This window comes from Sphaeramia orbicularis, chromosome 6 (genome assembly GCF_902148855.1).
Source record: "Sphaeramia orbicularis chromosome 6, fSphaOr1.1, whole genome shotgun sequence".
NCBI lineage: Eukaryota > Metazoa > Chordata > Actinopteri > Kurtiformes > Apogonidae > Sphaeramia > Sphaeramia orbicularis.
The window spans coordinates 24,919,498-24,973,289 of NC_043962.1; the positions used below are offsets into that span (position 1 = coordinate 24,919,498).

At 38.1% G+C, this 53,792-nt stretch overlaps 3 protein-coding genes across 3 annotated transcripts; 2 read left to right on the forward strand and 1 right to left on the reverse strand.

The window, feature by feature from the left end:
- Positions 1–353: 353 nt before the first annotated feature.
- Positions 354–23,038, forward strand: rfx4 (regulatory factor X, 4). Its single transcript, XM_030135584.1, is given in 28 exon segments — positions 354–451; positions 565–1,503; positions 3,756–3,842; positions 4,032–4,092; positions 6,414–6,537; positions 9,127–9,188; positions 9,284–9,342; positions 9,345–9,496; positions 9,980–10,057; positions 10,154–10,317; positions 12,132–12,232; positions 12,345–12,398; positions 12,505–12,576; positions 12,579–12,630; positions 12,632–12,651; positions 14,325–14,342; positions 14,345–14,427; positions 16,087–16,197; positions 16,929–16,930; positions 17,174–17,216; positions 17,218–17,256; positions 17,258–17,294; positions 18,496–18,647; positions 18,778–18,921; positions 18,923–18,945; positions 19,031–19,127; positions 19,129–19,170; positions 21,709–23,038. Coding segments are annotated over 27 exon segments (2,193 nt in total). The 5' UTR covers positions 354–451; positions 565–1,460; the 3' UTR covers positions 21,982–23,038.
- A 1,850-nt stretch (positions 23,039–24,888) lies between these two features.
- ric8b (RIC8 guanine nucleotide exchange factor B) lies at positions 24,889–35,196 on the forward strand. The gene is given in 17 exon segments (XM_030136464.1): positions 24,889–25,153; positions 25,620–25,641; positions 25,644–25,666; positions 25,755–25,896; positions 25,899–26,386; positions 27,364–27,457; positions 28,518–28,627; positions 28,629–28,673; positions 29,852–29,900; positions 29,903–29,949; positions 30,168–30,312; positions 30,520–30,560; positions 30,563–30,619; positions 30,621–30,670; positions 30,785–30,876; positions 30,879–30,903; positions 34,150–35,196. Coding segments are annotated over 17 exon segments (1,623 nt in total). The 5' UTR covers positions 24,889–25,069; the 3' UTR covers positions 34,259–35,196.
- A 335-nt stretch (positions 35,197–35,531) lies between these two features.
- On the reverse strand, positions 35,532–52,900 carry LOC115420876 (NAD-dependent protein deacetylase sirtuin-3). Its single transcript, XM_075353483.1, is given in 15 exon segments — positions 35,532–36,742; positions 37,987–38,148; positions 38,151–38,194; positions 38,782–38,808; positions 38,811–38,910; positions 38,912–38,932; positions 39,016–39,071; positions 39,074–39,106; positions 39,109–39,114; positions 39,367–39,599; positions 39,689–39,887; positions 40,824–40,843; positions 41,646–41,758; positions 41,760–41,881; positions 52,672–52,900. Coding segments are annotated over 14 exon segments (1,173 nt in total). The 5' UTR covers positions 41,868–41,881; positions 52,672–52,900; the 3' UTR covers positions 35,532–36,691.
- Between the last annotated feature and the right edge of the window lie 892 nt (positions 52,901–53,792).

Sequence of the window (53,792 nt, forward strand, 5' to 3'; positions counted from 1 at the left end):
ATTTTTGTATTTCCTGAAAAGTCTGAAAAAATGACTTAGACATTCATTTTAAGAAGGTGATGATGTAGATGCTTAAAGTTGATCTCATTTTTACTGCTTTATAGTATCTCCAATGCAGACTTGTGAAAAGTTTCAATTTAAAGGGACATAAAAGTCTCCTGAATCCTGCAAAAAGTCTGACTTAAGTCTGATTCAGGACCACATATGGAAGCAGTGAAAAAATCAGATTCAACATGAGGTCTGCTGTTGTGTAAAACAATGAAACAGAGAAAAAGAAAGTCAGATTTGAGTCACTTTTTGCCTGTGGACGTTTGCTCAAAGACAGTGTCCGGTGTGATGTTGCTGTCCCACATGTGCTCCCAGGTGGCTGCACAGTGCGGCAGCAGCGGCGGCGATGGTGTCGACGCCTGCGCGCTGGAAGAGAAAGTCCTCCTTTGCTATCCATGGTGTGGTGAGTAATTCAGCCATAATCCTCCTTTCTCCTCTCCCCTCTTCTTCCCCCTCTCCTCTCCCTCCTCTCCTGTGGTTCCATTCATATTCTAATCACAGCTTTCCCTTCTCCAGCTCTCAGGCACTCCATCAGAGCCCTCCCAGCCCCGGGCTTTGCACTTTTACTTCCCCCCCTTTGTGACCGTTCCCTCTTCTTAGAGGCACACCAAAATAAGGTTGCCACTGCGAAAAGAGTGTTCTAAAAAAAAAAAAAAAAAAAAAAAAAAAAAGAGGTGAGAACTACACTGAAAATTCCCACTTGTGAAATATTGTCATGTTTGGATGTGATGTGTCAGATTTAAAGTAATTACAAAGATGTTTAACAGTGAAGTGTGAAGCTGGCGAGGGGGGATATCGACGAAATGTGGCAACAAGTGTCTGTGGGATGTGAGTTAAAATCATACATTAATGGCAGGAGCAGCAGTTGTGTAGGGATGTATGTTTATTTGGAGCTCGGGGGTGTATAAAAACGTATTAAATGCCATAATGGAAGACGGGGAGGCCACAGTGTTAGGACTGTGTAGATCTAAGCCTCTTTTTTTTTTCGTTGGGAGGGAGCTTTTATTATTCAAAACAGCCCCACAAAAGACTTCCAGTGAGCCTTGCCACATCCCCATCTGACTTGGGGCCATTCATCAGCCTTCCAAGCCTATCAATGACATGTCCCCATCAGGGCTCCAATAAAATCAGCCCCTTTCCCATGAAACATCAGCAAACATTTTGACGGGTCTGGCTTTCCCCCCGCTGGATTTCTGGAGTCTCTACCCCCTTTTTTCTCCCTTATTCCCACCTCCCCCTCTCTCCTCCGCCAACACCACCCCTCTACGGGTGAACCTCAGATCCTCAACATCTCCTGTGACGGGCAGTGGTCACGGAAACACAGAGCGAGACAAGGGAAGAGCCACTGAGGAGGGGGAAACGTGCACTAAGCCATTTTCTTTGGAGGAGCCAGTGTCGTTGATGGGAAGAGGATGCACTGCGGGCTGCTGGAGGAGCCTGATATGGATTCCACAGGTCAGTCCGGTTAACTCTGCTCGCTTTGCGTTGTGTGGATGTTTGGACACACTCAGCCTCTGTTCACAAACTAGCTTCCTCTGCTGCACCTCTGGAGCTCTCAAACTTACTCTGTAGTCACTCAGAGGACTCATTCGCATGCTTGGTTTTGCACCTTTTACCAATTTGCCTGATTTTTTTCACTCTAAAGTTCCTTAAGATAGAGTTTTTACATTCAACACAGCTTAAAAAAGGCTGTTATGTTATGTTATAGGACACGGTAATTGAATTATTAAATTCACAAGAAGCAGAAAAATACTCCTTAACTCTTTATTGTGTTATTTTTTGTCTGAAAATCACCATATCTTATTATGAGAAGACAAATGAGCAACAAGTGCACACTGTGGTGCACTTTAAACTCTTGTGCACCTGCTGTTACAAGCTTTTTTTTATTGCTTTCTGAACCTAAAACTGGAAAATTAAAGTATTTATTATTTAACTGAAGCTGATTTTTTTTTAAATTTTGTTTTGTAAGCTCTTCTAAAATATCAAAAATGTTAAAGAAGTACTAAGGATTAATTTGTAATCTGAGTAAAAAAGTATTTTAGTTGATGTTAACAAACTGAAATTTTAGTGGAAAATGTAAACATTTTATTCTAAGTTCAGAAGATCACATTTCATCATCCTGTTGTAATGCAGGGTCGTTTCACTTGTTGATCAATTTTAATCCAATTATTTAGATCCCCAACTTATCTGTTCCTGTGGTAAATGAAGCTTGAGGTCTGAGCCTCTGAGGAGAATTAGCTTCACTTCACTGGAGTCACTTTTTCATTTAGAGGATTTTGGCTGTTTTAGGTGGACAGAAAACTGGAGGTCAGCATCATAAATCACACCAGAGCCTTCAGTGACATTACTGGTGTTTTATTCAAAGACAATATGCAAATGCACATGGTGTTTAATTGCTTAACAGGCATTTTAATTGGCTTATTATATAAAATCCTATTTATCAGCGCCAAAAGGTGACAATCAGAATATTAGTATAACAGAGGTGATAATGACAAGATGCCTTTATTGATAGTAAAAAAAAATATTTTGACTTTGAATTAAAACTTAAGTTTTTAGTGTCCTCTCCCTGAAGGTGATAATGGGACTCTAATCTTTTTTATCAGCACATGCCGCACATCGAGATGAGCGTTTTTCACCGAGCGTAAACTGTGCAAAGTCCCGAAAACTTCTCAAAATCTTTGACCTCCTCCTCTGAATCCCCCCACGGGCTTCATCAACAGGTCATTCTGCCAACAATCTGTCCTAGCAACAGCTACTATGGAGACTGTTGTCAGTTAGCGTGCAAAAAAGAGGATTTACAAATCTTTTCAAAAATATTATCCGACAAATATCTGGTTTTTGGGGTTGTTTTTTGTTTTGTTTTGTTTTGTTCTTTAGCTGCAGTGGAACTGAAGCAGTTGAAGCTGTTTTCCTATAGTGCTGATAGTGCTTTGGCTGTTTGTCTCTGCTTTTTTGTTTTTTTGGGGGGTTTTTTTAGATTACATAATCAGTTTGCTCAATGCATTTAATGGAAATAAGTAAACTTGGTGAATCGTTGCTCTACACAAGAAATCACTGAGACAAAAAAACACACAAAAAATGCTGTTTCCACTGAAATAAACAATAAGTTTAATTTAATAGTTTGCTACTTTATTTAGAGCTTTGGTGTTTTGCTGCTGGATGGCAGAAAGCACACCAGTAGAGCTATTTCTAAGTAGAAATTAAAACTGGACAATGGCCTCTATTCCACGAGACTGCTTCAGTAATGTCCACAGGCTCTTTTGAAGCGAGTGTGTATGCTCGTAGTCTCCTGGGAACAATGCTGGATTCCTGCCGTCTTGGTGAAAACATCTCAAATAGAGCCATGGCTGCTCCGCTGCCCATACAATCGATTGTTGTCAGCTCACCCTGTCACATTAGTGACATTTAATGTGTCCTGTATAGGCAGTGATTTGCACTGTTTATGTAAATACAGCCTTGTGTTAAATCTACTGCGAGATGAATTAGTCCAGTTGAGGGGAAAATTAATGCAAAAACTAAACCAGAAATGGAAGGAAAGGATGTTTTAGTTCAATAGTTCAAAATTTCAATTAACTAGTGACTTTAAAATATTGGATTCCCTTTTCTCCGATGATCATTTTTGTCTCAATAACAACATAAAATGTCCCTCAGATTTGCATCCCAAGTGTAATGTTGGTGTCACAGTTTGTTCATCATGTCTTTTTTAGAGAGCTGGATTGAAAGATGCCTCAATGAGAGCGAGAGCAAACGATACTCCAGTCACACATCTCTGGGAAACATGTCCAACGATGAACGTAAGCAGGACAAAAGCTCTTTCATTGCAACTACCCCACTGTGGAGAGTGGGTTTTTTGTGATGCGTTCAGAATTAATTTGCTAATTTCAGTTGTTTAGTAAAGTGTCATCATTTAACCACGTCTGCATAAGTTTATCCTCTACATGTTGTTTCATCAGATAGTGAACTTATTCCCAAATGTTTTACAGATGAAGAAAAAGAAAATAACAGAGCTTCTAAACCACATTCAACACCAGCTACTCTGGAATGGTAAGTAAAATCTGTACTTTTTCCTTTTTTAATATGTGGAAGTAATGCAAAGAAAACTGAGAAAAAAAAGGCATAAAACTGACGTAGACATTATCAAAGGAAAGGTTAAAAGACTTTTGTCTGGAATCATCACATTAAATTTAACAACATAACACATAAATATCCAGTTTATTGTGTGAGGATGAAAAATGCGTCACACGTAACAGCAAGTTGGTTTGATTGTTGTCAGTTGTCAAATAATGTTTTTCTCCAAATAATTAAAAAAGTGATTTTTGAGAGATGACACTGAGGAAACAGGATTATTCACCTGCTGGTTTCATTTTAGACATAACTGGTTACAGATGAATTTCTGTACTGTTGTTTTAATCATGGTAGTTACTTCTAATCACTGTGTTTGATTATTTATCCATGTCAATTCAAAGTATATTTTAATTAATAATCAAGGAAGAAATTACACATTAATATTGTATCTGTTCATGTCATCAGTATGTACTCTTGTACACATTGTTTTCTTTTTTTGTCCCAAAGGTAATAATTTGGTCAAAATTTATGAACTTTTTACACACTCATACATTTCACATATTTATAATTTCCTTTTTGTAAAATATAAACCAGTAATTTATAACTTCTGGGACACATATTGATCATTTACATGTTGAAATGATAATAAACTGAAAAAATGTGATTGTATTTCCTGTAATTACTTCAATATTGTTTCTATCACTGTACAAACTGAGGGTTTTATCCTTCATTTACTATGAAGAAAATTGACTTTTAAAAGACAGCAATGTTTTGGGATCTTGCAAAAATAACTCAAATGAAACAATATTGCTAATTTTGTGGCTGTCAGTTTTTCCCAAATTAAACAAATTGTAATGAGGATTAAAATGAATTAACTGTTAAATGATTAAAAACACTGACATTACTTCATTCAACCTTATAGATGATCACATTACACTAAATTAACCTGATAGTAACTAAGGAAAATAAGATTTCAAACCTTAAACAGAGCTGTGATATAAACAAAAATTAAGTTCATGATACAGTTTTTAATGCAGAGTTTATACCTGAGGATTTATCTAATAACTTGCTGTCGTTTCTTTCACACAGAAACAGGACGAGTTAGGGGAGGGATGTTTGTATTAAGTAAAGCCATTACGGTTTTCACTTCACAAAACAGAACAGACATAAAATAACTTAGCCAGACAGCAGCAAATGCAACATCTGCACACACTGATAATGACAGATATTTAAAAATGAATGAATGTAGTACGTTTGTCACTACGAACAGCACTTTGTAATACAGTATGATGTATTTTTTAACAGTTATTCAATTTTATCATAAAATATTGCTTAACTGAGGTATAAACATGTAATTTTATGTGTCAGTTTTTAGATTAAAACCAGAAGAAATAACAGTAAATAAAATGATCCCATACAGAATTATCATCACCTGTTCTTAACTTTTTGGTTGTTGACTCCAAACTCTTGATTTAATAAAATTACTGACAAACTCAGAAACCAGCGGTGATGTCAGCAGAACGTTTAGCTACTAACTTTTGTTAATATTTTACAGATGTTGGTCCAGATCAGTGTAAAAAATTAGGAAAAGGAAGAGTAAATATTAGTCTTAACACAGTTCTGAGTCCTTATGAAAGTTGTCCTGTGTATGATAAATGGTTAAATTCTGATTGTAACAACTTAGCGATTATACAATATGTCATATTTAATGTTTACAGCCTGTTCTGCTGCCCCCTAGTGGCCAACTTCACTCCCTATTAAGCTTTGAAGTCATTACCTTGAGTTATAAATTACATAAATAATCTGTGCCGCATTGAAAACCCTTTAAACAGACACTTTTTATCAGTGTTTAAGAAAAGGTCAGATCTTTAGATTCGGACACACTTGTTGCACATTTTCACTTGTTCATTCTTGTATAATGATGATATGTGATGTCAACGTGTAGAAAAAATCAGTTGATGGCTGCATGTTAATGTTTTTGCAGCATCTAATACTTTAGTTTGTACAGCTCCTGTTATATTATTATGTTAATATGTGTGTAGATGCTTTTTACTGTTGGTGATGTAATGCATGCAGTAGGTCTGCTTTTATATACATGACAATGCTGGTTACTTATGATATGAATACACTACTTTTAGGTTTATGTTTTACTTATTTCTCTAAATGTGATTTTTGTGTGTGTTGCATCAAAATTGCACAAAAAGTACATTTCTTTGCCTTTTTACAAAACTATTTCTTCTGTTTTTTGTTTCTTTTGAACTGTTTTCTCTGACTGAAGAATCTCATTGTGACTTTTACAGGCTAGAAGAGAACTATGAGATAGCTGAAGGCGTCTGTATTCCCCGAAGTGCCCTGTACATGCATTACCTAGACTTCAGTGAAAAGCACGACACACAGCCTGTGAATGCAGCCAGCTTCGGAAAGGTAGGATGCATCAAGGATCAGCATCACGTATCAGTCAAAGCAGCAAAGTTTTACTTTAAATGTCTGGAAAAACCTCTGAAAGTTGAGTTTCATCATGATTGAGTGTCTTCCTGTGGTGATATTTACCTGAGCAGCTGTGACAGTTCATGTTTTTTTTTATCTATGTCCTGATTAGAATAATAATCAGTATCTATTCTGATAACTCATTTGCCATATGTTGCAGATTTTAATCAAAAATGGCAAATTTTGTGATAGTTCCCTCAGTATTTTGCATGTTTTTTTGTTTTGCAAGAGAATCTGTGAAGACTCTGAAGACGTCACTTTATTTTTTTTCTACCTTTAATTGTCTGAACGATTAACATAGAGGTCTAGCGAATAATCCTGTAATTGATAAACTGCCATCTACTGAATTAATCGCCAGCTACTTTGACGATTGATCAAGTGGTTTCAGTCATTTTTTAAAGAAAGCAAATAATTGTAGCATCTTAAATGTGACTATTTTCTGGATACTCTGTGATAAACTGGATATCTTGGGGTTTGATAAAGTCATCTAGGGCTTTAGGAAACAGTGGTCAACACTTTTCACTATTTTCTGATATTCACAAACCATATTTTATTGACCAAACAACTCATTGATTCATCAACAAAGCAATCATCAGATTTACTGGTGATGAAAATAACTGTTAGTTGCAGTCCTGATCTTTGCAGCTGTATTCCAGTTTTCTCCCAGAAGTCGATGCAGATCAACAGCAGGACGTTATAACCCCAATGAGGGCAATAATCTTGTAGTGTGAGCGTTTGATGCCTGGATTGGTTTTGTGGCGGCTGTTGAAGTAATATCAGCTCCAGCTCAGTGTGAAGCAAAGCTCTGCGGTCACTCTCCCTGAAAACCTCTGAACACATAATCTAGAGCCAAAGGAGATGTGCTTTCCTCTGTTCCCACAACCCCAAGAAGTTGCTCAGCCTTCCTACCCCCAGCCCAGCCATCCCCTGTACCCTGTACCCTGGACTCTGGCCCCAACCCCCAACCCGGCCCACCCCCCACCCCTCCGCAGCTCCTGTCGGAAGATATTGAAAAAGAGAAGGGGCCTGGATTAATGTGTAATTAAAGGAAATTTGGAAGGGTGAGATGTTGCGGAATGTTAGATCAGTGGCTGGAGCAGTGTGGGGTGTCCTTTAGGAAGGCTTCATTGATTCGGGACAAAAAAACGAGAGAGGGCCCGGACTGCCTCCCTGTCTGCTCATTTATCAAGCGGGGCCTGACAGAAACTTCACAGCTTGGCCTCTTTTTTCATCCCACACAATGGAGCGCTACACTGTTTGCTAAAGTTTCTGCACCAGGAGCTGGACCGAGGAGCCAATCTCTTTGGACAAAAAGAGAAGGAAAGGAAGAAGGAGGGAGTGGAAAGTGAGTGAGAGAGAAGGAGTGAAGACGGGTGGGTGGATAGATGAGGGCAGACTGTGGATATACGATGAAAAAAAAAAGCGTAATACCCCTGAATGTCATAAATGGATGGCTCTAAACCGTTTTTTTTTTTTTTTTTTTTTTCTGCTGAGACCTCCCCATGGCTTTAACTATGAGACTTCTCCTCAAAGACGTTATTAAGTACTTTCTCATGAAGAGCTGAAGACAGATTTTTTTTTTTTTTTAAGTCGTAGCTTTATTATGTAAAACAAACTCTCTCAGACATAAACTACACACATATACATTTACCCACAATACTTTAACAACTTATTTGACTCCTTACATCCTGTTTTCATCCAATTTTTTTGACTTTATCAGCTGTCAGAGTCTGATGTGACTTCATCATCATTTAAAAATCATAAAATTCCCAATTCCTAATCAGTGATGTGTCTTGGGAACGTTGTAGATCTTTATTTGTAAAAGGTGTTACTTGCAGCGAGTTGAAAAAAAAAAAGTATTACAAGGAGTTGACTTAATGCAAACGCCCCAAACTCAGACCACTTACTGGAAAGTGTTGAAAATATTTTTGTTATAGAGAAGTTGAGTTATATGGCAAAAACCAAATGCGATGTATTTAACAAAAACTGGTGAAAAAAGTGACACTAACTGGAGATACATACTATCCTATACTATATTGCACTATACTATACTATACTATACTATACTATACTGAATTACATGGATTCCAGCTGGTTTCGTTCATTTTGTTTTGTTTGACTGTTCATACATTTTCATACATTTTTGTCAAATTTTTTAAAACTTTTTAAAACTGTTGGTGTGATGATTATCATTGTTTTATGATGTGTAATGAAAGCCAAATGCTCAAATGCATTGGTCTAACATTAGTAAACCTGTCATATATATCCTCCTGAGACCCCAGAAACTAAATGTTTGGTTTTTTTTACATTAAATAAATACCTTGATTGTAAACAGCATGATACAACAGTTTTTTTCAGATATGGAAAGTCCTTTACAGTGGACAGCACTTTTTAAAATTAATCTTTGAAACTCTTGTCCCTTACAGAGGAGAAAAATGCATTTCTGGATCTCAAGAGGTTATTAAATCACTAAACCTGCTTTAGTGTCATCACACTGATAGTGTTTTTCTTTCCTACAATGAACAGATCATAAGACAGCAGTTTCCAGCACTAACTACCAGACGACTGGGGACAAGAGGGCAGTCCAAGTAAGTTGTTGGGATTTGGGTTTTCATCATAAAACAACCTGAAACTCTCACTTTCTTTCTTTATCACCCACCCATTTGCTTTTTTTCCCCCTCAGGTACCACTACTACGGCATTGCTGTGAAGGAGACATCTCAGTATTATGACGTGATGTACTCCAAAAGGGAGCGGCGTGGGTGAACGAGACAGGGAAGAAAGAGGTCACGAAGCAGACAGTGGCGTATTCACCGCGCTCCAAACTGGGGACGCTCCTGCCAGAGTTTCCAAATGTCAAAGACCTAAATTTGCCCGCCAGCCTGCCAGAAGAGAGGGTAAACAGAAGTTTTAAAAGTCCATCCTTACAGCTAAACGCCCCTCCCCTCCTCTTTTCAAGCCCACACCTCTCAGTGCCATCTCACCATCACCGTGCCCCCTCTGGTTCCAGCCTTTTATCTGCCCCGGGACCTTCACTGGGTTTGGAGAAGGACCTTGAGGATTTATACGCTGGCTCCTCACTAACTCTTAATCTTTTGGGGGAGATAATAAGATCTAGGAATGGACAATAGGCAGGCACTAGCTGTCCGACTTTTAAAGAGGGGCCATGATTTTAAATGGTTTGTTTTTTGCTGATCTCTAAAGCTTGTTTTATATTCCTCCGCTCCAGCTTAGACCTGTAACATGTATTTATGGGTTCACATGCTTTGAGCAAGATTTATTTTCTTGTTTTTGTACCACTTTTTTTTTTTACTAAAAGAGTGAAAAAAAAACCTTAAGTGTGTGATTCTTTGAGATTAACACTGTGTTTTCGCCCATAGGTGTCAACCTTCATCATGATGTACAGAACGCACTGTCAGAGGATACTGGACACAGTCATTCGAGCCAACTTTGATGAGGCAAGGTTTATTAAAATCAAATACAAAGTGTTTTCTAATTTTTTCAGCCTATAAAAGTGTTTATGTGTTTAATATTAAATGTCATGGTGTCTGCAGGTCCAAAGCTTCCTGCTGCACTTCTGGCAGGGCATGCCCCCCCACATGCTGCCTGTCCTCGGCTCCCCCACGGTGGTCAACATTGTCGGTGTGTGTGACTCCATCCTGTACAAGGCCATCTCTGGTGTTCTGATGCCCACCGTTCTACAAGCACTGCCTGACAGGTGAGCATGAGCAGAAACATTTGTTATAAAATCTTAACTACAACTGGAATGTATGGTTTTGCATTTCATTCACTGCAAAAACTCCTGATCTAACAAGACTGGCAATCTTATATCATGCTGGAAGGTCTTTGGAAAGTCTTATTCATGAGCAAATTTTGTCAGATGATTAAATATTTATCATTTTTGCATAGTTTAATATCTTAAAGTTAGTTTTTTTTACATGCACATTGAGCTCCAGTGTGAGCTTGGACTTGCAAAAGGCTGCACTTGAAATGACTTATGTGGCCTTTGGATTCAGTGACACTGTGCAAGAGAAAGAGGTACTGCATATAAAAAAAGGCAAAATGTATGTTTCTTTCTACTTTTCTATTTTGTTGGAAAAATAAATATTTCAAAATTAATTAATCTGTATTATCACATTAGCCCCTTTTCCACCAACATTCCAAGGAACTTTTATTACCAGGAATTGTTTACCTGGGTAAAAGAATTCCTGCCAATAAAAGTTTGTGGAAATGTATTCAACTCAGGCTTTGACTTTTTTCCCACATTGTGCAGCTAAATTACTCTCCATGACACTGATGTTTTGACTTTAACAAAAGCTCATATTTTACACCAGCCCACAAGCAAAATAAAAGTCATGACATTTGACCAAACTTGTGTCAATAATAGAGAAATATTCCGAAAAGTTAAAATGCTGTTTAGTTAAAGGTTTAAAAATACAGTATTTTATCATAATGTGAAATTCTATAGATTAATGAGAGAATGTTTACTTAAAAGAAATGTTTGTCTCACCTGAGCTTTTTGTTCTGCTTAAAAATACTGTCTGCACATTAGAACACATTCACTTTTCAGTTCCTTCTAGTGTAAAATTTATAATTGTATCATATAAATATGCATAAACCTACATTTAACTGGCACCTTTATCATTTGCTTTCCAATTAGTCATATCACAGTTTGTTAGATTTTGCACATTTTATGTCATAAGCAGAAAATTTCCAAAATCCTGCAGATCTGTGTTATTATTATCAGCTTTTCTATGTGAACTGGAAGCCAATTTTTAAGCTACACCACCTGTAAATGTTTAATCTGCAGATGTACAGTAACTAACGGTATCTTACATCCAAACACTGACAAAAGCCAGCAGAGAAAATTAAAAATGATAAAAAGAAAAAAAAAAGATTAGGCAGTTTATCAAGTAGTCAGCTGAGAGAAAATGAACTGGCAGCTGTTTGGTATTTGACTTTGGCACTGTGTCACACGTTTGCTGTTCTCAGCTCCTCAAATGTGTTTTCATTAAATGTGTTTCATGTCTCTTGCAAAAAAACTGAATATCTTTGACTTTGACACTCTGACTCTACTCTTTACCCATATTTAACTGTTTTTCTCAGTAGATGATTTTAACCTTTTGAGGATATTCATGCTGTGTTTAGTCCAGAAATCATTAAAATATGAAACGTCACGTTTTATATGCAGATTTTACATTTTATGGAATTTTATGAAAGTATTATTTTTTAATTGCCCGTAAAGTTGGAATAATTTTGTTGATAGACACTTTTTTCTTTTTATCCCATTTCTACACATCAGTAATCCCCTCTGACCAGGTTCAATGTTTACATTATCTATCAAGAATAAATCCCATTGTCATAATTGTTTCATGAGAAGAGGTAAAAATATTTCACTCCAACTTTATGGACCACAGTGTATTTGTAAGCTGCAGCTCTAATAGTTTAAATTATAATAAATATATGATATATATAATAAACGGATGAAGTAAATGGTATTTTTTGTGACTCTGTTATCCTTCAATCTCTCAGTTTGACTCAGGTTATTCGGAAATTTGCCAAACAGCTTGATGAGTGGCTTAAAATAGCACTTCACGACCTTCCTGAAAACCTGAGGAACATCAAATTTGAATGTAAGGGGGAAAAAAATCCACATTTTTTCATTGTTTCACCTTTAAAAATAACCTCGAAAGATGGTTAAATTGTGATAGGATTAACTCTTGTTGTGTTCTTTTTGTTTTTTAGTATCCAGGAGATTTTCTCAGATTTTAAAGCGGCAAACATCATTAAATCATCTATGCAGGTGCCTGTCATAGTCTGAATTTTTTTAATAAAATCCATATGAGTAAACACTGATAAGGGATATGGGTATGCTCATGTCAGTAATATTGTTGATTTATCTGTCGCCAGGCGTCGCGAACTGTGATAAACAGTGCTGACATCACCTTTCAAATGCTGGAGGACTGGAGGAATGTGGACTGAACAGCATCACCAAGCAGACACTTTACACCATGGAGGACTCACAGAGGAGCACAGGCAGCTATTATCCACTGTAAGTCCACGCATTTCAACTGCTTCCACTCAAACCCACCCAGCCAGACCGGACATGACCAGACAGAGAATTACACTTTACACGGATACAAATAACAAACCGAGAGACAATCATTCCCACGACCGGCAGAGTCAAGCTGTAATGACGGAGACCAAAAGGTTTAAACAAGTTCACTCAGTCTCTCAAACACCCTGTGGAGCATCGCCCATTCATCCCAACCCTCGCTGCTCTCTGTCGGTCCTGGCAGGATCAGAGGTCACAGATGAGGAGACGTTGTTGAGTAAAGATGCATTTCCTCAAACTACATCCAAATCTGTTTCAAATGACATGGACCATAATATTTTAATTGAATCTTAGCCGATATATTCCTTATGACAGGGGTGTTTAACTCATTTTAGCTCAGGGACCACATACAGACCAATGTGATCTCAATGGGCTGGACCAGGGAACTCCAGTTTTTTATGAGTTTTGTTGCAAAAAAGTAAAATTAAATTTTGAAACTTACAAAAACCACAAACAACCTGAAATGTATTAAAAAACATTAGTGAATTTTAACAATATTACACCTCAGCTTATCATTTATTCATGCGTGTTACAACTCACACATCACAGTGGATCTACAAAGGCACAAAACATTATTACAAGCATAATATTGTTAAAATTTTGGGAGTTTGGAACTAAATAAGCTTGACATCCTTGACTGTTAATATCAATGCTATTTTTGCACTTCGCAAATTAATTCCGCGGGCCAGGTTGAAACTTTTACCAGTCCGCAAGCCATATGTTTGGCACCTCTGCCTTATGACACCAATATCCTGTGATTTTTTTTTTTTTTTTTGCATCTGATAGAATACAACAGTTAAATAATAATAGTCAATGAGACACAATATGATAAATACTGTTACGCCCACAATTTTTTTGTGTTTGCTCAGTAACTGGTTTTTTTATGTCACAGTTTTCTAGTTTTGGGCCCTAAAAGTCATTAATTAGTCTTAAATTAAACTTGTACCGTTCTAACTGCCACAAACATTTGCTCTAATTTCATTAATCTTAACATATTTAAATTTTTCGGTCAACTGATTTAAGCACATCAGCAACAAAATTGAAAAAATTATTAGACAATCAAAAGTCATCAGTAATAAGTTTATGTAATCAAGTACTAACTCCTGTGAGTGTCATGTGGCTAAAACAGACAGAAAAGAAAACATGGAATAAAAAGCACTGTTTGTGTCAGTACAATGCCATAGATACTGATTTAAGAACTGAAGTGATTTTTGGTTATTATCAAGAAAACATGGAAAATGTCTAAATATCAGCTCTGAGATTAAACTTTTAGGAGCTATTTTTGTTGTTATCATATATTTGTCCAAACAAATGTACCTTAGTGTACCAGGCATTAAAAATGAACAAGAAATTGAAGAAAACAAGGGGTGGTCTAATAATTTGTATGTAACCAGGCTTCTAACCTGAATACTGAATCTAATACGTCTTTTATTTTCTACTTGTACTTAATTGAATAATGTTGCTCACTATCATACCAGATTCGCCATAAAACCAAACTACCTGGCACAACACGTATTTACCTTTATCCTTACATTACCACTAAGGCTGGTATTAAAATAAAATTATTAAATCTAAGTGACCTTTTAACTACTTTCTCCTTCCTGTCACAGTGTATCAGGAATTTGACCGTTGTTAGAGGAGCAGTCTCCGATCGAGGCGTACATCGAGTGGCTGGATTCGATGGTGGACCGCTGTGTCGTCAAGGTCAGACATGTTTTACTCATTTCGGATCAGCACATTCCTGCATATAACATAATCTCTATTTGGACCATGTTGCTATGGTGAAGTTTATACATGTTCAGTGTGGGGCTGAGTGAAGAGCTATGGTACTTTGATTAGAAAATTGCTTGTACTAAGATGTAATAATGTTGTTTCTATTTAATTACTTTGACACTGCAGTCTAAAGCAGGGATGTCAAACTCATTTTACTTCAGGGGCCACATTCAGCCCTAGTTGATCTCAAGTGGGCCAGACCAGTATAATAACCAGAATAATAACTACACATTTTACTGTTGTTTTAGCGCAAAAAGTGCAACTTAAACAATATCATACCTGAGCTTCTCATTTACACATGTGCATTATAAGTTACAGATTGTAGTGGATCTACAAAGGAACCAAACATTTTGTAACAGGCATAATATCATTAAAATTGCACTTATTTTTCTAAAGAAATGTCAGGTTGTTCATGTTTGTTTAGATTATTCAAGGATAGTTTTTAAGTGTAAACATTTTCATCATGTAATATAATTTTTTTTACACTAAAACAAAGAGAAAGATTTGGAGTTGTTTTCATTTATAGGTTAATATGCAGTGTTGTTTTACTGGTCGGATCTATTTGAGATCAAAATTACACCCTTGACTGTTAATAATAAAAAATAATAATAATAATGGATTAGATTTATATAACACTTTTCTATAAACATATACTCAAAGTGCATACAGTGTAATATGTTCAGTGTCATTTTTGCTTCTCAAAAATTCATCCCATGGTCTACATTGGACCCGTCAGTGAGATGGTTTTAGTGCGTGGGCTACATGTTTGGCCTCTGGTCTATAGTATCCCAGCAGTTTCACTTTGGCATCTTTTTTTTATATATACTTTTTTTTTTTTTTTTTTTTTTTTTTTATCAACGACAATACAACACAGAAACTAGGGGTCACTGGTTGAACACAAAATATTTAAATGACATACAGTAGAAATTATGCATTGTTTTGTTATAGTACAGCCATTTTCTCCAGTGCTTTATGAAGATATGTTCCTTGAGCCATAGATAATAAGTCAGTCTCACCATAGAGTAGATTTCCTCTAGCCACTGATCCTCACGGGGTGCATCAGTTTTGATCCAGTTCCTTGTAATGGATCTTAAGCTGTATTTTACACCATTTCTTTTATTTAAAATTAATTTTATGAAATTGGAATCTGTTTCAATGTATCAGTATCAAAAATCTTACAACAATACTCTTCCCAGTTTCATGTGATATTTCTGAGGGTTGGAGGTATTTTCACAGTGGAAGTGCGATCATTTGCCCCTAAGGAGACACCTGTGACTCAAAGCCACTCCTCTCTGTCTTACACAGAAGCACTTACGCTGCAGTCCCCCTAGTTAATGATGTCTTCAAGCTTCCCATTTGCGTCCATTATGTGCCAGATATGGGCTTGTAAAATTTGGTTGCCTGGTAACGTCTTGGACGGCTCAGACAATAGTTCAATAGGAAGGCGTGTCCCCGGGGGGCAATTAAATAGTTGACTTGTTGACATGTTTTCGTTCCTGAGGGTTAAGCCCCAATACGGACCCTGGGGGTTAATTCTACCCCCGGCATCCCGTACCCTTCCCCCTCTTTTCTCATGGAAATGTTCTCTCTAGGTGGCAGGGAAGAGGGCCCGGGTCCCTGAAGAAGGTGGCCCAACAGTTCCTGCTGATGTGGTCGTGTTTTGGTACCAGAGTCATCCGGGATATGACCCTCCACAGCGCGCCAGCTTTGGTGAGCTGCTAATACCTTTTGTCATGCTGTCATTAACAATAAACGCAAATGTGCACATAAATGCAACCGAAAAGAAGAGCACTTTGCAACATTTATTCATGAGACAGGTGTGTTATGAGCCAGACAAAAAGTTTCAAACAGGCTCTTCATAGTCTAAGCTGAAGACACAGAGTTGCAGTACTGAAATATCCACTCACAAGTGCAAGTTCGACAGTGTGCGGGAGTCTTTCTGCAAAATGCCGGTTAGAATCTGAAGTCTAAAGCCAGCAGAGAGCACAAACAAGTAAATGGCTGTAGCTTTATTAGCTTGCAGTTCACGACAACAGTTTAAAGTAAGTGAAGAGCTGTAAACCACAAAGAAAAGAAAATGGCTTCTCTTTCCTTCGCTGCTGTCCTTTGCCCCTGTCTGTGAATATCAAAGACACAGCTGGTTGCCAGTGTTTTGATAAAGCAGGTCTCTTGCACAAACAGCTAATTAAACAAAAGCCCCCCCCCCCCCCACCCCCCCCCCCCCCCCCCCCCCCCCCCCCCCCCCAACCCCCACCCCCCCCCCCCCCCCCCCCCCCGATGTGTTTGCCTGTCTTTTCCATTTTATGACCGGTCAGTATTACGCCCGACTCCCTGAATAGCCACAAGTGTTTATATGCACACGGCGGCTGCAGTGATCGGCACAATGACACAATTGTGACACTCCCTTCCATGCCACCGGTCCCATCATCTGTGCGACCCAGGGGTCAGCTGACATATTTCTCGATACACGGAAAGAACTGCAACTTTTTTTTTTTTTTTAGTATCCATCCTGTCATTCTGAGGATGTGATGTCATCTTATAATGGTCATAATCAATTAACCCAGAACATAGGAAGGCTTTTGTTATTTTTTCACATGATTCATATGCAGTTACTTTTTAACAGACAGTGCATTCATCATCATAACCACAACTTTTCATGTACACAACTTGTGTGTGTCTGTAGCAGGGTCGTCCACCTGATCCACCTCATGTTTGACGACTACGTGCTTTTACCTGATGGAGTCTCTGCACTGCCAGGAGAGAGCCAACCGACCTCATGAGGGCCATGAAGGGTGAGGGCAGCACAGGTAAAAACCACTCTCACTGACTCATAACAGCTGAAAACATTCCTGTTTTTGTAGTTTGCCATGAAAAGATGCTTCGTGAGCAGAAGGTCATTTCCAAACACATGTCATACCAATATTTGCTGTTGAAATAGAGGGATTATGTGGTTTGGCAGATTAATCAGCACCAACAGGGCATTTTACTAACTAAAGGAAAAACTTGGCTCGAACTGGAATTACTGACTTTTAGGGGAAATTACTGCTCAAATAAATCATTCCCAACTGGATTTTATTTTGATTTTAGTGATCCATGTTGATTTATTCAGGCATTTATTAGTTTGTCTCAGATGGTCAGTTTAACAGCTCTCCAGTTTCTACTTGTAAAAACATCAAAGATGATGTGTTCAGTGTTTTTTAGGGGAGAGGAATATATCATTATTATATGAGCTAGTATTACAATGGATTAATTTAACCCTTTAGGGCCACTTGCCAGAATATTTGTGGAACTTGTTTAGTTTTTAGTGGTCTAATGGTGCCATAATACTTTTCCATAACTCCAGGATTTCATTTTTACACTTAGTAATGGCTAACTTGTTTAGGGGAAATATATGTGTTATCCTCCTGATTTATATGTTATTCTCATGATCTACTTGGGCATGTCTCAATGTATGCGTAGACGTTATTAAGATATCATATGGTTTTTATAATTTCTACACATGTCAAAGAAGATCATGAGAATAACATATGTAAATGAGCTTAACAAAATTACCAACGACTTGCTTGAGCTGGTGGTGCAATGTTTAGTGTTTTACTGGAGCACATGTATGTATGAGACATAAAGGATTTGAGTTTCTAGTAGTTGATTTGTTTATGTGTGTATTTCGATCAGGGCCTTCCCTCTGTTTGTGAAGGTCTTATATACTGTAATGTCTCATATATTGTTAAATTTGGACCATTAGATAGAAAATAACCCAAGAAACATGCAAAAATGCTGCTGATGAAGTCAACAAACATTCAAGTTTCATGAATAATAAAAAAACCCCTTTTAAAAGCTTATTTCTTGAAAAAAAAACCCTGTTCATGGTATATTAATGAAAGTGAAAGCCATTATAAGACCACCACAGTGGTTGCTATTATCCTGGAGTCCTACAATAACAGCAGATTATTTCTTTTCTCTGTGAGTTGATTGCTTAAGGGACATAATCGTTTTCTCGCCACACTTCAGCAGAGAGAGAGGAGAATTTACGCTGACAGAGACCACTCCCAGCCTCTCCATCTCCAGGATCCTACTCCCCGGCCCGCTCAGTCCACTCTGTGGGCGTTTCCTCAGCGAGCTCCCCCACAGCCGCCGTGTCTCCAGAGTACACCGGAGTCACCGCCAACCACAGGTGAGACACGTCCCCACAGTTGCACAGGGACGGGGCGTCGCTCAGTGGGACGGCTTTCACCACACATAGTTTCTCTGCACCAACACATTTCTGTGTGTGTCCGTATATGTGTCTACCAGGCGCTTGTTCAGTCATATACACTGGTCCCTTACATAACAGTGACAACAGCCGGCGGTTCCACTCCAGAGGGCGGACAGCAGCTGTCCTGTATGAGGAGCAGCGCCCCAGTCCCCCCGCCATCCTCTGCCCACCGCATGCCCGTCATACACTCACGAGAGGGAGCATGGGTAATATGAATCCACTCACAACAGTTGTTTAAGAGCTTTTAGTAAAGATGAATTATATTTTAAAGTACTTTTTCTTCATTTCTAGGTATACTGGTAGTTACAACTATGGCAGCTACGCCAACCAGCACCCTCATTCTATCCAGAGCCAGTACCCGAGTCTGGGTCATGAGCCCGCATCCCCAAGCTCCGCTCCACTACTCAGCCTACCACCGCTCTTCTGCACAGGTCAGTCTGCATAAATGCACTTACCAAACACAAAACATAAACTAAAAGTCAAAGATTTTTATGAGTAAAACTTGAAGCTTCTAGTTGTTTTCAGCTCTTTCATTAATACCTGAGTCTTCATCAACTTGCAACTAATAAAGACCCAATCTTAAACTACTTTGCAATTTAAAAAGTAATTTAAAAAGGAAAACATAACTAAAATAGTAAACATTGGTTGTCTTAACCGCTTAACTAGCCTGTCTGTACTACATGTCATCACAGTCCAGTCGCCTGTAGTATTATAGAACTAAATACTGTACAGGTTCTAGAAAAAAACAGGTTGTTACCACATGGGTCACAGTGTAAGTTAGACAGTTGTCGTTCTGTAGATGTGTTAGCACTTAAAGTACTTTTGACTGATTACTGTTGCTTAGAGGTGTCTCTTTTTAAGTAGATGTAACCAGGCTGGCACACAGTGAAAACTGCAGTTGGTGCTGACATCAGTGTAAATGGACCAGAACTGTGTCACATAGGTTTAAATGTTAATCAGTGTTACAGCTGAACTGTCTTTTATTGACTATATACATGCCGTGCTGTGTTGACTGTTTTTTCTGTAGAAAATAGGAATGCACCAATGTATTGGTCGAACATTGGTATCGGCCAGTATCAGACTTTTTGAATGCCAACAGCTATCGGCAAATAAGATTCAAATTCACTGATGGTGGCAGCCGATGTTTATCTTTAGTGTTGTGTTGAAAGCTGTTTCATAAATGTGATTGAATTTGTCCTTATTTATACATATTGTGATGAAATAGTAATCTGATTACATACTCTTTATGTAGTGAGATTTATTTGCCTCTCTGGGACAAATTGGGGACAGTTAACAACAACAATACATTGGCATTATTATCTGCCACATTTACTTGGAAATTGATGTTAGTATCAGCCCAGAATTTCAAACTTGACGCGCTTGTAGTAATAGTAATATGAAAGACAAATAAATTACAACAAATGATGTGAACGAAAATCTGGAGATTGTACACAGGTTGAATTGGTTGGAGGAGGTACAGTGTGGGAATGCAAGCACTTCAGCCTCTGCAGAGGAGTCTTTGATTATCATGGAGCTCCTCTTTGAAAGTCTCTTTTAAAAAAAACTAAATGACTACTCGGGAGATTTACTGTGAGAAAAAAGGTTATTAGGATGCAATGTGGTCGCTGATGTTACAGTTCATGTAGCGAAGGGTTGTGAGTTTAGTCTTTTGATGGTAATTTCTTGTCGAGGGCCCTCCAGACTGCACTGCTTTTATAGTGGGAGGAGATCAGCTGGGCCTCAGCGCTCGCAGTGTTTCTAAGGTCCCTGAATCACCCTCCTCCACACAGCGGAAGCAGACAGTGAAAGGTGGCTCGGCCAGGGCCAAGAGGGCCCCTGCTCTGTTACTCCTCTTTCTCGCTCTTCATAGTCTCTTTCATCTGTTAGAGCCAGTCGTCGCAGAGTAGGGCAGGGGGCGTTTATTAAATATGTTATTCAATGGTCTCTTTTCTGCCTGGAACAGAGGCAGCTGAGCTGTCTGTTTGCTCTCTGACCTGCAGTGACTGTCTTTTTCCATGCCGTGATCCCTTATAATGGAATCGACTGTCGTGTTATATTTTAGTGTGAAAAAGGAAAGGGGGGTCCTACTTCCACTTTTTTTTTAGGCTTGTCTGAGCTTAAATCGGGCACAATGCCTATGCTTTGTTTGTATGAGAGTTTAGAATGGAGCTGAAACCAGCAGAAAACCGATCCCCAATCTGTCCAAAACATTTTTGTCAACAGAAACATGTGTTCAGTGTTGTTGCCCATGGATAGCAAAAAGTACACAGGGGAAACACTTTTTAGATGATTACCAGTAATCTCTAATTATTAAGTGCCTTAATTTCTGTATCACTACTGTGGCTTAATGTTGAGTAATTTCCGTGACAGGAAATTACCATTGGCAGGGTCAGGCATTACTTTGTGCTTCAGGTCTAATGCAGCATTAAATCTAACATCAGCAGGTTGTAGGACCACACAGGTCAGGTCCCTTGTCATTTTTCTGGCAATTTTGGGAGTGAGAACTTCATCAGAAGAATTAAAATGTATAATAATTATGACAATATTGTGTAATGTTGAACAGACTTTAAAACTCTTTCACTACAAACCCTGTCGAAAAGTATTAAGGCGCTGAGACTCAAGGACAAAAATAACTGAAATATTCCCAACCAAAAAATATCAAAGTTATTGATATTTCACTTTTATTCTGCTTTTTCATCCTCATACCTTATTTTCATTCCCTAGAGAGATAAATCAAGTTTTAGAAAGTCATTATCTACTTTTGTACTGACTGGATGGACTTGTATGTTTGTATATGAATCTACAAAGATGCCAGTGATTTAATGTAGAAATGAAATGGTTCTAGATTCATGTCATTACATTGAGCCATTCAGATTTATAATGGCTATTTTTTTTTACATTTAGATGTCATCTCTTCAACATACTAAGCCTATGTGTAATGTAACCAGCGTCTTCTGTTCTCTTCTCAGTACCAGCTCAATGGCCAGATGTCTCGAATGGAGCCCTGCTTGATGGGTAGTACTCCTCGGTTGCACCCTGCGCCTGTCGCCCCCCGGTGGCCAGATGTGACCCCAGCTAACAGCTGTTACACCAGCCCACCTATGCATTCATCGCGCTATGCCACCTCCGGGGACATGTACTCTCCTCTGGGCCCACGCAGGAACTCAGAGTATGAACACTCGCAACATTTCCCTGGCTTTGCCTACATTAATGGAGAAGCCACCACAGGCTGGGCGAAATAGTCAGGTATGAACTCAAGGCCTGCCCATGTGGAGGATGCCAAGTCTCAAGAACACTTCCAATCATACATGGAAAAACGGATGAACAGAGCGTGAAAAGTACCAATGCAAGGTGGGAATGGGAATCATGGTGTGGACGTACTGACAATTTATTACATCAATCATTGAGATGATTGTGCTCTTATTTCTATGGCAGTTCAATTATATTTCTTCAACTGCTGATTTTTTTCTCACTGTTTGAAGAATAAATCTCATTGAAATCATAACGATTGTGAAAATCTGCAGCAAAATCATTTAAAGAGTGCAATGCTGCTGCCAAGCTGTGCCTTGATTTAAGGAATGTACACCTCTGCCAGTGTCTCTGTGCACACATTGTCCACCGGTCGCCCGGTGCCTCTGCGTGCTGTAAACCCATAGTGACACCAGTTCAGTCCATGTGACACTGCTGTCTCCTCCTGTTGCTCAGCACTGTGCAGCATCTTGTCATGGGTTTTTGTTGGTGATGAATGTGGATGTACTCTACTGCCTTAAAGTCCTGGGATACCAGTTACATACTGCGGCAAAAAGCCAAAACATATGACATTATATGTGACAGATGTACACTCATCAACAACAGTGATCAGTGACCTTAAGGTGTCTTCATCTTGGATAGTTTTTTAATGATTGAATGCTGTGATTTAAAAACAACTGTGTGAGTGTATTCTGTCACCACTTTTTTTGCGTTTTTTGTGTGACAATATATATAAAATATTATATATAGTATGTATTTCTGTAACTTTGTAACATGGTGTATCCTTTATTTTCTATGTTACAATTGGTACTTTTGTTTTTTATGGTTAGTAAAGGACGCATTAACCTAGGGTTGTGTGTTTTATAATGCACTCAAAGCTACTGAGGACCTATTACCCTATGGGTATTTATAAAAAGGGAAAATATCAAAGTGTACAGTAACATGAAGTCTAGTAACTTTTCTGTAAATAAAAGCACTGGAAACTGTCTGTGGTGACTGTTTAAACTGATGTGTATGTGGGAAATGTGTTGCCACATAATAATTTCACAATTTAAAAACAGCAAATCATCTGTGAGTGGTTCTTTTTTTTATTTTTTCTTTAATGCGTTGGTGCAAAGAAACACCAAAATGATGCAAAGAAATGCAGATCGATTCTAGTCACATTATTTCATCTCATTATTCACCTGGAATAAATCTGTTGTGAGTGTTGTATGCATCAAATGCTATCAACCACTTGACCCTATCATAAATTTGTACGTTACCATGTGTTGAGATCTCTTTCTGGAGTCAACAGAGCTGATTTTTTAGTTCTCTCTGCAACAAAGTGACAACACACAGTTGGGGGCTGGGCAAGCAGCACAAGGGCCACCCACAGAAAGATTACATTTCTATAGAGCGAATTGTCCTGCTGGGCAGGGTCATTTGCACCTCTGTCCCATGACCTTTGGCCTCGACCCCTGCTGAGGTTTTTATTTATTGGAACATAGATCCCGGTGTTGGTGTGTGCCCATCTCCACACAATCCTGCAGGGATTCACCATCAACACACTGAATGCAGAAAACAGGTTTAGAGCAAAAGAAATGGCTGCCATTCATTGCAATTTTATGCACCTGACCTGGTGTCAATATCAATATCCGCTGACAGATTTTAGAGGACAGATTGGCAATTTACTGGGTGCGCACAGAACACAACCAGGCTGAACCGAAGGAAACAAATGCATATCTGACATCACAGATCACTACTTACAGACAGGTTACAACACATTTTGGACTTTATTTTATAAATATATTCTAAAAAAAAATATTTTTTAATATTATGTATTCTACAGATGTTTGGCACTTTATAGACTTACATAAAGTAAAAAGAAAAAAAGAACCTAGTCATTTTAGTACTTTTTCACCTCTTGTTTTCCTTGCAGAGGACTCTTAAAATCTTAAAGTCTTAAATCTCTGCAGCAACCAAAGTGATCCGTGTCGTATCATATGAAAACTGCTCAACTGCTTACAATGATCTGTTTCTCATTATTTCCACTCCACAAAGCAGCAATACATAAAAAAGCAAAGAAATTCGCCAGCAACTTACAACATATAACCTTAACCACCAAAGGGTCCAATCTGGCTGGTGGGATGAATTTGTGTAATGCAAAATGAAGACACACTGAAGATATTACCAGTCAGTGAATTAATTTTAGTTAAGCCTGATGTAATCACAAGTAAAACAATAGCATAATAACCTATAAACAATGGCAGTTCCAGACTTTCCTCTCGGTTTAATCTGAAAAAGGTAAAATTACATTATGAAAATGTTTACATTTACAAACTATCATTTCCACAATAACATGTAAATAACGGGAACAAATATGAACAACCTGAAATGTCTTGAAAAAAAACAAGCGCAATTTTAACATATTATGCCTGTTGCTAAATTTTGCTCATTTGTAGATCTACTTTGATCTCTAAGTTGTGTTAATAATATGCTGAAACATAACATTGTTGACATTGCATTTATTTTTCTTGAGAAATTTCAGGTTGTGCATGGTTGTTCAGGTTATTTACATTTTCATAAAGTAGTTTTACTTTCTTCACACTAAAACAAAGAGAAAATTTAAGTTATTGTTTATTGGTTATTATATTCAAAATGGTCAAATTGGGTAGATGGCATTGGGTTGTATGTGGCCCCTGCAATAAAATTAGTTTGTAACTCTCACCAGGTTGATACACAGTTAATAAATTAAATCAGTCCTTTTATTGAAAGTGCAGATGACTGAAGTATAATAGATGAAATGTAAGAGTGATTGGTTAGAGCTCTTTTATTTGATACACTAATATAACCACACACCTGACTGGACTATATGCGTGTACCTTTACCTAGTATTTAAAGTGGTAAACTGTAGAAGTGTGTAGCAGTGTTGAACAGGACAGCCCCGCTGGAGCCGTCAGGGGAGTTTCCGTGTTGTCAGCGCAGACCTGACCGATACACACACTCAGTTAGCCTGTCAGCTAGCTAGCCTAGCTGCTCCACTCCCACTGGTAACTGACGGGCTAGACCAAGCTAACTGTCCATCTTACTCCCACATTCACAATGGATTTAAACCAAATCTTGGCACAGCTTGAAACCGCCAATGATGAGGAAATCAAGAGTCTTCTGCAGCAGTATAACCGAGAGGTGAGTCGCGACTCTGCTCGTTTTACCTAAACCAAAACAAACGGTAGTGCTAACGCTAGCTAGCTGCTTGCTAACAGGCTAGCTTGAGTTAGCTAAACATATATTGGTTCAGTAAACTTATACGTTGGCAGTGCATTATATATCTTAAACGCAGGGCAGTGTTATAAAAACCCCAACACGTCGCTTATTTCAACCTATGAATAAAACCAACGCTTTAATACGTTGTGAATAAATCAAAGTAATGTCAGTGCTCATGCTAATTCAATGTTCACAAACATCAAATCACATTTAAGTACACTAGGTAGAATTTGATGTCACGTTAATTTTATGAAAGTTTCTTCTATTTCTTCTTCATGGTTCAGAACAGTTTCAGCATTAATATTCGTGTGAAATCGTTTTACTTTCACTGTGAGTTTGTACCATGTCAGTTGTTTGGTGTCTTCAATGAGCATCATATTTCTTTCAGAACAGCCACACCTTCTCTTTTGAAAAAAGGAAGAAAGCCTGCGCGGTGTAAGTCTTTATTCCTGCTGGTGTCTATTATATGGTCAAAGCAGCCATGTTATGTTAAATTGGGTCCTTTTTGTTTGTCTTATTGCAGAAGCTGTGTCAGAGTGTGTTGACAGTACTTGGCAGGCAGGTGCAGCCTAGCTGTCAGAAGACATGTCTGGAGACCCTCCGCATCCTGTCTAGAGACAAGTCTGTCCTTGCACCTGTAGCCACCAGGAAGGGTATGCTGATCCTGGAGGGATGGCCAAGCTGAGCACAGGAGTGGAGGAAGGTGGTGAAAACCCAAAAAGCCTTGGAGAGGACACACAGTCAGAGGAGGAAGAGAGGGTGGTAGTCGAGGCCTTAAAGTGTCTATGCAATGTGGTGTACAACAGTCCTGCTGCTCAACAGGTCAGTGTAGATGTGCAGCTGGCGAATGGCCTGTGTGCCAGCCTGCGCAATGCCCGCGAATGGCACCATGAGGTGGGCCTGTTTACGCTGCGTCTACTCTTCCTGCTGTCTGCCCTGATACCGGATTTGCGAGGGAGCTTAAGAAGAGAGTGGCGAGCTGTGAGACTGTTGAGAGAGGTGCTGGAGCACACCCTGGATGTGCGCTGGGTTGGTCCATATGAAGCAGCCCGTCCAGATCCACAGGCCCTGCCCATGCCTGCAGAGGACAATGAGAGAGCAATGGAAGTGCTCAAAGCTTTGTTTAATCTCACACTTTCTGATCCTGGTGGTGAGGTGAGTGTGTTGTGGTGATCTGTCAGATATGAAAGTTTGGTTGACAATTAAATACAGATATTTATGATTAATAATAATTATCCAAGTATCTAAAAACCCAAGAGTACAGTAGTTTATTAATAGACATATAGCACACCTAATGAAGTAGAGGAGCCGTTACCTGGTACTGAACATTAGAATGCAAATGTTCAAAGAAACTAGTGATACAAGATAAGTGCTTCAAATCAAATGGCAGTAATGTTGATTTAGAGTACTGTGAATTCTAAATCATAGCAGTGAATGGGGCATAGCAAGATGACATTAAAGAGCACCAGTAAAAGCATAAGCAGTGGAAAGCTATGTAGAAATAGTGATGAAATCACATTTGAGTTAGTCAGATCCAACTACACACACACCACACACCACACACACACACAATATATATTATATATATATATATATATTATATAATATATTATATATATATATATATATATATGCAATAAAGCTGTGCACCAAAAATGGATGAAATTAAATGACTTTGAGAGCACATACAATTTTTATGATGATTGTTGTTTATGTTATTGCAACTAGATAAACTTACATGTTTGTCACATGTGTTGTTTCAACCTTGCCTGCCATATTTCATGTAATCTGTACTGACGTGGATGCATGACTGCAAAGTCTTCCTCTAACTCAGTGTAAGTTTCTAGTGCTAATTGTTGTAGTCCCTGAATTCATTCTAAATCCTTCTCTCGTTTGTAATGATGTAGCAACCTAGACTTCCTCATCCCACTCATTTTTACATCCCAAGCAGAAGTTTTGCCTCCAGTCACTGCCTTTGCCCTCTTTTGGCTTTTTAGACTTATTGTAATGCCTCAGGAGATGTATTTTGCTGTCAGTCATTGCTTCCAGGTCCCCATCCTTATTGCATTCACTTTCAAATGACCAAAACCTCTGCTCAGAATTTATGATTTTATGTCCTCTTACTTTAACAGGAGGATGACCACCAGTTCCGCCTCATTGCTGCCCTCCTTCGTCATCTGTTGATGTTGAAGACTGAGACAGAGGAGAAACAGAGGAAGCACACAGGTGATAAGTCTATTCAGAACCGATTTTAAAAAATATACATTCATCATTCCATAATGGGTTGTGGAGCTCTGGACAAGTAGAAGATCTCAACCTCAGCTACATCCTCATAACAGAAATAATGTGTGACAAAATGGATGATGTAGATGTGGGCCCTGGTTTTACTGTCCACAGAGCAGCTGTGAATCAGAGAGTAGCTCACTGAAAACAGAGACTTGATATCAGATGGTGGCAGATCACTATGTCGTGGGAAAACAGAGATGATTCCTGTACATCTTGTTGGGTGTTCATCTTCTGAATGCTCGTAGCTATTGTAATGCTACAACATTATCTTGTGTTCATGGTAATTTAATGCAGGAATGCCAGGAATCTGTGGCCATAGCCTGAAATTTAAACAGTGTCATGTAAAAGTGACTGATGCTCTTGACCTATCGATTTGGAGGCTGAACTGGTCATGGGAGTTTATCCTATTGACCAGGGTAACACAGTTGTTGTCAAATGTGATTAGTGAAAGAGCGACAGAGTCCTAAACGTTTCAAACAACAAAGTCACATAATGCAGAGGTTGGTTACATACTTCAGATATTTGCATGTTTCTTTGTGATTTCTCTTAAGTTTTGTCAATGTGGAGCAGCAAAACATTTAAAGTCAGAATGCACCTAAAACTAATTACTTTCCCTCCACACAAAACCTGTTTTTTTCCAAAGCTTTTGTTCAAGCATTTATTGTCTTTGCTCATTATCAAATTTTTGGTCTTTTTAGTTATTCTATGTAATATCTATACTTGTGTAATGAACAGCTAACACTCTTCCTGACATACCACCATTGCACAAAATGGAACATACTGTATTGTAAGGCTGATACTGTGTCTTGTATGTATATAGTTTATATGTATGTAGCGCTTCTATCTTTTTTCTTTTTTTTTAAACTTGTTTTAATTTTCCCTTGCCATTTTTTATTTTATCTTGTATTCATAATTTACTCAAGAGACAGTGTCCTGTATGGTGCTTAAATACTGGACAAATAAAGATGATTCTGATTTCTGTCTCTGTTTGTGTTTTCAGCCATGCTGTCCAACCTGCTGAATATAACATGCCTGTTTCCCTGCCTGGATGTGTTAATCGATGTGCCTGTTCAGGGGAGACAAGAGAAGTATGGTGGGAAGAACATGGAATGCAGTAGAAGTGTTACTAGACTTCATGGAGAAACGGATTGACAAGGTAAAATTTATTCTCTGCAGCAATAAACATAACAGGCAGACAGCAACACAATAGATGTGGACCCATCTTAATTTGGCCTAATGAACTACATTTCAGTGGAATGTAACGAATCCTGTCATTCGTGGTTGTTATATAGTGATCTTTTGTAGCTAAATTCATTGCTGGGTCTCAGTGGGATATAAAAGTTCTTTATCAGTATGAGAGCCCACTGGTAAATTAAGATGCAGAGGGGACAGGCAAAAAGTCTCTGTTTGGATACTTACCTGTGGGAAATCATATCGCTACAGACAAGATGCGTCCGTTAGTCTGCAAAGTTTGTTGTACGTCCTCAGATACAGCAGGGTTCTTGTTCTTCCTGCTCAGAATGAATCAGAAGATAATACCATTCTGATCATGTGTGCTCTGCCATGAAGTAGCTTGAGAAAAATATATGGCTGATAACTAAGTACCTATTGAAAAGGAATGGACTGATTTGGGACTGCATATATCTCTACCTTCAGACCAGACTTCTGTGAATCCTCTGTTTTATATTGGTATAATTTCATTTTCTTGAGTTTTTTCTATGTCTTATGTATTTAATTATTTTATTTCTTTTTGTTTTGAGTGTACTTGGCTTTCTTGGTGCTTGTATACACTTGAAAAAGGTCTTCATATTTATGATTCTCTCCGTGTATGTTTCATCCCGTTTTTGTACGTGATCTATAATTCAATAAAAGAACAGTGTTACAGTTACAGTGTAATACTGCTGCTATAGCAAACAAATATGTCATTACTTCAGCAAATCAGATAATATAAGACTGTTACTGTGATCGACAGACAGATGGCATACTGTGTCAAAGGTCTGAACGAACAAAAATGGGTGAAATGTCACAATAAATGCACTTACGAATAAAATACATTTCATTATGGCGCTAATCAGTTTCTCAAGAGTTGGAGGTGACATTGATAGAAGTGGTCATGTCATATATCTCTATCATAAAAAACGCTGTCTGTTCCATTTAGTCTTGGTGTTGTCTGCGTAGGTACTTATTTGCCCAGGTCATCGTTCTTGTTGGTGTTCATCCACCCATCATGTGTTTACCTCAAGTGTCCCACTGGTGTATTAGGCATTGACTGACATTTATCCAGTTCATCCAGTTTGCAACCTGTGAAGTGTCTGTTCTCTGTGTCACTCCAAGCAGGGCTCCAACTACAAAGAAGGGCTCACTCCAGTGCTCAGCCTTTTGACAGAGGATCCAGACATCACCGGGAGATCCGCAGATATATAAAAGCTCAGGTACGTTTACATCAATCACATTTTTAAAAGGCCTCAGGAGAAAGTATGGGATTTTTTTGTGGTGCTCAGCTGAAGTTTATATGATGTTAGTATTTATGTGGAAGGCCACTGAGTCTTAGACCTTCTAGTGTAGAATAACATATTTGTCTGAGGCTTTGTGACCATAACCATGATTGTATAAACTGTTATTTAAATGGTTGGTAAAACTGTATGTGCAGGTACTTCCCCCACTGAAAGATGTGAAGATCAGGCCGGAGGTCGGCACCACTATCAGAAACAAACTGGTTCGCCTTATGACACATGTTGACATGGGTGTGAAGCAGACAGCAGCTGAGTTTCTCTTTGTTCTCTGCAAAGAAAGTGGTGAGTGGAGAGACGAGTTGCTGCTCGCCATATGGAACATCAGAAAGGAAATATGAAAAAGAAACCAATGTCAATAATTTAGTTTGGTTGATGATATTGTGCAGAGTCAGCTCCACAAACACTACATGGACATAATTACAGCCTGACTCATTCTCACGTCACACATTGTCCATCTTAACTGGTGATTTTGTTGGTGTTGTCTTGTAGTGAACAACCTGTTGAAGTACACAGGGTATGGGAACGGCAGCAGGACCTTCTGGTGGCTCGAGGACTCCTAGCAGGAGGCAGAGGAGAAACTCAGTACTCTGCAAGATGAAGATTCAGACACAGAGGAATACAAATCTGTCAAAACAGTTTTGTGAGTGTTCAGTATTATCCCTGATAATCCATGAGACAGTTTTATTTAAAAAATAAACCCCTGCCACATGCTATTTAGAACCTGTATATTTCACTTTTTTTTTTTTTTTTCTAGCATCAACCCCATCACTGGTCATGTGGAAGAGCCGATGCCAAACCCAATCAATGAAATGACAGATGAGCAGAAGGAGTATGAAGCGCAGAAACTTGTAATATGATTGACAAGTTGGCAAGGTAAGCATTCTACAATCAGATTTAATACACTAACTGCTGTAAAAGCCTACCTGTATAGATTGTTCAAATTAGACCATTTTTGGCCTGTACTCTGATAATGGACAAGAAAAAGATGATATCCATCTGAGATTTAAACAGCACTCCAGACTACTTAAGTTTTCATTGGTTGCGTCAATACAGTATGCAGAATGTATTTTTTTCTTGCCCCAACACAGACCTACAGTTATCCTACTTCTGATTGGCTGTGAACCTGACATCCAAAAAATATGTACATATGTAGAAACTGTCGCCTTCATTCCACTTCAGCTAACACCACAGTCAACATAAACACACCAAATAATTCAACTCAACTGACTATTGATTGCTTTTTGATGCAGTGCAGAGCTAGTCAGGTAAATACTTCCTTTCCCGTGTCCCTGTAAGATCCAAATCCAACATCTTTGGTGCTAAACACAGTTCTGACTCTCAGCAGAGCTTACCATATACAAAAAGGCAAAAATATGCTGCCTTTTGCTAAGAATGTTTTTTTTCAATTTTAGTGACTCACGTGGTAACATGACCAACATTATGCATTGCATTTACAGCAGATCCGTGTGTGGACCAAAGCATACTGGAAACAGTGTCAATATTCGAGCTGAAAGTTTAAAGGTCAGTGTTTATCGTGGTCTTCACTGTCATCTGGTGGTTGAAGCAACCACAGAGTATCGTTGTATCACCCTCCCAATCCCCCTAAATCATATACATATGACCCTATTAAAAAAAAAAAAAGCATGCTAACTCTGACAGACATGTGGCCTCTTTCAATGTCAGCAGTGAGGAGTCCAGAAACAGTGAAATACTTTATTAGAACAGTGCAACCAATGCAAATGTTTCTCTGAATCTCAGCTTAAACATTCCAGAGCTGCTTCTGAGCCACACAAATAATCACTTCTTCCAAGTTCCATATCCTGACTTACTTTCAGAAACTCCTGAGATTTTTTAGAATTTTGGGACTGCATATAATGAAAGATGAAAAAAAAATAATGGGAGGGAATGGTGTGAAGAGGTGAAAGGGGTTGCTTGGGATTGTAATTTCTTGATATGTGATGGAACATGACATCACTGTTAAAGGATTGTTTAAAAAGGTCTTCCAATATCTTCTAAGGAGACAAACAAGATGTAAAGGACATAAAATGGCCAAATAATCTTTATATCAAATTATGTTTTTCATCAAACCATCAGCTGGACTTTTCCCCCTTTGAACACCTGTTATATTCATATATTTCATTGTTTCCTCTGCAAAGGGCCCTGCTGTATTTGTGTTGACCTTTCCTTAGTGAGCAGAAGCTAACGTGAGTCAAACATGATGCCTGTACAAAAGGTAACAGTGAACTCGCTCCTTGCCAACCAATTCATCAAAGGAAGAATCCCTTGCTATGAGCCGTGGCTTCAATTAAGCTTGGACTCTGTACACGTGGTTGCATTCAGCCAAAGTAAAATGGAAGCTGCCGGCACGCTGCTGCAGCATCATTACCTCCATGCCATTAATTATCACCTAATTGGCAGACACTGTTGGTTTGTCAGCAGCGCTTCCTTTATGTGCTGCATTCAAGTTTTTAATAACACATATATCCTGACTTTATTCTTGTCATCCTGAAGAGCCAATCATTGGCCAGACATGGAGTGGACTGAGACAGAGGCCCGACTAGACAAAGAAATTTGGGTGGAACATGGTTGAAGAGACCACGGTTGTGAACAAATATGCGCAGACATAGAAAAGCTGACCTCGTCATTGTTGTTGTCTGTAATGAGGCACATTGCGCTACAAGAGGAAGAGTCCTTCAGAGGCCAGGCCGTCCTCTTTCTTCTGTTCCCCTGTCAAAAGGGATGATTTGCTCATGCTGGCGAGGTGCTCCTCGGGCGCAAGACTCCTTAAGGAGATTGGTCCAAGCCCTGCAGGCAATGCGATCCATTAACTGCTTTAACTGGTCCTCCAATTAGCCACATACTCTAAACCCCCACTCCCCTCCTCTCTCCTATGCCCCCCCCGTCCCCTCACATCTGCACAGAGCCCCCAGCTCCCACTGCGGAAGAGGACAGGGGGAGTTTTTAGCTCTATTGGAGAGTTGATGGTTCATGTTTTTTGCTTGTTTAATTTTGTAAAGACACCTTGTTAGTCCTGACTTTGAGCAGTGATATCACAACAGCTTGGTGTGTGGTGTGTGTGTGTGTGTGTGTGTGTTGTGGTGTGTGTATATATATATATATATATATATATATATCTACTATATATATATATATATATATATATATATATATATATATATATATATACTACTAGCGCTGGTCACATGAAATTGTCAAATAATTCCAAATAACAATTTACATATTTTTTATTTACTCTCATGCACCTCATGTAGAAGAAGATTTATTGCCACTGAAACACCGAACAGAAGATTGGCCATTTCACTTGCCTTTTAAGCTTTGTAAACAAAAATTGTATGTTAGATTTTAACAAATAATTTAATAATACAAAGCTAACTACTGAAATATGAAGAAATGGTGGAAAATCATGAGAAAAATTGACAAAAATATGACATTCCTGTTGGCTCATTTAGCTGTTTTTATTCAGGTGAACAGGGGTTGACTGACAATTTTGTGAACTAATTGCAGTTAGCTCAAATATTCGCAGTTACAGATAACCGTTGCAATCTCTGCAGGTTTTCTCTGTAAAAACATAACCGCCGTGTTGAAGTTGTTTTGAATGCAGAAATCAGTAGGTATTACATGGTCAGTTATGTTTAAACCTTTGTAATAACTGCATATGGGTCCTTTTTAAATCTTTGACGGATAATTCTCAGATGAATCATCGTAGTGGGAGTGGTGGACACACAGTGCAGGTATAATTGGATTAGGATGAAGGGGCAGCCGTGGCTTTGAGGAGATTAGTGTGAGTGCTGATCCTGTAATTAAACTGCCACAGGAGAGGAGAGAAGAGGAGGAGGGCCAATTGGAAGAAACGATGGCCAGAAAGGGGGAAGGGGTTTCCTTAGTGAGGGTCCTCCAGTTTTGGTTGTTAGTGGGTAGAGATGTACAAGTGAAAGTCCTCTTAAGATGGTCCATGGTGGGGTTTTAAATCCTGAACAGACTGGGGTTTTGTCTACAGATTTTCTTTATCCTAAAAACAAAATGAGATATTCAGCTCCATCTGCAAGTCTTTCTACGTTACCTTTCCCATTCATTATTTTATTTCCTTCGTGTCTACAGGCAGAACGTGATCCGGCCAATGGGGGTCCGGCCTGATGGGACGTTAGCACCTCTTGAAGAAACTCTGTGCGATCCAACTGAGGATAACTCAGAATCAGACTCTGACTAGTACACTGCACATGTAGGCCACATTTTCAAGGCGACACCATCTGGGCCCCAACTCATCAGAAGCAGAGTCCCATTTCCAGGGCTTGATCCTTAAAGGGTAGTGGTCTAAGGACCTGAAGGTACCACCTTACTATAGCACAGAAACTTGTTGAATATTCTTAAAAGCTGATTCGGACTCTTCTTTTTAACTTGTATTGTCAATACTTTGCAGGTGATCACAGAGTAGTAAATTAGTTTTGCTGATCCAAGTGTAAATATCTGTAGTAAACTCCTAAAAAGTGAGTCGTTACTGCCGATACTGGATCAGGTTAATTGTAAACATATTCATTTAATCTATTACAGGAAACTGAGGCCTGCACACAATATACATGAGGAAAGTAGAAGGTCCTGGTTCAGATCAGATGTTAAACTCCATCAGTCTAGGTCCTGTTGTGACGTTTTCAGTCTTTAAATGCAGTTACTGAGGATCCAGCCCCTGAACTGGGACACAGCTGAAGATTTTTAGAGGAAACCGACAGGGCCCCGCCATGCCCGTGAGCCATTTTTTAAAGTGGACTCGATGCATGGCATAACAGGAAGACGGCAGTGGCACCGAAACGCACCAGAGGCCTCCTGGCTGCTGCAGAGTCATGCACCTTTATCATTCATTTCTACCATTCCCCTTCTGCTGAGAACATAGAGGTAACTGAATTCGTACCAGATCATGTTTCTGAAAGCACTGGCATCATGGTTTGTTAAGTAGTTTTGTTTTATCATTCCTTCACGTGTTTGTTTTTCTGAATTTCTTTGTTACACAATGGTCTTGGTAGCTCTTCTTATGCTAAGTGCACATTACAAACAGGTTAAGGAAAAATCATAGAAAATTTTTTATTAAATTTATTTCTTATTTCAAATCACAGCGCGTGTCCGGCATTAGTCAGGATTCTGTAACTGTTAAAATCAGGCAGTCCAGAGTGTGTTATCTCACTTTTTATGACATGGCTGTAATTATCAGTGAAGATTACACACCAGTAAAACTGCCAAGGAAACTTTGAGATATGGTGTGTTGGCCTACTGTTGTCTCAATCACAGACATTTTTACCATTTGAAATAAGAGGAATATAACTGGTTGTTTCTGCCTGTTGTGGACTCTGACAAAGAAATGTGTAAACAGAAATGATTGTTTTCTAGTACTTTGTCTTTTGCCAAATTTGCATGAATTTTTTCCTTCCTAGATTGAAAATGTACTGTTGGTTTTTTTATAAATCTAAGAAGTTAATGTATATTTCTTTTTATGTTGGCACAGTTTGATTTAATATAAAAGCAGCAGGCTCCGACACATCTTCAAAGTCACTGACCTGGTGTCTGGTGAATTTACCCAGAATCATCCAATTATATGAACTATTTCATTATGCTGTGTAGTAATTATGAGTACATGTGACACCAGGTCTGCGAGTAACCACTACTGATAACTAGAATAAAACAGGATTATTTCAATTATCTGCCATATATTCAAGTTTGGCTCAAACTTAACTTCTAAAATATTTTTTCCATTCAAAACTTAAAGAAAGGGGACAAATTAAAAGGGGAAGGTGTCCTGGAGAGGTGTTTAAGTACAGCACAAATTACCAATAACTGCATTAGTGCATAAATCTAGCATAATTCATTTAAACTCTATATGAACCATCAGCATTTACATGTTTTTTCCCTTTTAATTTGTTACTCCTGTCTCACACCCTTTTCCATATTACAATCAAAGTGGGATCAGTTGCATGTTGATCAATTCTCGATCTGGTAATATAAAACAAGAATATTAAAAGAATAATTGTGTTGTTTTGCACAGTCTTTACATACTGTAAATAGCATTGCACCTATTTTATGTAGTGAGGCTTCCACTGAAATGTTAATAAACTGGAGAATGAGAAGAGTGGTCTGTGTTTTTGGAATTGCACAAAGAAAGAAAGGGACAGTAATTGTACAGACATTATTAAATATTGTTTAAAATACAGTGTAGTGCTGATATAAAACATGAACAAGTTACTAACCATTTCCTGCCCATATATATATAAAAACAAACTTCAGGAACATTTGGACTGGACATCTGTAGTGTTTTTGAGTCCAGCTTCCATAATAAGTGCTTTAAATTGCTTGTTTGAGCTTAAACTGCATGATATAATTTTTTTAATTTACATATAGACATGACATACAGAGGTAACATGAAGTAATTTGACTTCACAATGAAATGAAAAACAGGAAATAACGTGAGTACAGTACATAGAACACTCTAAGTTTTAAGACGGACAAACTGTCTCAAACCTTTCCAGTGTTTTTGGTTTTTTTCTGAAGCATCAGTTGCTCGGACTCGATTGAAGCAGAGCTCTTGCTGTCTGTCTCCGAGTCAGTCTCTTCACTCTCAGCTCCTGGTCTGGATGTCGGTTCCAGTCTAACCTGAGGCTCAGATGGTGCCCTGCTCCCTGGACCGCTGGAATATGAAGTATGGATGCCTCTGCAGAAAGAACAGGTACTGATATTTTCACTAAATGCATTTTTTTCTGGAGATGCTTCCATGTCTCCTTTCTACCATGGTACCCATACATGCTAAAGGCGTAGCACATTTAAAGTTTTTTTAATCAGTTTTTTTTTGTTTTATCAATCACATAGAGTTGGGGACTAGACTATGGTTACATTAACACCACAGACAAATTGGCCCATAGCTGATTTTATTATGACAGTCTGAACACTACAAATCCAATTTTTTTCAAATCAGACCCATATCTGGTCCTAAATCAGATTCCTATCTGATGGTTGGAATTCGACTTCAGTCTAAACAGTCATGTCACATTTAATCTTTCAGTGACTATTGCATCAGTGAAATGTGAGCAGACATCACAATTCGGCACTGGAGGAGGCAGGACCGGGCAAGATCCATATTTACTTCATTAACAGTGTTGACTGAGTTTGACATCACATCATCTGCCATATGTGGGTCAACTTCAGGTGATAGACTGTTCACACAAGTCTGATGGAAGTCGCATTTACATTATTGTAGGGTTCCTACAAGTTAATCTAAGACCTTTGTTAAGACTACTTGGAACAGAATTAATGCCCATACTGGCAAAAATTTGACTCCTGGAATTTAGGAAAATGTATTTATTTACATCAGCAGAGATTGAATATTACATACATACTGAACACAACTGAATGTCTGTGATCATTTCTCACCCAGGGCTGCAAAGTTAGTGATAATGGTCCCTAATTTCAATATAAATTGTCAGGTTTGGAACAGGTGGAGACTAAGTAGAATAACGTTACTTTCTTTGCAGCCTGGACATTTCCCAGACACACTGAAACAATACGGTGAACAAGTTTATGGAACATAAATTTGATATAGTAGGTCTTCAATTAATACCTTCTAAAGACTTTTTTAAAGTATTAAATGCAGATTTGTAAATTCAAGACTTTTACAACTTTTTAGGACCCCACAGAAACCCTGTTATGTGAAAAACATGCTCTCAAAAATCAGATTGTCACTTGCCATTTAACTTAGTTACTTTTTTCAGTCAAGTCTTTGTGTAATATTTCTTCCGTGATCCTGATGACATTAATAGAGTTCAGTAAAAAATAAAGTCCATGCCCAATTCAAAGTTGTAATGAACCAGGCTTGGGCTTTTCTTTAAATCCTACTTATGTCTTAGCATTTTAAGCCTTGAAAGATGGACGTGAGTCATTCCAGTACCAATAAAACCCCACCTGTGTTTCATGAGTCCTCATCAGCTCCTCGATCTCGTCGTTCCAGCCAAGCATCTCCGCAAACCTGCGGACCGTGACCTCCAGGTCTCCCAGTTCTATGTAGTCTCCTCTCCTCAGCGGGACCTTCTCAAAGGAGCCCACGGCGTGTCGGTTCAGGAGGAGACTTGTGGTACAGTGGAGCGGACGGTGTTCACCAAACTGGCAAACGCTCAATCTGAAACAGCGAATTTTACTTCAAATGTAACTCTGCTCAAAATTTAACTGCAAAGTCGTTATGAATCAGGTGTCAAACATACATGTGTGACATGCAAAACTTACACTGAAGATATTAAACCTCAATGGTGTCGAACATGTTTAAGTTGTTCACATACAACCCAATGTGATCTCAAGTAAATAGCATAATGACCACTCCAAATCTTCTACTTGGTTTAATGTGATGAAAATATTTACAAACGATCCTTGACAATAAAATGTAAATAACCCGAACAATATGAACATGCCTGTTACTGAATGTTTTGTGCATTTGTAGATCCACTGTGTTCTGTAAGTTGTGTTAATAATAAGCTGAGACGTAATATTGTTGAAATTCCACTTATTTTCTTAAGAAATGTCAGTTGTACAGGTTATTCATATTTTCATAATCAATGACCAAAATTTGGGTTATTACTTACAGGTTATTATGAATGTTATTTACTGGTCCGGTCCACTTGAGATCACATTGGGCTGTATGTGGCCCCTAAACTAAAATGAGTTTGACACCCCTGTTAGAAATGTTTTTTGTTTACCTGTAAAGACGTCCCCATATGATTAGCAGATCTGCCTTGGGAAGTCTTTTGTGTGGAGGAAGTATTTCTGAGGAAGGTCCTCTCCAAAGAACACAACATCAGGCTTGACTGTTGCAGCACAGAACGTGCAAGTGGGGATTGTTGTCATTCATAATGGCGTGCTGTCAAACACACATGAATAAAGTATGGTTCTTGTATTGAACACAGACCGTGTATTAACAAACTCATGTTCAATCACATGTACCTTAGCCTCTGCAGCAGGATACGGCGTGTAGCACAGGTGACAGGAAGCAGTGGCAACGTACCATGAGCTTCTACAAGTTTATCTTCTGGATGCCACACACTGAAGAAGATATTACATATGATGAGGGATGAAAAGAGGAAAAGGTTTGGTTTGTGATCATCTTCTGTAACCTTTTTATATTGATTTAATTATCAGGTTACTTTTTGTATGTACTTACTTACTGATTTCATTCCTGAATTATATTTCTAAATGTATGGTAAAATGTACACAGGTTATATTAATTCTACTCATATTAAGATTTTTTGAGTAACTACATGTTATTCTGTCCTTATTTTAGTCTTTCTGACTCACGTTTCTCCAGTCCGTCAATGTTCTGGGTATACATTCGCAGCAGAAGGCCTTTGTGATGAAGCATACGGATGAAGTAGTGGATGTAGTTGGGGCGGTGGCTGCCTGGATACAGAGCTTTGGCCAAGGAGAAGAAAGGCTGGGGGTCATTGGAGAAGTAGTCAATGTTGAAAATGGACTCTGGGTATGGGATGTTGTACTTTTCCAAGTTTGCGTAAAGGCCTGTTCCTGGTGTTCTGGGGACAGAAGACAGGCATTATTTTCATTAAAGTGAACAGACAGTAAAGGTAGAACAGTGGTAAAAATATCTGGGCTGTGAACCAACCTGAAGTCGGGGATGCCACTAGCGGTGCTGATTCCTGCTCCAGCCACGACGACCACATTCTTACAGCGGCCGAGTTTAATCAGCCGAGTCACGGCGGTCAGACCACCTTGCGCTGACGACTTGGCTGGAAACCGAGCCTTATTGCTCTGAGCTGATTTGGGTTCAGAGGACTGATCGATCTGCATGTGCCCATCATCACCTTAGTCCAGCTGCACTGAAGAGCAAGACACACTTTACTATGTCTGATTCATATAGGAAATACAGTAAAGGTTCAGTGTGTAGTGTTTAGTAGCATCTAGTGGTGAAATTTAAGATTGCAACCAGATGAATGTCTCTCTATCTCCTCCACAGTAGCTGTATGTGGCAGTCACCCCTGCCTCTAATCATACACCATACACCACACAGTCACTCCTTCCACATGGCAAACAATAGCCAGGTATCATCCTACTGATAGCTTGGTGGGTGCACACACTGGGCTACATTTAAACACCTGAGTCAGTCTGCTGTGCTGTTTTTCCATGACATCGTACAATAACACACACCAACATGAGTAAGATTGAATTAGGTCTTTAATTATGTTAAATTCTAGATTTTGTTCCTGATTATGTTTTTCCTTTACTTGTATAGTGCTTCCTAGTTCTGGGCAGTAGAAAAGGACCCGAAGGGAGCATCAGGCTGCCTTTTATAGTGCCTGAGTTAAACGGGGAAATTAGGCTCCGCCTGTTGTACTGCACCATACCAGGTTTTCTGAGTATTAAAAGAGGGGGGTGTAGATTCTAGAAGTCATTAGATGACTCCTTTGATGTGAGTTTAAAACCATAAATGTTTTGTGATTTAACTATGGAAAATAACGTATGTAGCGAGATGAAATGTTAATTAGTGCCAATTACAAATGTATGGTCCAGTGGGAGGGGCCTAGCCTTTAAATGGAGGGGGGGGTCTGACATTGCTTATGGCAGTTAGAGAAGGGCTGTGCAGACCTGTGTTATTTTTTTGTTGTTATTGTCATTATTTGCTTAATTCCTGGATGCACTTAAGGGCAATAAAGCTCTTCACCTTTTTTTTTTAGTCAATGGACTTCGTCTTGTTGTTTTTGCTATAGTTTTAAGGTCAAATTAGACCTCTTCCAGGCAGCCTTTCAGCAACCTACCCTCACTTCAGGTCGAAGTGTGTCTCTCTCTCTCTCCTCCACAATAGCTGTAAAAATGCCTTTTTGAAAAATATTTGTTAGTTTAGGGCTTTTTAGTTATTTTAGGTAGTTATTAACACTGGTCCATGTGACAGTAATGGTCTATAACACTGCATACCACCAAAAAAAACAGCAAAGAGGAAGTCTGGAGCTACTGTAGAAACACGGCAGTACAGCACTCCATCTGTGGATGCTCCTTCTAAGGTAACAAATACACAACCGTTCTTATTTATCAATGATTATACACTAATGAAAATGAAACTATGAATATCACATACTCAATTCCACACTCAACCTTTAACCCTCAAAGACCTAAACAGCTGCAGGCAAACAAAAGCATCTACCAATCTAAAATGTGTAAAAACTTTTAAACCTCTACTCCTGTAAATAAGTTTTAAAAAAATCAGGTAAAATGCAGGTTCTCAGCTTTTCATTGTCATCACATTTGTTCAGAAGCTCCGTAGTAAACGTGGAAAGACAGTGGCAGTAAGAAAAAAAAAAACAAAACTGCATTTTCATTTTCATAAATGGCAGATGCAATATTTATACATAGGACTTGATCTTCCTTCATAATAAGTGTACTACTATTCATGCTGAATTAGACCGCAACAGAGACTAATTTACATATGTTTCAGTATTCTTTCTTATTGGTTATTACTGGAATAATGACAAATAATGAATAGTGATAACTGTTGTGTCATTTCTGACCACAAAAAAGGAGATTCTCCCCTGAATGAACATACAATGACGACCGTTATCCGTCCTGACCTGGTGTGTGATGCGTTCTGTCCGTTCACACTCATCTGGCTGAGGTCCTGAGCCAGAGCCGAGTCCGTCTGCTTCCGCCGTTGTTTTCCGTACAGTCCTGGTCCTGAGTCCTGGGGTTCTGGGGGGGCTGCTGTGCCTGGTCTGGGAGCTGGAGCTGCGGGTTATCCTGGTAACTGGAGGTTGAGCGGCCATTTTATCCCAACTGGACCTGGTCCTGTTCATTCCAACACCAGCTGACAGCAAAAGAAAGAAGTCAGCATCTATTCCTCCTATAAAGTTTATTTCACTGTTTATGATCAGATGATATGAATAAAACATCTTCATACAGTATTTTACCATCAAAACAAATACGTACTTGACAGAGTCAGAAACGGTAGATATACTGTATGTAAGTTAATCAAGTTACCCACAAATTTAGCTATACATGATGATAATATAATTTAATTTGTACACTCATGAATGAAACCCTCCATAATATCCCACTGGAAATGTGAGCATTTGTACAACAAAATATGATGAGCTTAGAATAGATTAACAAGTGTGATTTGGTGGTTTAAAACATCAACACCCACATCAACACAGGTGAAATATTGATTTTCCACCAGAGCTGCAACAACACATCATTAGTTTGACACTGTTAAATCAATCAACTATTTTGATCAATCAGTTTGAGTCATTTTTCAAGGGAATAGCTATGGTTTCTTTCCTCCTGTGCAGCTGTAACTCTAAATATGTAATATGACATTTGTTGACATCATCTTCAGATTTGGAAAACACTTTTTCTCAATTTCAGACATTTTATAGACAAAATGAGTATTTGGTAAATCGAGAAATTAAGACTAATCCACAGTGAAAATAATCATTAGTTGCAACCCCCTTTTCTACATTTTACGCTAGTTACCATCAGCGTGGGTAAACTGTGAAAAGAAAAATAATTCCTGATATTGTGATTTATCACCAGCACTAACTTTCTGTGATTTGCTCTCAGCTTCTGTGTTGCACATTTAAAAAGCTGTTACACTGAAATCACCCTTTTCTGTTCACTCCCTTTGCACAGAGACGCTAAAATGTTTTAAAACTGTCAACTGTTGAACAAAAGGTAATGGCTGCAATATATTTAACCCCCCTCCCCTTCTCAGCAGCTATGCTAATACAGTCCACAGCTGTGGCAGCTTTACTGTTCGGGGAAAACTGAGGGTAGAGCTGAGGCTCAGGGAGGGATGGGAGTAAAAAGAGGAGGGGGGGGGGCAGAGGTGAAAGGGAACCGTAGATTGACTGTGTGTCAACAAACCCAGCTGGGAGAGAAAAGAGGATGCCCCCTAACGGCCCCCTCAAACTGAGAAGAGGGGGGGGGGGGGGTGCAGAGATAAATGATACAGAGGCAGGATTCAATAAAGAGGGAAAGAGAAAAAGAAGAAAAAGAAGGACAAGAAGGAGAAGATGGGGAGGGGAGGGGGGGGTCGTCTTTTCCAAAGCTATTCTCGGCCTTCAAACAACTTCCATGAGGAATGAGTGTGAGTGATCAGGGAGAGGCCACGGACAAAGAAAACAAAAGAGCTACAACCCATAAAACACGACTGCTTCAGGGGGGGCAGCGGAGAGATAAGACCAGGCTTTTCTCCAGCATCACCTTATCGTCCCGCAGAGGGGATGATGGGAAAAGCACGGGAGGGGTCACTAGTACAGAGCAATGAACCAGACCAGCCTGTAAGGTAGAAAATGATTCATTAAAAAAAAAAAAGATGTAGATATTTGGTTCAGTGTGGACGACACTCTGAACCATCTTAAAAATCTCACTTTCATTTAAGGCACTCAATCTTCTTTCACTTTGGCTCTTTAAAAAAAAAAAAAAAAGGCTGAAACCCCCACATTTTTTCCCGTGCACATCCTAAAGAACTATTAAAAACAGCGGGAGGGTGAGGGTCTCTGCCATTGTCTGGGCTCCTCTCAAAAAGACACTGCTGAGTACAGGCAATAAATCAGCTGCCTGGTTATTAAGGTCCCACACGGACCCGGTTCGGAAACAGTAACCGGACAAACAGCGCAGACTTAAGTCACACACACATTAACCTGAACTAACCTGACAAATGAGAAAACAAAAGCTACTTCAGTGTTTTTTTAACCAACTTACCAATTAATTAATTAATTAATAACAGTGTGCATTTTTTATTAGTTTCTTTTCATTTTGACCGTTGCTTTAAATTTTAACTCAGCTTTACTTTTAATGTCCTTTATTAGTTTCCATGCTTACTTTGAGTTTTAGTGGAGCATTTGTTATGGCAAAAACTGTAGTGTAATAAATAAATGTATTTGCTTACAATGGATGCACAACCAGTCAGTGTTAGTGGGTCTATATATTAAATAAATTCACAAAACGGTGAATACTAAGCTTGTTTTTTTGTTTTTTTTTGTACAATTATGTTTATTTCAGCTCATTAAGATACTGTTTCAGCAAGTGGTTTTGGCAAAGGCGAAAAAAAATGTTATTTCTCCCATGAGTTTATTAATTAATTAGTTTTCATTGCAGATTTTTATCTAATGAAGTAACTTGGACAATGATGTGGTGATGACGCAGGTAAAACAGAGGTGTGATATTCTTTAACATTATAAAAGAAAAAAAGTCTCATTCAGAATTGTTTATTTTTTTTAAGGTAAAACTGCCTTTTACTACTCTTTCTGTCTAAGTGTGTCACAAATGCTGTTCTTATTTCTTAATGACAAATAAATCCCTGTATAAATGACAAAAGGCTTAACAAGGATTTGAGAGCCCCCTCCTCCTCTCCATGCTTGGCCTTTCACTCGCCTTGTTCTCGCTGCTCCTCAATCAAAAAGCTGAGATCGGTGTATCACGGTTTGTTCTGGACCACCAGGACAGCGGCTGCTCGTATGAGGGTTTACAGTTATCTCATTAGAACCATCCTACGACTCTGGACACACCTCAGCGCTCAGCCTCAGACTTAAAATCACACCAGTCTTTTTACCTTCAGAAGTCAGAAATAAGTGTCAAAACATTGGATAATTTGACAGAACTGATTTCTACGATCTGAGCAACTTATTAGATTATTAGAACGGGTTTTCAGTCTAAAGTGGATCAGGAAGGTTTTAGTTTATTGAGTTACAGGTTATTTAGACTTTATACAGCATGGTTTATGATTCTCTAGTAACACAAGACACAATAAAACCGGGTTTTTTGGTACTTCAAGGCTTTCAGTCAATGATTAAATGTCAGAGTTTTTATTGTTACATAGTCTTTAACTTTTGATTTGAGTTTAGTTTTAGGAGGTGGTCAGTATTTTAGTTTTGGTTAGAACTGGACAAAAATTCTATCTTTATTTTTTCAGTGTTATGGATGATTTGATTTTAATCAATTGTCTTCTTTGTATATGAACTGAAGACAAAAGATGATAAAAAAAAATACTGTCTTTAATAAAAATTATCTTATACACAGTTGGAGAAACATGCTCACAATGATTATATTACAACGAGCAAGCAGAATGATTGTTGAATTTTTGTTACAATTTATTTAAATTTTCCCCAATTTTCACAAAATGAAACCTCAGTTTAACAAATTAAAATGGATATACTTCTTAGGCCTTCTTAAAGTTCAGTTTTTAATTTTCTAGTTTAGTTTTTCCACGTATTATGAAGAAAGAAACCTGAATCAGGCAGCATGAAAGAATGCATGACACTAAATGTACTATTGTTTATCAAAGTGATATCATATTGTACATCACTATCTTACACTTCAACATCATCATTCTAAATCTATTATACTGGGACAAAGTGTTACAGGGAGTGTAAATAAAGGGAGTGAAAAGAATGAAGCTGACTTTACCTGCAGTTCTATTCTATTTTAGTTAGTGTTACATATAAATCACTGTGGTTTTTATTCAGTTTTCATGTTTTTGAAAACTTTTCTCAGTTAATGAAGTTCTTTTTCAGTTTTGGTCTTATATCCCTGTTAAATAGTCAGATGAATGTTGGGTGGAACTGTTCTGTGACGTCAGCACACTGTAATTCACTGTGCGTACAAATGATAATGAACGTTGTGTAAGTTGAGCCTCTGATGCAGTTCAATGGTGTAAACAGGCCTTTGGGTGGAGGAGCTTTAAGGTCATGAGTTCAGTCAGATGACGAGAGGGACAGACTGTCTACAAAAATGTAAACGATTACATCAGATTATGGAGACTAATCTGTTAATCAACATTTGAATTCACGGCTGATTCGTTCTAAAATATTTGCAAATATTAAAAATCAAAGATGGACCATTAATAGACGCTGGATGGGCATTTGCACAACTTGGCTATGACAGAAACCAGTGGAGAATATCAGTCTTCTAAACTACAAATACTGACGGCGAGGGAAAGAAAAATTTTTACAGTTAGTTTAATGTTCAGTTCTATATTTATTGATTCATTAATTTTGTGGCTAATATTCACACTCGCAGTGCCTTTTCAGTCATAATATCGGTCAATTAATCGGCTGCTTTACCGATTCAGATTATCAGCGATTATCAACATGATATATCAACTGTTTAAAATCCATCATCGGTCAGCCTCTATTTAAAATATCATTAGCCACATTGGATAATTGCCAAAGTCATATTTTTGGCCAAATTTTGATATCTGTGTAACTTTATTCTCCTAACCGCTGCTTCATTTGGCATCATTGGCAATGACTTGAAAAAATAGGACAGAGGGTCCTGTAGTCCAACAGCATATTTAAATAACTGACATTTGTTTGACCTTTCAAGGTCACTCAAGGTCAAAGGTCATGGCACCAAATGAAAGCCCATATGTGACTTCCTATCTATTGCCAATAATAATTACCATACTTTCTGGACTATAAGCCGCTACTTTTTTCTCATTTTGAACCCTGTGGCTTATACAGCGATGCAGCTCAAGTACAGATTTTTACAGGCTAACGGCCACCAGGGGGCGCTCTAGCAGGAAGCACAAAAGTGAGAGACAGGTGGAAGAGGTGATGCGAAGAGGAGAAGTTTTAATCTTAACTTTTAACAATCATTTTGCGTGTCATGCACAAACCCTCATCATGGAAAACACACGAAGAAATGCATATTTTGCAGCTTTTAAGTTAAAAGCAATCAATCTGTTTGTCTAAGAAGGAAATAGAGCTGCAGCACGGAAGTGCCATTGAGCAACAACAGAGGAGAGACTGAGAAGGTGTGTGATGGAGCCTTTGAGGCTGTTGAACTCCAACACTGAAGAAGACGACTGCAGTGGTTTCAATGAGAAGAAGGAAGATGAAGATAGAGATCAATGACTTTTCTGGGTTTTTTAAACCAGCTGTGTTACTGCCGTTTTACTGCTGTGTTACAGGCACTGTTTGGAAAAAAGCAGATAAGGTATGGAAATAAATATTTAAATAATCTGTCTGTTTACCATCTTTCTGTGTAAATATCTCATGTCACAACGAGGACACCTGTGGCTAAAAGTCAGGTGCAGCTTATATTCTAGTGCGCCTTATAGCCCGGAAAGTACAGTATATCAATGCCTTCAACAGTTTTGAAGTTACAACACTTTTACATTTTTCCTATTATAAACTAATGGGGATTTCTAAAATTTCAAAAATTCACAAAAAAATTCAATATTTCTCAATTCTTTGACCAAACTTGGTACCCCTTACCCAAAGTGTTCCACAACAAATATCAAGTCATTCTGACAGACGGTTTCAGAGAAGAAGATTCTTGACAAACTGGACAACTGATACCAATAGTCCATTGGACCCTCGATAACCAACTTCTTCATTAGCCATTTAGAGGAAACAAGAGGCACAATAGACTTAAAATGGCCAATATTTCTTGTTATAGTACATTTTCAGATACAGTGTCTGTGTAATTATAAAACATTTGTGATTTCCCAGAGTGCACTGCTCAGAGTCCTACTTAACCAGCAGCTCAGCACTAACGACTGAGTGTAAAAAACATGTTGAACATGTCTGCTGTGTGTTGAAGGAGCTTTGGCTGAGTTTAATGAGGGGCTTTTCCCCTACAACCCCACCATTTAACCCTCCACTTACAGCAAAATTGAGAACAGCCGTCTTTGATCTCTGCTGCCCCCCCCACCCCCACCCCCCACACACACACACACACCACCACCCCAACCAGGGCCAGACATGGCAACAGGCGGCCTGGTTGCCATGGAAACCTGTTCATTACTTACTTGGAGAGGCAGCAGCTCTGTGTTGTCTTTCCCCACCTGCTCACTAATGGCATATCAGCCTGTGTAGCAACTTTGTCGGACTCTCAATTGACACAATGCAGCTAGTGCTAATTTGTCTTAGTGTATTGTTTTCCGTCACAGAGGGGGAGACGTGAGCGGTGGAGATCTAATTTTGCATAGTGGTTCGATGACTAAATAATGACTCCTGCCCAGTTGAATCTTCTGAGGAAGCATTGGCCCTACATTACAAACCAATCTAAGATGCCATGTGCACATGTGCAGGCTGTTCAGGAAACCACAACTAAAATGCTGATCTACAAACAGCATTTCACTAAAAGAATTTCAAAAACTTAAAATTTAGAATGATTGTTATATTATCTGAAGCTCTTACATCATCAGTTATTCTGCCAGTTTTGCGCTCATCAAAGGCTCAATATTTTTTTTTTTGTTTCAAGTTCCCAAACTTTTTCAGTACAAGACCAAAAAGTGAACTTTAAAGTCTCATTTGAACCAAAATCTACTGAAATATAATCTAAATATAATCGTTTATATTTTTCCTGACTCTTCCACCTTCAAAGTAATGTTGAATTTCCTGCCTGATCTCTTCCTAAAACTGTCTTTGTTGCACGGGAAATATTCTTTTGGTTCTCAAATATCATGGAATTACAACTACATGTTATTGCCATAAAGGAAGGGGATAATTAGAAAGAAAACAACTAGACAGTACTTTTTCCTCATTGCTTTCTAAATCTTTAATCTCAGTTAATATCCAAGTCTTTTTTTCTACAAAACTAACGACTTCAATTTCTGATTCCGTCTAAATTTTTCCTTTCATAAATTTGTGAATTTTTCCTCATATACACTGTTGCCCATGAAGCTTGAATAAAATATTTTTACTTCTTATGAAATGATTGTGAAGATGTGATTTATTCTTAATAGATAAAGTGTAAGTTGGACTTAGTGTGTAATCATTGTACCTGGTCAAAGGTGACTACTGATGTGTATAAATAGGAATGAAAAGAGGAATGTATCTGAAAACAAAATTACTCCAACATTATGGACAACAGTGCATTAATAACTAATTAAGGAGAATGCCCATCTTTTTCTCAAAAATTTCAGGTTTTCCGTTCAAATTTATAACTTTAACCTTTGCAATTATTCAACTTTTGGTTCTCATCAATTATTGAGTTTAATATTAAAATATTCAGAGCTTTTTTGTTTTGAATATTACTTTAATAGTCTCCACAAGATGATACTTTTGAAGTTTGAAGTTTGGGATTTTTTAAGGGGCAGTGTAAATTAATAAACACAATGCATGCCAGTACACAAGATACATAAAAGAGTACAAAAGAGTACAATCCAGGGTACTCACTCAATAGACAAGTAAAATACATTATACATTTATACTACAGTGTACACACACACACATACATACATACACACATACATACAGGATTACAGAGTGCCAGATGAGTTTACGTCAGATTGTGGAGGCAGGTTTAAGAGGCACAGTATGAAAACACAGCCTGTCCAAAGGCGTTTCTTCTAAATGGAACTATACAGTCACCTCTGGAACTAGCCCTGGTCGGTCTGTTTTTACTTATTTGTACAGATTGCTGTAACAGGGCAAGAGATGCTACAGACTCCAAAAAGTGTAGGCTTCATATGGTAAACATTACCAAACTAATTACCTGTCGATATAGTTGGTTAATTTTCTGAATGTTCCAATAATCGATCACTAGAGGTCTACTTTACATTCCTTCTTTCATCCAAATGAACATGTCAGCAGTCTAAACAGATGTTTAAAAGTTATAAAACAGAAGAAAATATATTCATTTGTCAAGTCATCACCAGTGGAGTAAAGATGATGTCGTATTTATAATTAAATACTGTTCATGATTGTTGTTGAATCATTTGTGCACAAGGTTGTGTACTTTCTTGGTTACAGAACAGCCCTTTATGGAAGTGCTGAACCTGAGGTTGTACTGCCACCGGCTGGAAGAAATAACTCACTACTGAGAAACACATCAGCCCAGGTCTTCACACACAAGTTAGCATTAAAAACCTCAATTTACACTTCTCAGGTGGAAGTAAGTAGGCCTGACTTGATACTGACAATATTCATTTTTTGATCCTCCCCTTCCCCTGATTTATCTCATTATAAAATTAATAGTATATATTTAAGATAAGCTTTTAGTGGACATTTGTTCATTTGACATTCTTAAACATAAGAGTATATTAATCAGAAAGTCACTACAGAGACGCAGTACTGGAAGTAGTTTTCAGATCCTTTACTTAAGTAAAAGTACCACAATACCACACTGAAATAATCCACAACAATTATGAAAAATGAAAGGAGTCATTAGGCAGTAAAATGTTCAGTATTTCACTACTATAAATGCTGTTTCTGAATTCCTTTTACTTCTGCATAAATGTACGTGTATTTTACTGTTGTACATGTTTAAGGTTGAAATTGCTTTAAGGTAGTTACCTCTACATTGTACCTCTATTATATTCTGTAAAACAATCTGATTTTTGTATTACTGCTGTCCTGTGAGAAGCTCAGAAAAAGCTTTAGAAAGAGCCACACAGGAACAGCTTCAGTTTATTCAGGTATTAAAAATGAACACATTTGGGAATAAGTGATCTTCACCTAACAGGAGAAGTCAAGTACAAAATTATATAATTACCCACTTTATCTGCACTACTGATTTGGTAATGACTACATCTGAACACTGGACATGTACATAGTCATATTTGTTTTAATGTTTATATCTGGCCACAACTGCAAAAGAATCTGAATCTAAGTGAAGTAAAAAGTATATTTGCAGATGCAGGGGAGGGGAAGAAGCCCTATAAAATTACCTAAAATGAAAAATAAATGAAAGAATCCCCTCAACTAAGTACTTTGTGATGTTCTACTGATTACTAGCTTTGTAGTTTGCAGGTTTACACCACAGATCTGTTGCAGCCTACACCCAGAGGACCATCTGCATATCATGAGCATTACTCGTCCCTAGGAGTGCTGTAAGGGAGAGAGAAGCGATGACAGTTCAAAGGTCCCATGACTGACAGGGTCCCTAGAAAATAGAATATTTTCTAAAATTTTTTATGAAGATCACAATGAAAGAATGTTTACTTCACAAAGTACTAATTAATATATTTGTATCTTTGTTTTGCACAAAAAATATAAAATCCAGTCAGCCTCCGCCATATGTAGGAGACACTGTTCTGCTAGGGATAAGTGTGGAAAAGGAGGGAGTACTGAAGGACAGACTATACTATATTTTATTTGTATATATGTAAAAAACATAATACTGTTAAAAAAAGTATGACTCAAACGTAAAAAGACAGCTTGCACATTTTTATCAGTCTTACACTAAATCATAAAATCTGTTGTAAGCAGATATTGATTTATGCCTGCATGGTGTTAATCTATTTTATTTTTTTAAATTAAATTTTTAATTTGATTTTGCAATGGAGAATTTACATGGTATACATCCACATGCACATATAACATTTTACAATGTCGTCTTTCTACATTTCTCTTCAGAAAAGAACAAAACAATCTATCCGTACATGTATTTTCGTGAGTATATCTCCAGTGCCTTCATTTCTTGTTTTCTCACCCTCCCCTCCCTTTTTTTTTTTTTTTTAAACAGAACAGTAATAATAACAATAAAAATACTACTAACAAAAACAACAGAAATATAGTACCTAAACAACAGTGGGTGTCACGTTTTGTTCCTTATTAGTAGGGGTGTTAGAAAATATCGGTTCTGCAATATATCGCGATATTTCATTTCACAATACTGTATCGATATTAAAAAGTACTGTATCAACATTGTCAGGTATTTATTCAAATGCAGATATGACAGAGGATCACTTTTGTTTTTTGGTTTTCTTTATATCTTATTTATTATTATTTAACACTGTTTTATTAAATAATGGTTATCTGAAGCATCCTAAAAGCACGTTTTACTGTCTGAGAGGCAGATGTTAGTTCCTTTGTTGGGACAAAAATACTGTTCTGATGTTAGTTCTGAACTAATAGAACATGAACATTTGAACAGGATGTCAGTAAAGCATAATTTAAGTTTGAACACAGGAACATATTTGGGATATAGCAGTAGATCCTGTTGTGATTTTAAAAAAAGTGTTTAGTATTTGTGCATATTGCTGGTGTAATTAAATTCTTCCAGGAAATAATCATTTTTAAAAAAGAAACAAACAAAAAAAAATTGCCTTTTAACATTATCATGATATGTCATGATATATCGTATCGTGATCCTAGTATTGTGATTTGTAATTTGCAAATGTGCAAATGTTTCTCCAATTTGGAAATTTCTTTAAAAAGTTATATCCAATCCTCTAACATGGGTAATTTGTCAGTCATTCAGTTTTTAGTGATTACAGTGTTATATTTTTAGGGTGTAAATGGTTTGCTGCATTGAAACTCAAAGTGATATTTTTTTTGTTTTTCACAGGGGCCCCCAAATCCCTGGAGGCACCCCTGTTCATCCATATGGTTACACATGCAAGCACTAGCCTCAAGCAAACCCCCTGGACATTCACAAAAAAATCAAACTGATTCATAGTTAGCTTTAAAATATATCTTTTTAAATCCATGTCCATTTGTTTATTTCACAGCTGCATCTGCTTTAATCCACCTTAAATAATATTAGCATGGAGATGTGGGCTAGCTGAGTCCAGTGTGCAGGAAACCCAGGCTCTGCTGTCGAACCTCGGATTTGTTCAGATAAAAACAGCTTTATTTGTGACTCAGAGCCAGTGTACATGTGTTCATGGTGTGTACTGTATTTACCTGAGTGTGTATGTGTGTGTGTGTCCGGAGAGCGGAACTTTCCAGCGGTGAACACAAGGCGACCACACGGCGGAGTTATCCGGGCCACTCGGACTGGCTTTAAATCCACAGGGAAACTCCGTGAACCTCTAAAACATCAACCCCAGGCCTTCAGCTCAGAAGATCTACAGCACAAGTTATCTCCTGGTGGAGTGAGGATGGATGTTCAGAGGACAGAGCTGTCACTCTGTTTCTGTTTCCGGGTACTAAGTACATCAGTACAAACACAGGCGGGAAAGCGGTGCAGGGAGGTCACGTGGTACACTACTTCCGCTTGAGGATTAGAGAAAACAAAGCCCATGTGATGACAGAAGAGTCCAAAAATGTGTGTATATATATATCTATATATATATCTATATATATATATATAGATATATATATATCTATATATATATATAAAAGGTCCGATTATTGTTTTCATGTTTGTGCGCAAGGCCATAATGAATTTTAGTCTTTTATCCACAGTAAACAAAAAAGCAACTAAACCCATTAGTATTTATTTATTTATTTATTTGGTTGGTTTATTTGATAGGGACAGGTACAAAAGACATAGACCAGGGGTGTCAAACTCATTTTAGTTCAGGGGCTGCATTCAACCCAATTTGATCCCCAGTGGGCCGGACCAGTAAAATAATAACAGTGAAAAAAGTAAAATTATATTATGATCAGGTTTAGATCTACATAGTTTCCTTAAAAATCTGAATCACATCAACAACTTGAATTGTCTTCAGAAAAACAAGTGCAATTTTAACAATATCCTGCCTCGGTTTATCACTTTATCATTTACACGTGCATTAAAATCGCACAAAACATTTAGTAGCAGGCAGAACACTGATCAAATTGCATTTACTTTTCTTAAGACGTTTCTGTTTGTTCATATTTGTTCAGGTTATTCACGTTTTTTTTTTTGTAAAAGTATAGTTTGGTAATGTAAACATTTTCATGTAATTTTACTTTTTTACACCAAACAAAAAAAAAAATAAAAATTGGGGGTTGTCATTATTTATAAGTTATAATGACAATATTTTACTGGTTCTGACCCACTTGAAATCTAGTTGGATTGTATGTGTCTGTATGTGGAACCTAATTAAAATGATTTTG